This window comes from Danio aesculapii, chromosome 21 (genome assembly GCF_903798145.1).
Source record: "Danio aesculapii chromosome 21, fDanAes4.1, whole genome shotgun sequence".
NCBI classification, from domain to species: Eukaryota; Metazoa; Chordata; class Actinopteri; order Cypriniformes; family Danionidae; genus Danio; species Danio aesculapii.
In genome coordinates this window covers 33,595,474-33,656,421 of record NC_079455.1, presented here as the reverse complement: position 1 = coordinate 33,656,421, position 60,948 = coordinate 33,595,474, and the positions used below count along the sequence as shown (strand labels likewise).

General features: G+C 35.1%; 1 protein-coding gene and 1 long non-coding RNA gene across 2 annotated transcripts; one reads left to right on the top strand and one right to left on the bottom strand.

Annotated features, from left to right (window-relative positions):
* The first annotated feature begins 1,405 nt into the window (after positions 1 to 1,405).
* On the top strand, positions 1,406 to 33,222 carry pcsk1 (proprotein convertase subtilisin/kexin type 1). Its single transcript, XM_056447161.1, has 14 exons — positions 1,406 to 1,774; positions 3,220 to 3,324; positions 3,790 to 3,915; positions 12,495 to 12,641; positions 14,944 to 15,020; positions 16,814 to 16,902; positions 17,212 to 17,384; positions 19,775 to 19,987; positions 22,088 to 22,188; positions 23,542 to 23,775; positions 25,634 to 25,791; positions 28,809 to 28,942; positions 29,035 to 29,196; positions 31,995 to 33,222. Exons 1-14 carry the CDS (start codon positions 1,601 to 1,603, stop codon positions 32,364 to 32,366), a joined length of 2,265 nt encoding a protein of 754 aa, XP_056303136.1. The 5' UTR covers positions 1,406 to 1,600; the 3' UTR covers positions 32,367 to 33,222.
* A 13,078-nt stretch (positions 33,223 to 46,300) lies between these two features.
* Positions 46,301 to 47,881, bottom strand: LOC130215033 (uncharacterized). The gene is made up of 4 exons (XR_008835650.1): positions 47,609 to 47,881; positions 47,058 to 47,150; positions 46,869 to 46,963; positions 46,301 to 46,488 (listed from the first exon to the last, which is right to left on the bottom strand). It is a non-coding gene; the product is annotated as an uncharacterized LOC130215033 (long non-coding RNA).
* Positions 47,882 to 60,948: the final 13,067 nt, after the last annotated feature.

Below are 60,948 nucleotides of genomic sequence, written 5' to 3'. Positions count from 1 at the left end.
GCAGGTTATCAACAAGGTTTTGCAGTTTGTACTAATTGTTTTAAGAAATGCATTAACTGTTGTGCAGATGTAAACAGTGTTGTGAGAAATGCACCAAAGCCACTGAGAAAAACTGTAATGACTCAAGCATCTAATGGGAGATGAATGAATATGTTTTTCAGATAAGATACTTGCTTTTTGATGTAAATACATTTTAGTTTTCATTAATAATACTTACATTTCCGAGTCCACAAGCGAGCAATACTAATACTAAAATATTTAATGGATTTTTTACATATGGGACCTCACTCAAGAACAGTACCAAACACATGTTGTGTCATGTGGTTTCTGCTAAAATTGCTAAAAAGTATCTTAAGTAATGATATTATGAATGTGTGTATGTGTGAGTATACAATATACTTATATATTTTCTGTTACTTATATATTTTCTGTTAAAATATTGTATTTTATATACAATATATATTTTATGTTAGAGTATTTTAATGTCAGCAAATGATTCTTATTCTCAATATGCCTGACAATAGTTTTGTATATGAAACTGGTACAATAAATCACATTTTAATGGGTGTCTAAAATCTTAAAAATGTGATTATATTTATTTGGCTCCAAAAAATATGTGTACAAGTTCAAGTTAACTTATTTATAGAGCACATTTAAAATAGACCGTAGTGCTGTACATAAGGCTAAGTGAAATAAAAAGAAATAAGACGAGAAACGACTGAGGAAATGTAAAAATGTAGCAGTAGAAATGACTATTAAAATAATATTAAAAAGCCAAGCTAAAAGGTACGTTTTAAGGAGTACAAAACATACATCCAGTTTGTGTGTGTGTGTTGATGCATATCATGGCATTTAATACAGATGTAGCTCGACCATCTTTTGCATATGCAGCTCGTGCAGTGGAGCTGTCCACCGATGTGGTGCTGAAACGTCCTCGTGACGCAAACAGTTACGCCAACTATTTATTTCCAAACCTTCCGTTCCTTCTTATTTATCCTGTAGTCTAACTTCAAACACAGGCTACATCTGCTAGTCCTATTAGGATATTGAAATAGAATCAGACAAAAACCTAATTGTTTTTAATCACATCCTAACCCGTGTAGACAACACATCCAGAATATTAAATATTAGACATTTCTATGATGTATGAGAGCAGAATTGTGCGTGTAATCATTCTAAACAAAAGCTCTCCCTTTTTTTGCTCGCATATCTCAGTGCATTAATGGTCGTCGGCTATTTATAGAGAAACATTCCCCTCCTCTTCCATGCGCAATTCACCCCGCCCGACTCCCCCGGGACCCGAGCGTCGTCCTACCCCAGGTACAAATTGACGTCAGAGCAGTCGTAATTTGACGTGTAAACATCCCTTCCCCATTGCACGACTCTCTCATTGGTGGCTGTTCAATTACACGCTCACTCTGCATCAGAATTAACAGGAGAACCCAGCGAGGGCTTTCGGAGCTGAACTGATATTTTTTTCGCCCCCTGTGTTTACATACATTTTCTGTATTTATTTATTAACTTATTTCTTATTTAGCCGTTTTGTATTCGTCGCGATCATCCAGATCATTTTTTAAAAAGTGGTTGTAATTGATTTGAAATGGAAGAAAGATGTCGTCCAATGTTGCTGTGCAGTGTTCTTGCTCTGGTGTGCGCGCTCGTGTCTTCAGCCGTGGACAGGCAGTATCTCAACGAATGGGCGGTGGAGATTCCTGGAGGAGTCCAAAATGCACGATCCATCGCCGACGAGTTCGGATACCAATTAGTCCGACAGGTACTGGGTTTTTTGTTCCACAGTTTTCCACATCTGGCTTTGCTTTGCATCAGTGTTACATGCAATTGCATATTCGTGTGGTCGTGTTACGCGTTTATTTATAACAACACTGTTGCTTTCCTAAATATTCTCGATATGAATGTGCGCTGACGTTTGGTTGAGCCTTGTGTTTGGTCATTAAACACTCAAGCATCTGGTGGGAGATGAATGAATGTGTTTTTCAGAAAAGATACTTGTTATTTGATGTGAATACATTTTAGTTATTTTTTATTAATACCTAAATCTAAGCATTTCTAAGTCAACAAGTGAGCAATATTAATACTAAAATATATTTAATAGAATTTTCACATGGTACTTCTCTCAAAAAAACACCTGTTGTCTCATGAAAATAAAATTAAGTAAACGTAACGCTGAGTAAGTTTTTACAATTGTTAATTCAGTTTTTTGTGTGTGTGTGTGTTTACCTTGTATTCCTGACGTTGTGGGGACCAAATAAAAATTAATACATACATTTCGACCCTGTAGGGACATTTTTTTTGTATTTTTCGATGAAAACAACTAAAAAATCACAGAATAAATTATTCTAAAAATGTAAAAATGCACATTGTTTCCTTTAGGGGTTGGGTTTAGGAGTTGGTTTGGGCTATGGGGGTAAAATATAGAGTTTGTACAGTATAAAAATCATCACGTCTATGGGAAGTCTCTCTAAAGAGAGCTGTTCAAGTCTATATAGGCTGACTATAGACCAGACAGATGGGAGCTGCCTTTGAGGGTTATATTTAGGGGTAGGTTTGGGGTATGATATAAAATATACAGTTTTTACAGTATAAAAATCATCACGTCTATGGGAAGTCTCTATAAAGATAGCTGTACAAGTCTATGTGCAGGCCGACTAGACCAGACAGATGGGTGCTGCTTTTGAGGGTTGTGTTTAGGGGTTGGTTTGGGGTGTGAGATAATATATACAGTTTTTACAGTATAAAAATCGTCACGTCTATGGAAAATATAGCTGTACTAGATGGAAACTGCCTTTGAGGGTTGTGTTTAGGGGTAGGTTTGGGGCACAGGGATAAAGTATAGAGTTTGTACAATATAAAAATCATTACGTCTATGGGAAGTCCCCATAAATATGGCTGTACAAGTCTATGTCCAGGCTGACTAGACCAGACAGATGGGAACTGCCTTTGAGGGTTGTGTTAGGGGTAGGTTTGGGGTACGGGGATAAAATATACGCTTTGTAAAGCATAAAAGTCATTACGTCTATGGGAAGTTTCCATAAAGATGGCTGTACAAGTCTATGTATGTGTGTGAAGTAGCTCCAGGCCGACTAGACCAGACAGATGGGAACTGCGTCATTATGACCAGGCTTAATTTAGCTCTAAATATGAACCTTTCTCTTCACTCAATTCTCTCTCTCTCTCTCTCTTTCTCTCATTTGTCTGCAGATTGGGGCGCTGGAAAACCATTATTTATTCAAGCGGCACAGTCACCCTAGCAGGACCAAACGGAGTGCAGATCATATCACCAAACGTCTGTCGGAAGATGACAGGGTATGAGACTTTTCATAACCTATTTGCATTGCTTTCACTCTCTATATAAAATGTAATGTGGATTTGCTCGAAAAACCCCAATGAATATCAAAGTGGTTAGACTTTTATCTGGTGTTGTCCAGTTTTTAATTGCGTTTCCAAATAGTAAATCATTCTTAAACATCAGATGAAAAGGTAAAAGGTTGTTTTGGACTTTTTGTCATCATTGCACTGTAAAAATTATATAATAAATAAGTTCTGACAGCATATGTTTTTCTGACAGCATATGGTCATTCTAACTTATTAGACTAAATCATGTTCTAACTTAATTTTATAAGTTACGCAGGCTGTTTTAAGTCAGTTTAACATAATATAAGTTTAAATGACTCATAAGGTTAATTTGATTCATCTTTAAAATTTAAGGCAACCAGGATTTTTTACAGTGTGCTAAATGGTTGTGAATGGCACCTGTGGCTTCTTCTGTAGGTGTCTTGGGCCGAACAGCAGTATGAGAAACGGAGGGCCAAACGGGCCCCGCTGGGGGTCGAATGTAAGGATTGTTCAGTGGACAAACTCTTCGATGACCCAATGTGGAACCAGCAGTGGTATCTGGTGAGTCTTGTTGTCTTAACTTTCTATTGGCAAAAGTGGCATTGGGATTTCCTGCAGTATTTCATATGTTGAAATGGAAAGTATTTTCTCCCATTCATGGGGTCCATATAGGTGTAATTCTGGAATCAAAGGTGGATACAGTAACTAATTTATTACAATGGTAGTAAAGTTGACTAAAAACTACAGATTATTGCTAATAATAAAAACGGATAAAAATTTAACTATCAAAAAATGTAAGAGATGCAAGAAATGCATCTTCAGAGCATCTTGGCACAATTTAACTTCTAATTGTAACAACAACTTATCCAATTGTTCAATAAGTCCAGAAACAATGCCAAAATTGACAATAAATCAGTTATTGCAAGTATAAAATACCATGCATATCAGTGGTTTGGCTACATAAGGTCTGACAACTGTTCTACCCAATTAAATGATATTCAATCTACAAACTAAAAGTCCTTTATTGGCAACAATTATTCAATAAATAATCTTTTGAATCCACAAAACATTTTATTTCACAAAATCATCTTTGAAATCTCCTTTAAACTAAGAAATTATGATGACCTATTGGTTCTTTTGGGATCAAAAACGTCAATGAAAAAACAAATATAGGTTATAAATGTGTGTTTTTTTTGGTTCCCCAGAGAAATGTCAGTCGTCAGTTTTTAAAAGAACCATTATTCCTTAGTGCGAAGAGCATTTTATTATTAGTCAGGGGATCAGTGCGGTCTTAAAGTCTCAAATTCACTGAAATATTGTGTTGTAGGTCTTAAATCATTTTAGACAGGTCTTATGTAAGCTATACCCAATCGGGCCAACACCCATCCAATCACCAACAGTCTATTTCTATAAAAAATTTTAACAAACGTTTATTTATCAACTGTATTTACAATAAGGTTTAATTATCTTCCTTAAAATAACATTTGTTTTTAATGTTTTTAAATGTTTTTAACTGAGCCTTGTGTAAGTCTGAAATTTCATTCACAGTGGTCTTAAAAAGGTCTTAAAAGTCTTGACGAAACCTGTAAAAACCCTGATTAATATAAAGAACCTTTATTTATTCATTTATTTATTTATTAAGACATTTGTGCAAATAGAAGATTCTAAGAATGTTACCTGAACCATCAACACTAAAGAACCTGTGCATACAGTACATACACATAATTTCTTAAAAGCCTCACCAATCACAGCAGATGTGACTAAAAGCCATTGTAACAATCTTCTCCAGGCTGATGTAATACATTTCCGGTCTGCAGGCCTTCATTACTGGGTCAGTTGTCCCTCTGGACTATGCGCACACTATTTTCAGGCTTTCAGAGTTCATAGTATGGCTAAACAAAAAATGAGATTGTAAAGGAAACCTCTCTTTAATCCCAAACAACAGAAGAGCCAATCACGCATTAGTACCAATTTACCAAAACACAATGGATTGATGGGTTTATCTTATGGCTGGCCAAGCTCTTAATGCCAGAGAATGGCTTCTGCAGAGCCACAGATGGGAAGGGTTCAGCCGGCTCTAATATGGATCATGGTTTATATAGCAAGTCACTCTAATCAAATTGAAAACCTCCATTTGCATTTCCACAACAAGGATTAATTTTTTTGGGCAAACATTTTATTCTAAAAAGCAATTTAGTGGGGCATGAACCGACTGTGACCTTTTGTTCTTTTTGCTTCAACAAGTGCTTCTAAACCTCTTTTTGTTTTAACCTAATTGCTCATGAAGTTCCTGCCCAATTATATTTTAAACCTTGTTTCTAAATTTAGCTTATTAGCAGATGTCTGTGTCTCCGCTTATGCAGAATGAATCCGTCTGATATAAAATACTTATAAAAATGAAGTACGCTGCATTTTAGTGAAAAAAACGATGCAGAATTTTTGATGATAATCATTTTTGCTTAACTCAAGCTCATTTAGTGCAACTGAAAACTACACAAATTTTATATTTAACATTAATGTCGTCTTCAGAACAAACTTAGTTTGACCTTAAGGGTCACAAACCTTAAGGATTTTTTTAAATACTTTTAAAAGTAAATCATGATTAATTGTTAAATTGTGCAGTCTGTGTGTAAATGATGTGTTTTACAGTGTAAAACACGCTCACAATCAAAGGTACAAAATCAGTGGTGGTTCTCTTTTAAATGACACCGTGGGCAAAACCACTCCAAACACCCCTTCCCCCCAAGAAATAAAGACACTATGTGGTTGACTATTTATTTTAAATATTTAAATATATATTTTAAATGTATTCATTTAAAATAATAATTATAAATACATTTAAATATATAAATTTTTTCAATAAATACTACAATTTGTTTATTATAATTATAATTATAATTATAATTATAATTATAATTATTATTATTATTATTATTATTATTATTATTATTATTATTATTATTATTATTATTATTATTATTGCCTCACAGCAAGAAGGTCGCTGGGTCAGTTGGCATTTCTGTGTGGAGTTTGCAAGTTCTCTCCGTGTTGGGGTTTACTGGGGCAATTTCTTTTTTGCACCGTTTCCCTAGCAAGATGCTGCCCTGGGCGATTGCCCATATTGCACGTGCCTAAATGCGCCACTGTACAAAATCTGTCACTGGGCCGTACAGGTAGAGATTAGTACCTTTACAGTACACTTATGTACCTTTTAAGGTTGCGTTTTGTACTTTAAGGTTTACTATTGTTCCTTTTTCTTACCTTTTGTACCTTTTTAGGTATTAATATGTATCTTTTAGGACCTGTTAGAAACAAAAATGTACCTTTTTGAAAAAGTATCGTCCCAGATTTTATATCGTTATTTCTGAGAGTGTATATATTCTGAGAGTATATATTGTACCATTAAAAATGATAGTTTGCGCAAATTAAAAATGTAAAATTACATGTTAAAAAAGTTATTATATATATTTCATAATGCATAAAGATATATTTTTTGTAGTTTAAAAATATTGATTGTATTATGGCGTTACGGTGGCGCAGTGGGTAGCACAATCGCCTCACAGCAAGAAGGTAGCTGGTTCGAGCCTTGGCTGGGTCAGTTGGCATTTCTGTAGGGAGTTTGCGTGATCTCCCAGTGTTTACGTGGGTTTCCTCCGGGTTCTCCAGTTTCCCACACAAGTCTAAAGACATGTGCTATAGGTGAATTCGGAAGGCTAAATTGTCCGTGTATGTATTTGAATGAGAGTGTTTGGGTGTTTCCCAGTGATGAATTGTAGCTGGAAGGGCATCCACTGTGTAAAAACATGTGCTGGATAAGTTGGCGGTTCATTCCACTGTGGCGACCCCAGATTAATAAAGGGACTAAGCTGAAAAGAAAATGAATGAATGATTGTATTATGATTTGTTTATCATTTGATTGTGTCAGTTTCCAAAGCTTTAAGGGAACTTATAAATATATATATATATTTTTATAATTATTATTATTTATATGGTCGGCACGGTGGCTCAGTAGTTAGCACTGTCACCTCACACCAAGAAGGCTGCTGGTTTGAGCTCTGACTGGGCCAGTTGGCATTTCTGTGTGGGGTTTGCATGTTGCTCTGCTTTCCCCCACATTCCAAAGACATGCACTATAGGTGAATTGGATGAACTAAATTGGCTGTATAGTTTATGAGTGTGTGTTTGAATGTGAGAGTGTATGGGTGTTTCCAGTACTGGGTTGCAGCTGGAAGGGCATCTGCTGTGCAAAAAATATGCCGAAATAGTTGGTGGTTCATTCCGCTGTGGCGACCCCTGATCAATAAGGGATGAAGCCGAAGGAAAATAAATAAATGTATTATTTAGATAGTTTATCTATATTATATTAATTTATAACTATTTATTTAGCTTAAAATCAAAGTTTGTAATGCTCCAATTCCATTCAAAGCTGGTTGGTTTACCTCAGAAATCTTTATCACAGAATCTATTTTTCCATTCCCTTAAAATGGAAAAAAAATACTTCAGTCACAGGCTGCTGACAAGTGGGCGTCCGCTGCTGCTGCGCTCCATTGGTCAGTCTGAGTGATAAGGCAGTGAAGGCGGCCGCTTAACAGAGAACGAAAGAATGACGTTCGATCTTCAGGCCTGAAAGGGTGGATAGAAAAGGAGAATATTGATTTATAGAGGAGAAAGACAGCTCATGGAAAAAGATTGCATTTCACTAGAGAGGATGGCTGATAATTCAATTAAAACGATGACTCATATCATATCACGTTCTCTATTGAGAAATAGTGGGAGGTTATATTCCCATTTTAGCTGTTATGCTGCTTTCCGATGTTTTGGAAAACATAAATGAAGGTAGCATATATTGCGTTATACAACTAATATCATCTCAGATATAACCTTTATTAGTAGGTTCCCACTCAATTTGTGCTGTCAAAATGCTTTAAAAAAATTTTTCAGTAGTTCTGTGCTAGTCTACGGTGTAAAATATGCAGTGAAAAAGCGGCAGCTGTGGTTGTCAGAACTTTACTGTTAAAAATACAGTAGAAACCATAATAGAATTTCCTAAATATTATGGTAAAGTACTGTATTTCATTAGTATAACAAATAAATCCATAATATTTACACTCTCCCGAAACCCTTTCCAAGATCTTTCTGAATGAAATGCCTACTTTACTACATCCAATCAGCTAGCAGTAGAAAAAACAAGCCATGCCCACTATTTTCTCATTTAATATTCTTTTTCTCTAGGTCACGATATGTAAAAAAAACAAAAACAAAAAAAAAAAAAAACAGTTGCAGCTTCTGGTTCATGCAGACTTTAACCTGTCTTTTAGAGTATCTCTGTGACAGAAATATAGCACCACTGGTCCGCGTGTTTACTATGTGGATTTGGATTTGAATCAGTCTCGTTGGTTTTGTTTGCAATATCTATGCTTTGTATTAAAAATACAAGTGATTGAAAAGAGTAGATAGGGATGCTGACAAGGCTCTGTGTGGATCAGCCCTCAGAGGTGTGATGTAGGCTGCAGATCGGTGACGTGGATATGAGCTGTGGGGTTTTTCAGACCTCCTGAGGAGATTGTGATGTGGCAGAGCCGTCATGTGTGGCCGTCCTTCTTTTTTCCCTCTCCCTCCCCGTCGTGTCTTTCTAGAGTCAGACCTCAGCTATGAGTCATGCTTCATGGTGGAGTTACTGCAGCGTCTATGCAGAATTCGTGAACAGATCACTGAGCTTTTTCCTCCCTTCAGATTTTATGCCTCGCATAGCTTTGTTGCATCATATGCAGAGCACTTTATATATTGCTAATAAATGCATATATAGATAGTGCTCTGCATTAATAATAACACTCCATTTTGAAAATTAATATTTGTATCCATTTCCCAGTGAATATAGGTTATATATTTTGGTGCATTTGAACAAAACAGATTTATTAAACAGATATATTTATTAAAATAATATTTATTATATAATAATGTTCTCCCCGTGTTCGCGTAGGTTTTCTCCGGGTGCCCCGGTTTCCTCCGGGTGCTCCGGTTTTCCCCACAAGTCCAAAGACATGTGGTATAGCTGAATTGAATAAGCTAAATTGTCCATAGTGTATGTAAGTGAATGAGTGTGTATTGATGTTTCCCAGAGATGGGTTGCAGCTGGAAGGGCATCCGCTGCATAAAATATATGCTGGATAAGTTGGTGGTTCATTCCGCTGTGGCGACCCCAGATTAATCAAGGGACTAAGCCGAAAATGAATGAATGAATGAAAAATATTACTAGACCACAATTTTTTGAACGAATATGCATTGACTAATTTACGTTTATTAGTTATACTTATTAAATAATTATATTTAATTAATTAATTTTTTATTTCTAGCTATCCAATTAAAAATGTTGTGCTATAATCTGATGAAAAAGTCTTCTAATGCATTTCACCATTACTCACATTATCTGCTTTTTACATACTAGCTGCTCATCATTGTGTTTTTCCCCCTATCACTGCACAGCCGCTCTCGGATATTTAATTATCGGTCAATAAGGAGAAATCCCCTCATGCTCTAGTATGGACTGAAAATAGTCAGCCACCAACCAAAAGGTCAGCATGGCAGATAACATTGCCAGCTTTCATTTTCAAGCGAACTGCTTTTGTTGTAAGGGTCAGTGGTCGTGTCATATAAAGCCGCTTTTGTCTTGGTGAAGAGGTTGAGAGGACCTGTGAGTGCTGAGTGCTATTACTCATGTATGTTCACTCATGCTGCGTCACAATTCATGTACTGTTCCTAAATATAATTCAGAAAAGGGTTTGTGTGTCCTAAATTGTATTATGGATAAAGTCAGCATGAACCGGAAGTTGCTGCACTCTTTTATTTCAGTATTAGTGTTGTCAAAAATATCGATATATTAATTATATATTATATATTATGGCGATATGGTGGCTCAGTGGTTAGTACTGTCGCCTCACAGCAAGAAGGTCGCTGGTTTGAGTCCCGGCTGGGCCACTTGGCATTTCTGTGTGGAGTTTGCATGTTCTCCCCGTGTTCGCGTGGGTTTCCTCCAGGTGCTCCGGTTTCCCCCACAGTCCAAAGAGATGCACTATAGGTGAATTAGATTAACTAAATTGGCCGTAGTCTATGAGTGTTTGTCTTAATGCGAGAGTGTAAGGGCATCCGCTGCACAAAACATATGCTGGAATAGTTGACGGTTCATTTCGCTGTGGCAAGCCCTGATAAATAAGGGACTTGATTGAAGGAACATGAACGAATGAATTGATGAATATCGATATTGAAATACTTAAAATGATGGAATCTTGATTTTGGTAAGTATCAATACTGGCTTTGCTCTAATATTACGATTTTAACACTTTTGTTTTAATCAGAATAAGATGAGATTGCACTAATTTAGCTTTTTTGTTGTAATTTTTTGTCTTTTGGATTTCAGGACTGCTGATTTACCTGGTATAAATGGTTTAGTTATTGTATCCCTTTTTACTTATTTTTTAGGGCTGTACAATAAATTGTTTCAGCATCGATATCGCATTGTGATTATTCGCAATAGTCACATTGCAGGATATGCAATGTTGAGTTTGTATTATAATTCATCATTTGCATGTGTTTCTATGCCTGTGATTGTATAATTACCTTAAAAGCATTCAGGCATAAGAAATGTACCATTTGTGACTTCAACAACAATTAATTTGATTCTTTTTATTTTCATCATTCAGTTACTGTACTTAAATACTCTGGAACGGATAAAACACTTTATTTCAACTGGATCTTTTTCTTGATTGTATTTATAGATTGTTATGCATGAAAATACTCACAACACATCCAAACACAGAAAGGCACTGCAAATATCACAGACCACATCGAAAGTGTGTCAGGGGGACCCCAAAAAGATTGTTTATTAGATTTTATGGAGATGCACAATGCAGAATAATCCCAAATGGATCTAACATTTAAGTTCTTTCCAAATAGAGATTATCTGGTGAAATTGTATTCATATCACTATATATTGCTAAACGAAAATATATATCGCAATGCTAGATTTTTCCAGTATCATCCAGCCCTACTTCATTTGCATTCTTTTAAAGTTGCAGAATTTGTTCCCCATGGTACCAAAAATGGTATTGAATATCCATATTTTTCAAGGTATCATTTCCTAAGTTGGAAATTCCAGTATCGTAACAAGACTATTCAGTATGATGATTTACTTACAAATATTTATTTAATATTGAGTAGGGTGCAGGTTTTTATTTTTGCTTTATCTTTTTTTTATGTTTTATCTTCCACTCGCAGCAAACCAATAGTTGGAGGGGTGTGGCTAAGCATATTTTGCATTTAAAACCCTCAAACTGACATCATCAGAGAAGAACAGCCGTTCCAGAGTGGAAGCAAATGGTCGGATGTTGATTAAAGCTTACCAAAACAAACTTTTTTTTCAGTGGATTGACAGTGATTAATTTTTAAGACTTTTTTAAGACTAACTATGTGGGCTAGCAAAATTAATATTGAAAATTGTGATTTCATGCAGACTTTAAATGAGTATTGCAAAGCTACAGAACCTGGATGTTCATTTCTGCTTATATTGCCCATAATACATTGCATGTGAATTATTCCAACTACAAACACTTCACGTTAAAAATGTGTTTCCACAAGACTGTTGGAAATCGGTAGCCATTTTTTTCCTACTATGGCTGTCGATGGCTACCAGTTTCCAACATTCTTCAAAATATCTTCCTTCATGGTATGCTCTAAAAAGTGACAAAATTCACATTAAGATAATATAAACATACAAAGCTTGCACTTTGTCCTACCTGCTTAAATGGATCAGCGATTTTCTTAACATCATATTTCAGTTTCTTATAAAATCTTCTGACCAATCAAATGTTCTCTGGTATCTGACATGCCCCGCCCTCTGCCCACCATTATATATACTGTATGCATTTGAACTCAACCACTCTCACTGGCAGATCTGTGATCAAAATGATGACGCTGTTGGCTGTTTTGTAAAAAGTAGGAGGAGCTACTCTACACCCCGCCCTATTTTCATGTTTCAGTTCAAGTTACATCATATATCGAACAAAGATGCACATTTCAAAGCAAGTCACGGTACCTTTAAGTAAATTGGGACACAGCATGAATTTTCTCATTTTTTTGTCTTTCAGCAAGACACCCGAACATCATCATCCCTTCCTAAACTAGACCTACATGTGATCCCCGTCTGGAAGAAGGGCATCACAGGAAAAGGAGTGGTCATTACTGTACTGGATGACGGTCTGGAGTGGAACCACACCGACATTTATCCAAACTACGTAAGTGACACCTACTACAAGTAGACTACTAGTATAGGAGGCCACAAACAAACCAAAAAAAAGTAGCTATTTTGAATGTGAAAAATTGAATGTGTCCTATTTACATAACTCTGCAATGAGCCCAGCTTTTCTTTTTTTGCAGTAGAGAAGACTTATGAATCATAGCATAATAACAAACATCTGTCTCCTGTTAGGATTCGAGTAAAGCATGGCATCAGCTGTCGCTCGGCTTTTGGCTTGTTTACACACAGCAGTCTTATAAAAAAAAGCTTAAATTGAGACTTGTATATTTGATGGTATTAATGAAAAGACTGAAAATACAGAGTTTTTAGTGGAGGATAGCAGAAAATGTATTATTAATAAGGTATACATTAATATTTCCAGAAACTCATTAAATCTAAATGTTTTCAGGTCACTTTTTTAAAAAAAGAAAAAGACATAAATAAAATTAAAAGTGTATAAATAAACAAATTATAATTAAATAAAATCGATAAATGTTGACCAGTTACCTTAACCCTGAGGTGTCTAACCTTTGTCCTGGAGGGCCGGTTTCCTGCAAGGTTTGGTTCCAACCCAATTATACACACCCAGGCTGGCTAGTCAAGCTCTTACTAGGCTTTCTAGAAAACGTCCTTGCAGGTGTGTTGAGGCAAGTTGGAGCTAAAACCTGCAGGACACTGGCCTCCAGGATGGAGTTTGGACACCCCTACCATAACCTTAACCAAAATTAAATTGAAAACAGAAAACACAAAAAAATTTATCAAATTCAAAAATCATTTTAAAAACTACAATTATAGCATATTTTTGGAAAGTTTTTTGAGTCTATATTATATCTTAATTGTAAGTAAAATAAGTTAACTTTAATTACATTTCAAGCAAAAAAATATTGATTTTATAGTTTGTTTGAACTATTAAAAATGCTATTTTGATAGAAAAGAAAAGAAATTCCAAACCTAGTAAAATCTCCAAACACAATTATATCATATATAATAGTAATTACAACCCAATTTTTGTATTAAAAAGTTTGCAATTCACTCCAATTATAAAGAGCAGTACCTTGTATTTACTTCAGTCCACATCCATCTGTTGTACCAGCCTTGTCTCATGAGGAAACAAATATTTAACGTTTTGTCAGTTTATTGGCTAATTCGTACAAATTCAAATGAGTTCAGTCGTACAAAAATGTACCATTTTTAAAAGGAGGTGTGGCACCAAACCCCACCTCTAAACCCAACCATCACTTGGAGATGAACAAATCGTACTAAAATGAGATCAGAAAAATTCATTCGAATTAGACACTAAATCAAAAAGTTATGAATTGGTGTGAGATAGCGTTGGTTATACAGAGACACTACTATTATCATTTGTGTATGATAAATACTCACCGGCCACTTTATTAGATACACCTTACTAATACTGGGTTGGACCCCCCTTTTACCTAATCCTTCGTGGCATAGATTCAACAAGGTACTGAAAATATTCCTCAGAGATTTTGGTCCATATTGACATGATAGCATCACGCAGTTGCAGATTTGTCAGCTGTACATCCATGATGGGAATCTCCCATTCCACCACATCCCAAAGGTACTCTATTGGATTGAGATCTGGTGACTGTGGAGGCCATTTGAGTCCAGTGAACTCATTGTCATGTTCAAGAAATCAATCTGAGATGATTCGCGCTTTATGACATGGTGCGTTATCCCGCTGAAAGTAGCTATCAGAGGATAGGTACACTGTGGTTATAAAGGGATGGACATGAGCATTGTGGCGTTGACACGATGCTCAATTGGTACTAATTGGCTCAAAGTGTGCCAAAAAAATATCCTCCACACCATTACACCACCACGACCAGCCTGAACTGTTACAAGGCAGGATGGATCCATGCTTTTATGTTGTTGATGCCCGATTCTGAGCCTACCTGGTGTAAACAAGGCATTTGCGCTCACAGAATTGCCATTTACTAAATATTTTCTCTGTAAACCCTAGAGATGATTGTGCGTGAAAATCCCAGTAGATCAGCAGTTTCTGAAACAGTCAGACCAGCCTGTCTGCCACCAACAACCATGCCACGTTCAAAGTCCCTTAAATCCGCTTTCTTCCCCATTCTGTACTCGGTTTGAACTGCAGCAGATGGTCTTGACCATGTCTACATGCCAACAATACATGCATTGAGTTGCTGCCTTGTGATTGACTAATTAGAAATTTGAGTTAAGGAGCAGTTGGGCAGATGTACCTAATAAAGTGGCCGATGAGTGTATATATAATCATAACTTATTCATCATTTCTGCTTTCCTCACTGCAGGATCCTGCTGCAAGCTATGACTTTAACGACAATGATCCGGATCCCTTCCCCAGATATGACTCCACCAATGAAAACAAGTGAGTCAATCAATCTCTAGCCGCAGGAATGAACAGAAGACCTCAAGAGATCTTAAGATCACAATTGTTGATCCTGAACTGATAAAGACAAGGACAGATTTTCCCAAGCCTTTGACGGTGTAATGGTGTAACATGATTAGACGTTGATATTTGGTTGATTTTAGGTTAGACATTGACATCGGCCTGACGTTGGGTTCTGACGTCAACCCGATTTTCATTTCCAAACAAAATCCAACGTTCCCATGACTTTGGGGTACAACGTCAAAATGACGTCAGGTTGACGTCCTGTGCCTGCAGGGTTATTTTTCTGGGGATTTTAAACTATTTTAAACTTTAAATCATAATTTTGTTTGCTTTAAAAAACAGTAAAGGTGCAATGTTTCAGAAATGTTTATATAAATTTTAACATGCTACTATTGTATTAACTTCACAATATAAGAAAGTTGCATTTGTGGGAATAAATCTAATTTTCAATCAAATGTTTATAAATTTATGACTAATAGTAATATTTGATGGATATTAGTAGATATTTGGAAAAAAATTATCAGACCTTTAATGCATACCGAATACATAGTTGGCTTGTTGCTCTCAGAGTCTCCAATGCCATTATTGCCCTATGAAAATGTCATTCATCCACAGCGGAATGAACCACCAACTATTCTGGCATATGTTTTATGCAGCGGATGCCCTGTCAACCGCAACCCAGTACTGGGAAACATCCATACACATTCATTCACACACATACACTAGGGCCAATTTAGTTCATCCAGTTCACCTATAGCGCATTTCTTTGGACTGTGGGGAAAACCGGAAGACAAAGAATAAACCTAGGGGAACACGGGAAGAACATGCAAACTCCAAGGAAAATGTCAAATTTAATAATTTTACTTTTAAATACAGGATCAGGCAGGATAATTAGTTGCATTAATGTCTTGTTGTGTTAATAAATATTTAAATCAACTCATTAAATTGACAGTCCTTGTGAAATTGAAGCTCTACAACAATAACAACAACACAAAAAAAGGACATGAAAATAGAAACGCTCATTATTCTTTCTCCATGTGGTCGTGTGTCTGTGCCAGCGATTGACTCATACTGTACACACACAAACAAACACTCATAATTATTCGCACACACACTCTTCAATAGACACGCATGGTTGCTCATCCTCTCACCCGCCCATGTCAACATAGTCCTTTGTCAGTCGGGCTCAAGGTGCTTTGCCATAATTGTCTGTGTGGTGTATCATGCACCAGTAACTCACTGATGGCTTCAGATGATGGTTATTATGAAGGAGGGAAACAAATAATCATTAACAATCTTTAAGATCAAGCAAAACTGCAATCGTTTCTAGAAAATAACTCCTTGCAAAATCAACAGTTAATCCATTGTTAGTTTAATCTGTGACATCAGACATTGAGTATAATTTTCCGCTGTAATTTGTACTATTATTAGTTGTGATTGCTATGAGAAAGATTGCAAAAAAATTAATCAGATGAACAAACCACCAAGATAAATTGCATGTTACTATGTCTTTGCAAGGTGACATGGTGGCGCAGTGGTTATCACTATAGCCTCACAGCAAGAAGGTAGTTTTTTTTGTTTAAATGTTTTAAATAAAGTCTAAAAATCAACAAGTAATTCCCTAATTTCCACAAACCCAGTCCTTTGGCTGTTCTGCATTTGAATATCTGTGTCACTTTCCAAATTTAGGTATAATGAGTTTTAAACATGCCTGCTGTATTAAATTCGAATGGAACCAAATTGTAACCCTATTGTCTGTTTGTCCTCAGGCATGGTACCAGATGTGCTGGAGAGATTGCCATGCAAGCTGACAACAACAAATGTGGCGTCGGAGTGGCCTACAACTCGAAAGTGGGAGGTTTGTGTCATCAAGCTGTGTTTGTTCACTTTTTGGTATCTGTCATTCTCTGCTTTTGCTGGTCAGGTGTTTGTACCCAGCAGCGAGGAGATGACAGCATAATTATATAAGAGCAATGACCCGTACAACCAGTCATACACGTACATAATCCACCTGTCCGTGACCATTTGGACATAAAAGCTTTAGTGACTCATAACCTAATAAAGCAGCACAGATTATGCGATGCATTTAACAGCACCATTCAATCACTTGTACACTCTTTCTCTCGACATCTCAGTGAAGGTCAGCTTTTGTGCTTCTCATCTGTAGGGATACGAATGCTGGATGGAATCGTGACTGATGCCATTGAAGCCAGTTCCATTGGTTATAACCCTGACCATGTGGACATCTACAGTGCTAGCTGGGGTCCTAATGATGACGGAAAGACTGTAGAGGGACCCGGACGCCTTGCCCAGAAAGCTTTTGAGTACGGTATCCAGAAGGTGAGAAGTGTGGGAATTAGGGATTTGTTTTAATCCATGGGAAAACACTAGGAACTACATATACACCACATTACCATCCAGAACACACCCAAAACAAAAATAGAACAACATGGCAACCACTGAACAACTAGCCAGAACATGCCAACAACTATCAAATCAACTATCAACTACCCTAGCAACTACTAAATCAATGTACCACCCATCCAGAACACACCCAAAACAACGTAGAATAACAAAGCAACCACTTAACAACTAGCCAGAATATGCCAACAACTATCTAATCAATTATCAACTACCCTAGCAACTACTAAAACACTGTACCACCCATCCAGAACACACCCAAAACAACGTAGTATAACACAGCAACCACTTAACAACTAGCTAGAATATGCCAACAACTAACAAATCAACTATCAACTACCCTAGCAACTACTAACAACACCCTATGAACCATCCAGAACACACCCACAACAATTTAGAACAACATAGCAACCACTAAACAACTTGCCAAAACATGTCAACAACTATCGAATCAATTATCAACCACCCTAGCTAGCAACCACTAACAACACACTAGCAACCATTCAGAACACACCCACAACAATTTAGAACAACATAGCAACCACTAAACAACTAGCCAGAACATGCCAACAACTATCAAATCAACTATCAACTACCCTAGCAACCACTAACAACACACTAGCAACCATTCAGAACACACCCACAACAATTTAGAACAACATTGCAACCACTAAACAACTATCCAGAACATGCCAACAACTATCAAATCAACTGTCAACCACCTGAGCAACCACTAACAACACACTAGCAACCATTCAGAACACACTCACAACAATTTAGAACAACATAGCAACCACTAAACAACTAGCCAGAACATGCCAACAACTATCAAATCAACTATCAACTACCCTAGCAACTACTAACAATAACCAAGCAACCATCCAGAACACACCCAAAACAATTTAGAACAACATAGCAACCACTAAACAACTAGCCAGAACATGCCAACAACTATCAAATCAACTATCAACCACCTTAGCAACCACTAACAACACACTAGCAACCATTCAGAACACACTCACAACAATTTAGAACAACATAGCAACCACTAAACAACTAGCCAGAACATGCCAACAACTATCAAATCAACTGTCAACCACCTGAGCAACCACTAACAACACACTAGCAACCATTCAGAACACACTCACAACAATTTAGAACAACATAGCAACCACTAAACAACTAGCCAGAACATGCCAACAACTATCAAATCAACTGTCAACCACCTTAGCAACCACTAACAACACACTAGCAACCATTCAGAACACACTCACAACAATTTAGAACAACATAGCAACCACTAAACAACTAGCCAGAACATGCCAACAACTATCAAATCAACTGTCAACCACCTGAGCAACCACTAACAACACACTAGCAACCATTCAGAACACACTCACAACAATTTAGAACAACATAGCAACCACTAAACAACTAGCCAGAACATGCCAACAACTATCAAATCAACTGTCAACCACCTTAGCAACCACTAACAACACACTAGCAACCATTCAGAACACACTCACAACAATTTAGAACAACATAGCAACCACTAAACAACTAGCCAGAACATGCCAACAACTATCAAATCAACTGTCAACCACCTTAGCAACCACTAACAACACACTAGCAACCATTCAGAACACACTCACAACAATTTAGAACAACATAGCAACCACTAAACAACTAGCCAGAACATGCCAACAACTATCAAATCAACTGTCAACCACCTTAGCAACCACTAACAACACACTAGCAACCATTCAGAACACACTCACAACAATTTAGAACAACATAGCAACCACTAAACAACTAGCCAGAACATGCCAACAACTATCAAATCAACTGTCAACCACCTTAGCAACCACTAACAACACACTAGCAACCATTCAGAACACACTCACAACAATTTAGAACAACATAGCAACCACTAAACAACTAGCCAGAACATGCCAACAACTATCAAATCAACTGTCAACCACCTTAGCAACCACTAACAACACACTAGCAACCATTCAGAACACACTCACAACAATTTAGAACAACATAGCACACCCTAACAACCGAAAAAACAAGCAAAAACGTAGACCACCCTAGCAACCTTTAATCACACAGAACACTAAAGTATCCATCTGAAACTCCTTAGCAACTACTATAAACACACTAGCAAGTACTGAGAACACCCTAATGATCAGAACGCTCTTGTGACCATCCAGCAATGATTCAGCAAACACCGAGCAAATGCAGTGTTTTACTTGAACACAAATCCATTATTACCTAATAAGCTGTAAACAATTGTTTTGCTCCAGGGGCGTGGTGGAAAAGGCTCCATTTTCGTCTGGGCGTCTGGTAACGGGGGTCGACAGGGTGATAACTGTGACTGTGATGGCTACACAGACAGTCTGTACACCATCTCCATCAGCAGCGCTTCTCAGCAGGGTTTGTCCCCCTGGTACGCTGAGAAATGCTCCTCTACACTGGCCACGGCTTACAGCAGCGGAGACTACACCGACCAGAGAATAGTGAGTCTGCAGTTAGATTATTTTTTCTTCCTGTTATTATTGATTATTAATTTTGGGTTGGAATGGCCTAATTACTTTTTTGAGATCAATATAAAAGCTCGTCTGAAGGTCTGTGCCCACTGAAGTTCGGAATTTCTGTATGCTTTTTGTTTTTGTATTCATATCTGAAGAATTGTCACGCACAGAAATCTTGTACATTAATTAATCCATTGTGAAAAATACGCAAAACAGAGTCAATTCAAGCAGTGATGTTTTGTTCTGCGCTCTCTTCTTCAAAAAAAATAAAATAAAGAGGAAATATTGTGTTCAATCAATCCACTGAACAGAGAGGAAGGAGAAATTATCTCCTTATCAAAGTGCTGCATGGGATTATTCAAAAATCTGACATTCATTTCAGGAAATCAGTGGCATTTTGATACTTTGCTTGTGATAGTGCAGCCACATAATCACAAATTTCCGTAAACGAATCTCGAAAAGAGACTGGCAGCACGCCACACACTCACTTGTCAGATAGTGGAATGGAAAAGGGCACGCCAGACAATGAAACCAGCATACACTGTGAAAATAATCTGTAAATCTACAACTTTTTGAATTTTGTGATTCATGATTTTTTTTATTATTATTTATTAACATGGAGCTGATAATATGCCAAAACAGTCTGAATTTGAATTGTGTTTATTTAAATTGTAATTAAATAAATTTAATAATAATAAATTTAATAATTTTTTAAATGCCGTTGAAACTATTGTGAATTAGAATTTCTTAATTTGAATTTGAATTTCTTAATTTGAATTTCCTAATTTGAATTTGATCTTTATAACTTGAATATGGAACATCTGAAATTTAAGACAACAGAATTTTTCAAGGCAGAATTTTTTATACATGCATTTTCAATTTTCAGATTTTTTGCGTTCTGAATTCTTAGACTGCAGATATCCAGTTTGTAAAAATACAGTTTCAAATTTCCAAGATGAAGAAATTCAAAACATCAAATTCAATATCCTAAAATTCAAAACCAGAAATTCAGATTGTGACATTGAGATTAAGCAGAAAGTAGGTGAGAGGTGACCAACAGGGAAGAGTAGACGATCGCCGAAAAGTCAAACTAAGCATTTTGGCCAATCACTGAGCTCTGTGAGTTTACTGGTGTATGTGAGGCTCAGAAAGACACAATTCTTCTGCAAACTGGCTATTGGGGGTCAGCTATTTTCAGTAGTTTGGGTAATAAATATATATATGTTTCAGTGAACCAAATTCATATATTTAATTCAATAACATCTCATTGGTTAATCAATTTTATTTGTGTTTTTGGTGTTTTGAGGAATAAATAGCTGATTCTGACCTATACTGTAGTTTGAAGTCTAAAGTTTGAAATCGTCTTCAGCCTTGAAAAATTCAGTTTTCTTAAATTTCAGATATTCAATATTCAAGTTGTAAAATTCAAATTCAAATTAAGAAATTCAAATTAAGAAATTCAAATTCAAAATCATTTTAACAGCATTTAAAAATTCTGATTTATTAAATTACAATTCAAATGAACACAATTCAAATTCAGATTGTTTTGGCATATTATTAGCTCCATACATTTATGCTTTTTAATTGCACTTTTTAATTGGAACATTGATCTTTCCAACAACTTTTGATGTTGAAAAGTTTATTGACATTTAATTTTTTTTAATAGTTTGATGTGATATATTGTCTGTGTTTGTATTGTAAATTACGGTACAAAAACCTGGTAATGCACTGCCATTTTTTTTTCTGTTATTTTACATACTTCATTCTCTATATATTAATTATTAAACAATATATTGTTTCAAACCACTAAAACTTTAGTAATCGTCACTTTAAAAAAATTAATAGTTGAATTTTCATTATCAAAAGACAACAGAGGACAAATCAACGCCCCATAACACAATTCACAACCGTAAATACACAGAAAAACTGTACTGAACCTTTTAATTAAAGGACATTTTTTAATTGTGCAAAGTTCATTGTGCAATAACTTTAAAAGTTTTAGGTTCTTTTAGTTGCTGTATTTGTATGTCCTCCATTTGGGTTTTGTTGTGCTAACATGTTATCTTTTGTCTATTTGTCTTGCAGACTAGTGCCGATTTGCACAATGAATGCACAGAGACACACACCGGCACATCTGCATCTGCCCCATTGGCTGCTGGGATATTTGCACTGGCTTTGGAGCAAAAGTATGTCAAACATTTAGCATTTTGTATGTTATGTTAGGTATAGGATTTTTATCAGTTTTACATCAGCTTTTACATCAGGCTCCTATTTTACAGCATGTCTCCAGAAAGTGTCTAAAGTTTCAGCACAAAACACATGTCAGATCATTTATTGTACCCTGCTAAAAATATCAATTTTGGGGTCAGAGAGAATTTTAGTTATTATTAATACGACTAAACTGGTAAAAATCCCGGTACATCAGCAGTTTCAGAAATACTTAGGCTGTCTGACACCAACAATCATGCCACATTCAAATGAAATCAATTACTAAGTTAAATCAATAAACTTCAGCAGATCTTCTTGGCCACGCCTGCATGCCTAACTGAATGCTGCTATGTGATTGGCTGATTAGATATTTGCATTACCAAGTATATAATAAGGTACATTTTATTTTAATGAAGGTGATTCGTTGATGTTCATTGACTGATGTTAAGTCTAAGTTAAAAGTGTGTGATCCAATTGGATTTCAGTTTCATGTATAGTTCAATTACCTACATATTTTTAGAGTATACATTTCAGTACAAGTCTAGATGCACTCAAAAATTTTTTTTTGCTGTTTGTTAAATCTACTTATTTAAAACGAGCTGAATCAACACAGCTTAATAGTTTTACGTTTAGTCCACTTAAATTTTAAAAACAATTAAATTAACTCAATCGATTAGCGTTGGGACAACATGGAGTTGCAACATAGACTCATTCTGAAAACGTAGCCCTATATACATTTCTGGAGATCACAAATTATGTAGCCAGAGCTACGTATGGCTGCATTGTACATCAGCGAACTTGAAACGCAGAGAGCAGTTGACCACAATGACGGGGTTTGGTGAATAACGGTTCCAGAAAGCAGTAAATAATACATTTTAAATTAGTAAATAACATGGTTAGAATGTGGTAAAATCTGAAAACGTGGTAAAAATAAGACGAGGGCTTTTCTTTTTCTGGATTTCTTTTTAAAACTGTTGGTTGGGTTTAGGGAAGTGGGTGGGCGAGTCAATCAGTGCTTTTGAAAACACTATTGGGTGGGTTTAGGGAAGGAGTAAGGTCAGTCAGTCAGTCAACAGCGGCCTCTGGTGGATTTAGGCGAGAACAACAGGCGCGAATGGCACTTGTAAGAGAAATTTGAGATCTCAGAAAGCATACACAGCGGCCTCTGGTGCATTCGCGAAAACAAAAACTGCAAAAAAATGTAACTCCTGGGATGTATTTCACGATCTTCAGAAATGTATATAGGGGTACGTTTTCAGAATGAGCCTGTGTAGAGGAATTGTGTAGAACCCAGGAATTTTTACAGTTTGTTCTTTCGTTCTCCACCCTAGTCCCGATCTGACATGGCGGGACCTTCAGCACTTGGTGGTTTGGACGTCTGAGTTTGACCCACTAGCCAATAACCCTGGCTGGAAGAGGAACGGAGCTGGACTGATGGTCAACAGTCGGTTTGGGTTTGGTCTCCTGAATGCCAAAGCCCTGGTGGACCTGGCCGATCCCAAAGTCTGGAAACACATTCCCGAGAAGAAACAGTGCATCGTCAGAGATGAGACGTTTCAACCAAGGTAGAGTTTGCATGTAGATATTAGAAAAACACAAATTCGGTTTCCTTTTTGTTTGCAGTCGTGACAAAAGCAGCGGTTTGATAAAGCCACCCTGATCTCCTGCCATCTGCTGCCATGCTATTCATTAATAGCCCCATAATTTCAGCAGATCCAGTATGTGTGCGTGTGCATTTACGCCCATCTGTTTCTTCTTTACAACTGCTTTTGTAATTCAAACGGAAGGATTTAATAGGACGGTATATTTGGGGGAATTAACAACTGGAATCCGGTTTTGACTCATGCATTGTTTTTCCTCTTACATTTACGTCATGAAATTCTGGACATTGTGAGGCTTAGCTGGAATAAAAGTGCACCTGAACAGATGTTTCATTTTCCTGGAACTGCATTTCTTGATGCTAATGCAAATGTCAGGACACGCTATAATTCTGGTTATTGCATGCTACGCAATAACATAAAGTGCAAGCTGCCATTGGCAAACTCTCCGTGGAATCTCTTTATTTTTGGGCATGTGATGTAGCCAAGATAAAGCATTATGGAATGAGAAAGTGGGACACACTATAAGTTATGGGTTACTTTATGTCTATCCATCCATCTATCCATCCATCCATTCATCTATAAGGTCATGTTTTAGCTTGCTGTGTGCATTACCACCATGGCTCTTGTTTGATTTAAAGTCTATGGCTTTCTAGATAATCTGTTGGGATTACATTTCATATCACTCATGCGTATCTGTCCAAGGAACAGTGGAGAGAAAAAAAATCCCCTCAGTGTTCAAATTCATTCATAGATCATGATGGTGATGATAGCATATTTTAATGTCTTCATGTATTATTATGTATTTTTATCAAACTTTCTACGTTCAGAGATTTTTAGAACATTCATTCATTTTCTTTATTATCTTTATTAATCTGGGGTCTCCACAGCGGAATGAACCGCCGATTTTTCAGAACAATGAAGTAAAAATTTAAAAGAACAGATTTAGGGTTGGTGTTGTTTAAAAAAATGTTAAAGACATGTTTATGATAAACAAGGCTGCATTCATGTGAAATGATATTACAAATTTAATAGTTTATTAAATAACTTTACTCTGTTTTTGATATATGTTATCTGTTATTATAATGCAAGAATGAAATTTCTATGCATTTTTTGGCAACTCTTTAAAATAATGGTCCATTAGTTAATGTATTTACTAACATTCATTCATTCATTATCCTTCGGCTTATCAGGGGAACCACAGCTGAATGAACCGCCAACGATTTCAGCATATTTTTTTTACATAGCGGATGCCCTTCCAGCCGCAACCCAGTGCTGGGAAACACCCATACACCCTCACATTCATACACTACGGCCAATTAGTTTAGTTTATCCTATTCACCAGTATTGCATGTCTTTGGACTGTGGGGGAAACCGGAGCACCCGGAGGAAACCCACCCGAACACGGGAAGAACATGCATTCTAGCGTCATTTTAAAAATTAGTTAAAATAAAAACAAATTAATTTAAAGTGCACCGATTGCAAAAAAAGATTCATTGGAATTACTAATTGTTTTTAAGGTAAGTGATTGCAACAATTTATATGGGCAGAACAAAAAAACAAATTAAATTTAGTAATGTTCAACTTAATTTGTTTGTTTAAATTCAGCCCATACAAGCTGTTTGTAATCACTTACCATAAAAAATGAGTAAATCCAATGAATCATTTTTTTCAGTGTGTATGTGGATTAAAGCTGAGATTCTCTGTTTTGATGTCTGCAAATAAAAAAATACAGAAATAATTTTATATACCTATATGTTTTAAATGCAAGTGTCTACTTTAATGTAAAAAAGAAAGAAGAAACCTATGTTTTTTTTGTTTACAGACCATTGAAGGCTGCGGGCGAGATCTCCATCGAGATCCCAACTAAGGCCTGTGCAGGACAGGCAAATTCTGTCATGTCCTTGGAGCATGTGCAGGTGGAGGTGAGCATTGAGTACACAAGAAGAGGAGACCTCCACATCACACTTACATCTCCATCAGGTGAGACTAAAACACTCTTAAAGTCATATTCACCCCCAAAAATGAAAATTTGCTGTTAATTTATTCATCCAAGATGTAGGTCATTGTTTTCTTCAGTCAAAACTAAAAAAGATTTTTAGCTAAAATCGTGTTTTTGTGTGTGTGATTCGTAAAAGTCAAGTCAATGTCAATATTAGCATATTGATTAAACAATTATTCAGGTAATACAAAATCGGGGTGTCCACTGTTTCTTAAAAAGTCTTAAAATGTCTTAAATTTCTAAATTTTAGGCCTTAAAAAGTCTTAAATTCACTGAAATATTGTGTTGTAGGTCTTAAATCATATTAAACAGATCTTGATGTTGCTTTGTCCAAGTAAAGCTACTCAGTTTGGCGGAAATCCATCCAATGACCAACAATTCATCTCAATAAAACCTCATTTTTTATATTTAAGTTTTTTTTATTGCAAAGAAATATAATTCACAACAACGTTAGACGTTCATTAATTCATTTTCTTTTCAGCTTAGTCCCTTTATTAATCTGCTTTCGCCACATAGGAATGAACTGCCAACTTATCCAGCACATGTTTTATGCAGCGGATGCCTTCCAGCCGCAACCCTTCTCTTGGAAAAACGTTAGACATTTATACAGTAAATTTTTCCAAATTAAATTTCCTAATCAGGGAAACTAAAAACCCCAAATTTCATTCTTAATGGTTTTAAAAGGGTCTTAAAACATCTAGTTTGACTTGATGAAACCTGCAGAAACCCTGATTGAATACGCATGGCTTCTGATGATACATGAATATGATCTGTATAATAAACTACACATTTTTATAAACAGGAAGCTTGTGTTTCCAACTGTCATGATCATGCTTAGGAATATTTGCTGAGACTGTGAATTAAAGGTTGTAAATGTTCAGTTTTTTTACAGATTGATCCTTTTGCTTCGTAAGACCTTACTGTATTATCAGGAGTCAGAGGGCTTAATTTTGTTTTGCCTGTATATGTTTTTTTTCTACTTTCAAAGTGGCAGTTTATGAATCACTAAACATTCTTTAATGGTCTGTTTCCACTGAGTGGTACAGTATGCTACGGTTTGGTTCGGTACGCTTTTATGGCCATTTCCACTGTCAAAAGGTACCTAAAAGCGAACCGTACCATACCACTTTTTGGGTGCTCTTTCCAAAGGAAACCTAGCACAACAATTCAATTCATCTTTATTTATATAGCGCTTTTACAATGTAGATTGTGTCAAAGCAGCTTCACATAGAAGATTATAGTGAATTGAAACAGTGTAGTTCAGTTTTCAGAGTTTAAGTTCAGTTCAGTTTAGATTAGTTCATTTCAGTTCAATGTGTTTTAATATTCACTGCTGAGAGTCCAAAAACGGAAGAGTAATCCATTGATGCGCAGCTCTACAAGTCCCGAACTATGCAAGTCAGTGGCAACAGCGGCGAGGAAAAAAAACTTCACTTATGGGCGAAAGTGAACAAAAGGGTACCAAAAGGCGGAGCAAGACGAGTAGCTGAACGCTATTGGTTTACAGAGATACGTCACTAGCTCGTGCAAAAGCCAGGAGAATGAAAACAAAGGAAGCAGTATTTTTAAATACACCGTAATAATATATGCATAAAATAACAAGACATGGTCGACCTGAGCTTAAACAAACCTTGTTGTCTTAATGAATGGCCACAAAGCCAAGAAGAAGAGCAGAATCTACTCTGTGCCCCGTAGTTGTTTACAAAGGTATCTAAAGCATGAGTGGTTTCACTTTCTCGCGTACGCAAGCCGCGAGTCTATATTTGAAATAACGAACTTCTTGAGCTGACGATAATAACATGCGTGTGATTATTGAAGTGCTTCTGACATCCGATCCTTTCAGAAACGGAGAAACGTGAGAGTGAAGCACGAAAAAAATAAAGAAGCAAACAATTCTTTTAGCAACCTAAAACATGAACAAACTGCCATGTTTAACTATTATCATCACCTTTTAGACTATTATGAACTCTGAATGACGGAATTACTTTCTAACAGAGGTTACATTTGCAGCTGAAGATTAAAGATGCAGATGAGAGGTTTGCACTGACTGTGGGCTGTATGTTGCGTCTTGTTTTTTAACCCAAATAAGGACTAAATGTAAGCTGTGTGTAGTTTATTTGTAATTGGTAACATTTTGGAGACTGTAAGGGTCTGTATGCGTTCATATATGTTGCATTTATTTATTCATTTTATATAATTGCAGACGTTACAGTAGGCTATTTCGCCCTGTAATTGATCTGCAGTTATAATAAAATCATATTCATAAAAAGTTTAACTTAGTAATGAACATTTATACACAAGTATTTATGTGTATAAAGCATCTGTTTTGGAGAAGTGCTTCTCGTCTGATATGTGAAAGACCCGTACAGCTTTACTTTGACATTTCCTCGAGCGAAAATGACGTCGACTGCAACTTTCTGTTGTACATCAGGCCTACCAAAAGAGTACCATTGGTGACCCGTACTGTACCATACTGTACCACTCAGTAGAAATGGGCCATAATATTTGTGACCCTAGATCACAAAACCAGTTATAAATGTCCATTTTCGGAAATTGACATTTAGACATTATCTGAAAGCTGAATAAATCTATTTTTCATTGATGCATTTGTTAGGATAGTACAATCTTTGGCGGAGATACATTTATTTGAATATCTAGAATTAATCTGTGGGTTAAATAAATGTAAATATTGAGAAACTTATCTTTTAAAGTTGTCTAAATTAAGTTCTTAGCAGTGTACATCACTAATCATATTGGGTTTTGATATATTTACAGGAGGACATTTACTAAATATATTTCTGGAGCATGATCTTTACTTAATATTCTAATATTTGTTTAGCATAAAAGAACAATCTATCATTTTGACCTATACAATGTTTTTAATTAGTGGTGAAAAATGCAACTGTACAACATATCAATCAACAATCACATTTTACTGAAGGAAAAAGAAAAGTTAGATCCATTCAAAGTTAGAGATTGGTGTTATTTTTTTTATTAGGGACCACCACTGTCCTGCTGGCGGAGAGAGAGAGGGACACCTCATCCAATGGTTTCCGAAACTGGGCCTTCATGTCTGTGCACACATGGGGAGAAAATCCCACTGGCACTTGGACCCTGAAGATCACTGATACGGTAGAGACCAGCATCTCTCCCTAACTAAAATCAAATAAACATGGAGGTTTCACTAATCGCAATGCGTTTCTATCTCTCTCTGTTGCTCACAGTCAGGACGGATGGAGAATGAGGGTCAGATCATCAGCTGGAAGTTGATTTTGCACGGGACGTCTGAGAAGCCCGAACACATGAAGAAGGCGAGAGTGTACACACCGTACAACGCTGTACAAAATGATCGCAGAGGAGTGGAGCCGATGGAAGACATGATAAAGGTCAGAACAGGAGTCAGACTTTAGAAAATGTCAACCAACTCTCATTCCAGCGTAATATCATTGCGCCTGCTGCAGCCAGGGTAAAGCAGAAAAGTTATTTGTTTATTACACCAGAATGAGAGTATAGTGTCTAGACATATTGGTCCAGAAAATAGCAACTTTTTTTATTTTCTGTCTGTCTTATATTATGTGTAACTACAGAAGAGTCAAGCTTTAAATTGAAAAATAATTTTTCCAGCTAGATGCTAATGGTCTAATCCGATTCAATGATTTATGCTAAGCTAAGCTACTGTAATAGCGACCTCAGCGACCTGGAGATTGGCTGAATGGATTAAAAAATGGTGAAGCTCAACTGTTTAACTCTAGGGGAGTTGTAAAAAGAGCCTATTTAAAAAAAAAGTGGAGTGTTCCTTTAAAACATGAAATATGTTTTAAATATAGTACTGTGCAAAAGTGTTAGGCCAACCTTAAATCTGTTGTTTTACTGATAGCATAATGGATATATGTGACCCTTTACCACAAAACCAGTCAAAAGTGTAAATTATTTTGTCAGTTTTTTTAAATTGAGATTTATACAGGGTAATCTTTCAGTTGATGTATGATATGTTAGGATCAGAGTTGGGTGTAATGCATTCCACAGTAACGTGTACTTACACGTATTCTAATTACATTTTTGAGGAACGCAGTAATGTAACGAATTACATTTTAAATTTGTGCTATCTGATCACAGTTACTAAAGTCAGTGTAAATGTATTACTTACGGTACAATTATAGTTTTTGGAAGAAAAAAATGCTTCTTTTAAATCACATTTTCTGCTGCAACGTCAGTTGAAAAGCATGTGCTTTCAAATTGCTGGAGAACACAAGCTGAAATAGCCTTCAAGTGGAAATACAGACATTACTTTGATTTCACGGAGCGTAAAAACAAAAATATTGCTGTGAAATTCAGTCTATGTCCAGTCTCTAAAGAACTTCTGACTGCTTTTAACTCAACCAGCAACTTGTTCAAGCACTTGAATAGAAAGCATTCTAGGACAATACTCGTCACCAAGGAGGACACTGGCGCCCAGAAAAACAGCCGCCCAACTCAGCCTAAACAGGCAAAAAAAAAATTTTGTGCTGGATCGGGAGTGAAGGTATCTTCTGAATGTGAGGGAAAGCGTAGCTGCATATAGAATGGTTCACATCACATCTTTTGTGTGTGCGCAGATATATTGGGAGCGCATTTTTCGTGTGCTCGCATTTCCCAGACGTACTCAGTTGAAAATCCTGAGTCACTTGACAAGAACTGACTGATCAGCTTCATACTTTGGAATATGTACGTTTATGTAGACTAATTACCTCAGACACACAACACCCATACACTGCAGTGGTTTTTCATACTGTGGATGTCAGTGGTTACAGGTATCCAGTTTTTTTCTTTTCTGTTAAAAATAAAGACAAACAGGTTTGGAACAAGTGAATGATGAGAGTATTTTAGGTTTTGGGCGAACTATTAAATTGCTGGGCGACACAGTGGCACAGTAGGTAGTGCTGTCACCTCACAGCCAGAGGGTCGCTGGCTCGAGCCTCGGCTGGGTCAGTTGCCGTTTCTGTGTGGAGTTTGCATGTTCTCCCTGTGTTCGTGTGGGTTTCTCAGGTGCTCAAGTTTCCCCCACAGTCCAAAGACATGCGGTACAGGTGAATTGGGTAGGCTAAATTGTCCATAGTGTATGAGTGTGAATGAGTGTGTGGATGTTTTCCAGAGATGGGTTGCGGCTGGAAGGGCATCCGCTGCATAAAAATGTGCTGGATAAGTTGGCGGTTCAATCTGCTGTGACGACCCCGGATCGAAAAAGGGACTAAACCGACAAGAAAATGAATGAATGAATTAAATTGCTGAAAGAGCTGAAGTATATTTTGTATTTTAAAGGTAAATTTTTTATGTTTTAAAAGTAACTTCAAAGTAAAGTAATTAGTAATCTGATTACTTTTTACATGAAGTAATTAGTAATCAGATTACAATTTTCTAGTAGTAGTCAGTAATTTGTAATCTATTTCTTTTTTATAGTAACTTACCACAACACTGGTTAGGATAGGAGTTAGGTTAGGTTAGGTTAGAGTTTGAATTATTTTGGTTTAATTGTTTAAGACATGTGAAAGACAGTGTGGGAGAGAGGCTGTTTGTCCTGGTTTGAGCTGCATTTCTATCAGTGTTGTTAGCAATCTTGTCTGAATTGATGGAGTTGTGAATGCTAAAAAGTACAGATAGGTTTTAATCCATTATGCCATTCCTTTTGGAAAGGACTTCAGTGGTAATCGTTTACTTTTCAGCATGATAATGATACATTAATTGCAGTGAAATCCTATTTGTAAAAAAGAAAACAGCTTATGAAACACAGACAGTCATGAAACGGCCTCCCCAGGGTCCAGACCTGAAAATTATTGAGGCTGTATGAGATCACCTGGACACTAAACACTAAACCTAAAGAAGAACTCTGGAAAGTGCTAAAGAAAGCCTGATATTACACAGCACATCATTTCATAAAATGTCAGGACAATCAGAACAAAACCGTTTAGTGCTTGGCGTCAAGGGAATCCACATTAAACATAGACTTTTCCTTGAAGAGGAATTGTTGTGCTGTTGTTGTTTTTGTACATATTTATTATAATTCCTATGTTTGTTTTTAATAAAGAGACTGATTGGTTGTATATTGTGCAAAGGCCAACAAAGATGATATAGTGCTTAGGACTTCTGCATAGTACTGTATATCTTCCTCTAATCTTATTTCTTTGTTCCCTTCTCCCTCTTCCCGCAGGAAACTCCGACTCCAGCTCTCAAACCTGAGATTCCAAATCAAGCGATCCCAGACTCTCCGCCTTCCACTGCCTCCATGAGCATCCCAGAAGTAAACCCCGGCCCGTCCACTGCCAACCTGGCCCTGCTGCGTCTCCTCCAGTCGGCCTTCAACAGGCAGATGCCAGCGGCTCCCCCGAAGAGCTTCCAGCAGGAGCGCATCCCGCCACAGAAGCTGTATCAAGCCCTGGACCTGCTGAACCGCTACAGGGCCTCTCAAAACGGCCTGTTCAATGACTACAGCGACAACTTCTACAGAGCCCAGCCGTATAGACACAGAGACGACCGGCTGCTGCAGGCGCTGTTCGATATGCTCCGGGACGACCAGCAGTGAGATTCATGCAAGTGGAGGAAAGACAGGAAGAGTAGGTAAAAGAAGCTCTGCGTCCTGCTGAAATCACCAGTGCTGGTTTACTATTGCTGAAAGATTTGCACAATACGAATGATAATACATGTATGTTATATAAATCATTTTATATAAATAGCTAAATATATAGCGTAATTTTAACAATAATGATGCTTTGGAGCAATGTCACTGAAATTATTTTCAGAATGAGTTTGGATGGCTGATGGACATTACACTGACAGCCAATCAGAATCCATCCTGCTTTAAAGAGCGTAAAACATTTCAGAACCACAGTTTGTGGTTATATTATACAGAACATTGAACTTTTCTTTTGTGCAAACAGTCCTTTATTTAGTAATTTGGATTTTTACAGTATACATATCTAAGCATCCTTAAATCAAGATACTTGAGAAGCAAAATAATGTAGTTTATGTTTGATTTTACAATGAAATTATAATTCTATGGGTGGCACGGTGGCTCAGTGGTTAGCACTGTCGCCTCACAGCAAGAAGGCCGCTGGTTGAGAAGGCCAGTTGGCATTTCTGTGTGGAGTTTGCATGTTCTCCCTGTGTTTACGTGGGTTTCCTCCAGGTGCTCCGGGTTCCCCCACAGTCCAAAGACATGCGCTGTAGGTGAATTGAATAAGCTAAATTGTCTGTAGTGTATGTGTGTGAATGTGGTGGTGGTGGTGTATGGGCATTTCCCAGTGATGGGTTGCAGCTGGAAGGGCATCCGCTGTGTAAAAGATATGCTGGATAAGCTGGAGGTTCATTCCGCTATGGCGACCCCTGATTAATAAAGGGACTAAGCTGAAAAGAAAATGAATTAATTAATGTATTAGAATTCTATGTAAAAGGTAAAAAAAAAATTACATGTCTTTATTTTACCACTGGCAGAAGCAAAATTGTATTTTTGTTTTATTTTTAGGTTTGTTTTTAATTTATATTCAGATTGGCAGATTTTTAGTTTTGTTTCAAGCATAAATTGAGTAAATTCAGATTTTTATAATGGTACACTGTAAACAAATTGCTGTTCAAATTACAGTATTACTGGCGATTTAGGTTGCCAGTAATACTGTAAATGTATAAATACACTGTAAATTAACAGTTACAGTTATGCTGTAAATCTACAGCACAGTTGTAACTGATAATTTGCCGTGCGCTTGTAAATTTTGCCAGTAATACTGTAAAAATTGACAGTAATAGCCAAATTTACAAGTTGACTGTAAATTATTAATTACAACCATGCTGTTAATTTACAGTGTGCTTATAGATTTAGCAATTGTGCTGTTAATTTACAGTGTGCTTATAGATTTAGCAATGTGCTGTTAATTTACACTGTGCTTATAGATTTACAGTATTACTGGCAACCAAAATTTACAAGCACACTGTAAATTAATAATTACAATTGTGCTGTAAATCTACAGCAGAATTGTAATTGTTTATTTAGTGCACTTGTAAAATTTACAGTATTACTGGCAACCTTTTGACAGCAATTTTTTTACAGTTTTGTGTGATAAAGTAACATAGGCAGGCTCTTCAAAAAAACAGTTGCTAATGAGGAAAAAAAAGTTTATACTTAAAACAAACTTGAAATGTAACATCAACTTCATTCATTCATTCATTCATTTTCTTTCGGCTTAGTCCTTTTATTCATCAGGGGTCACCAAAGTAGAATGAACCGCTTAAAATTGAATTAAAAATGTATGTCTAGCAATATGCTGTGATAAATAGCTTTTTTAATTATCAAATTTATACTTCAAACACATTTAAAAAATCTGCCAATAGGCTAAGAAAAATAGACTTAACTTTGACACATTTTTTTTCAGACAATAAGACTCATTAGTTTGCTTCACAAGTAAATGCATCTTTATTTACGAATGTTTAGAAATTCTTGCTGATTTAATTTTTTTAGTTGATACAAATTAACTTTTCGAGTCGTCTCAACTTACATCAATCAAACTGACTAAAAATATTAAGTTAAACTTTGTATAACTTAAAAAATGTAGTCAAAACCTGAATAAGTTAAAGCAACATCAAAAAATGTGTTGTCTTGACTTTTTATCACTACATTTTTTACAGTGTACTATTACTGAAATGCAAGAAAAATCACTAAGAAAATCATTTTTCTAGCAACAAAGGCTGTGTAGTTAGTGTAAAGGAATGTTATACTGGTTAATCCAAGCCAGTTTTACATCACACCATCTGAACCTCAGCTAGTAAACGAGCCAGTCTGGTCTTTTCGGCAGGATGAAGGGCCAAGAAAATAAAGTAAGCTGCTAAACAAAGCAACTTGAGAGGTATGAAATAAGACAGAAAGGAACGCTGCGTTTTGTTCTCTTCCAGACGAGCTTGTTTTAATCTGCACATGTAGTTATCGACTATAAGCATTTTACGGCCTGTGTCTGTCAGTGTGAGTGTTCTTATATATCTGTGGTGAACAGCCAGCTCTATTTATCCCTCAGTTTTGAACCAGGTTGCTAATAGAAAAACCAATGTCAGGACCAATCATGGCGTCTCTTGCCCTTTGCCCTCTTGCTGATTTAACTCATGTTGCCTTCACTGCCACCAACTTCTGCATGCTATAAAAACGTTTACATTTAGGGTGTTAACGCCAATATTCTACTATAAAGATGATGATGATTGTAAATTGTGACAATGTGAGGAGATTGCAATCAAAAGAAGTCATTGTGAAATCCAATCGGTGCACGTACCTGGTGTCGTTGTGCACGATTTGTGAGTGCGCGCTATTCCGATTCATTCGGTGTTTGTCTTAATATTTTAGCTAAATGTAACGACTTGCTCTCCGCATCTAAAACGACTTGCCTTTTTGACTGATGTCAGAGATTTCTCTTGCTTTTCGGTTCTTTTCTGACAAAAACAACCAATTGTCGTAATTTAGACTAATAGTTAAAATAGTTTGTGTTGTTATTCTAAAGCAGGGTTTTCAACTATGGTTGTGAACTAGTAATTGTGCTAAAATTGAAAAGTTTTCATCCAAATTTGCTGATTCATCTTCACTTCTAAAAGTCTTGTCGTCGATTTCAGTTGTAAAAGCAACAAATAATAACTTGACTTCTAGTTGATCATTTGGAATAGTGGCTAAAGGTAGATTTTTCCGATGAATTATCTGTTGAACTGCATCTTAATAATCAAAAATACTGCAGAAGACTTCCTTCTCATACTTCAGCCTCAATATCAAATTTCTAAAAGCAAAGAAGGTCAAAGTGCTCCAGGACTGGCCAGCCCAGTCACCAGACATGAACATTATTTCATGTCTGGGGTTAGATGGGGGAGGCATTGAAGATGAATCCAAAGACTCTTGATGAATTCTGGGAGTCCTGCAAGAACGCTTTCTTTGCCATTCCAGATGACTTTATTCTTTGGTCATTGCCGAGACGTATGGATGCAGTCCTCCAAGCTCATGGGAGTCATGCACAATATTAATTCTTTTTCCACTGCACCATGACTTTATTATTATTATTATTTCTGTTAAGTGACAAGACTTTTGTCTAAGCAAAGTCAGACCTTATTGTCCTAATTTAATAATTAAAAATCAAGGCACAATCGTATTTTAATTTGGTAAAAAAAGCATAGAATAATAAAATAAGCATTATCTAGAGGCCTTTGCTTTTCATATAAGACACTTCTTATACTAAATGATCAAATTGTAGACAAGTTATTATTCGTTGTTCCTAAAACTTGGATAGGTGACAATACTTTTGTCAGGTAGTGTATAATTTGCTTTAGAGGTAATACTGGTAATTAAATCTAAACCCATAAAATACAATTTTGTAAGCTCATCGCCAAAAAAATTGCATTTCTGTTTTGTTTAATTTGACCTAAAACTACTAATATTAAAACAGAAAATTTCTAAAACTTTATAGAGATTAAAAAATGCAACAAAATTGCCCATAGTTAAATGCTAGTTGTTACATAGAATATATTTATATAAATACTTGTACAGTATATTGGTTTAATGGCTCAAATACTACAACTTTGTGAGTGAATCTGTGAGTGAATTTATTCAGGTACTTCTAGTAAACAATTGTATAAAAAAACAAAAACAAAAAAAAAACAGTTCGGTTAAATTTATGGTAAAATAATTTTACAGTTAAACATAAGGTATAAAGGCATTTCAAATTTTATGGTAAACTACTGTATTTTCTGTATTTATACAGTGTTAATACACCACTATTTTAAAGTACTAACATCTACACATTGTACATTTGTTACATAGACAAAAACAGCTAATCTAAACACCATCACAGTAAAACACAACACTAAAGTAGGGCTGGGCCGATAAACGATATTATATAAGGAATCACAATAAAATTTATGTTGATAACAATGATAAGCTCTGGACTTTTTAACTGTATTGATCTAAGAGCCAATCACACAGCAGAAATGTGCAACAATGAGAATCGAGAAGTGTGTTGATATTGAGATTATTAGAGATGTTAGAAAAACTATCGGCCACCGAAAAATAAGTTATGCTGTTTAATGGACCCTCTAATATGTGGCTTCAGTCATTGTTGGTATACTCTTTTAAATCTAAAAGAAATTAACAACTGATATCGAAATAAATATCGTTATTATTCAATATGGAAAAGAAATAATCCAGCCCTACACTAAAGTATTGGAGTAAACGTTATTGAACTATTATTAGTTAAGGAAAAAAACTAAAAAGAACTACACAGTAAAATGCAGTGTTCCACACAATTCTTTCATGTTGTCCCAACACAAATTAATTAAGTTAACTTAATTGTTTTTTAAAATGTAAGTGAATTGAACGTAAAACAATTAAGTTATCCCCAAAAAAAAGTCCAAGAATTGTGTTGATTCAACTCATTTTAAATAGGCAGTTTGATCAAACAGCAAAACAGTTTTTTATGTGTATAGTAATGTCAGCAACAACAAAAAAGTGTCATGTAGGGAATTCTGGGAATGACCATTTATGAACATTCATCATATATATGAATATATATATATATATATATATATATATATATATATATATATATATATATATATATATATATATATATATATATATATACATATATTAAGGTAACATACTGTTAGATATCATAGTCTTACTGTAGCATTTTTACTGTACTAACAGCTGGCTAAAAATGTTGGTAAACCCTGCTTTAGACTTTTTAAAATAACATCAGTAACACCTGGTTCTACAACTGAGTGTTTTCAGATCACCGTAACGCTCAGGATGACAGAATTTCGTAATATAAACCTATCATTCAGTAAACTGTATCATACTGTGGATATATACCTGGGAGACACCTTAAAGCCTAAATTCCTCTGCCCTTTTTTTGCACAACTTTTACCACGTACCTCTTTATCCTGCTCTACACAAAACATGCGCTTTCCGATAAACCTTATATATTTCAATCATGAAAAACGAGAGCTTTTCATCCCAAGCGACTATATATCGACTGATTTTGTATTTAAAACAATTCATAAAGCAAAGATAAAGTTTTATTTTTCTAAGAGTTCATAGTAGTTTATGAGATTAAACAGAGTAATATCAATATAGCACCCTAATATATTAAATCACCATTTACCTCATAAGCCTAAATCGCAATTCCTAACTCGTCTCCTGTACGTGTTGTTGTAACTTTTAACCTGAATGTCTGGTATCCAATGAATAAACTCCAGCTGTTGTGATGTTGCTCTGAAAGGGACCGTCTGTGGTGTGCGTTTGTAAAACAGGCTGCTCTATTTTCGCACAACCTACTGCTATCTAGTTTATTATGTTAATGCGAGTGCAAAACATAAATCAGAAACCCTTTTGTTTTGTAAGGATATAATATACCGGCTTGTCAAAAAACAAGTGATTTATTAAATGTCTGTCATGGTTCAGCACATCCTCGGGTTTTATTTTTTAGATTTAGAGAGAAGTCTTTTATGAATTGTACATTAAATATATTATATAACTGGCCTGTGATGACGAAAATAGGTGACGTTTACACACAGACACACCCTGTAATTTTTCAATGTGGTCAGTGTTTATACCAATTTATGCTTCTGTCCAAAGTTGTTTACAAAACATATAATGTATCAACATTAAATGACTTTTATCGTAATAAACTGAACATTAATATTGCAAGCGAACATGCCTTTGTATAATGTGTATGTACGCGTGTGCGGTGCTATGTGTAAGTCTCAGCCCACCAGGAAAACAACGTCATAAGGCATTAATATTAGGTTAGATTTAGGTCGTGATGTCAGGTGAACAAAATTCAATGTCTAGCCAGCATCTAAGGACAACGTTATTTTGACGTCCAATAATGACGTCAAATGACCTTGATATTTGGTTGATTTTAGGTTGTGTTGGAAAGAGACCAAAATCCAACTTCGAGCCAACATCTTAAACCAACATCATATTGGTGTCAAATACTAGCATTTATTTGTCAGGTATGGCAACCAAAATCCAACGTCTGATAGCTGTAACGTCATTAGACGTTGATATTCCATTGGACATTGATGTCGACCTGTCGTTGGGTTCTAACGTCAACCCCATTTTCATTTCCAAACAAAATGCAACATCCACACAACATTGGGGTAAAACATCAATCTGACGTCACGTTGATGGCCTGTGCCTGCTGGTAGTAAACACCATTTTTCAGTTCAAATAATGTAATTAATGCATGTTGGAGCGCAGAATCACTAATGTGTGGAGATAGAGACTGAATGCTTAATTTCCTGCTGCATGTCTTTAATAATTCAGACATTTCGGGCTTGATAGAGCTTTGTGTAACAGCACTCATGCATGTTCACAGGTTATGGAAAGCTGTTTTGACTTTTATGTTCATTTACAGGATTCGAAATCTAGTTGAAATGCTAGCTCTTCACATCAGAAATTAGATTTCTACTAATGACAATGGCAATTGTTGATATCAGGATATACATTTCCATTAGTATAACCTTTTAATTTTTAATATCAATAATGACATCATAACTCATTAAATTACAACTGTTGTAAAAAGATATACAGTTGAAGTCAGAATTATTAACCCCCCTTTGATTTTTTTATTCTTTTTAAAATATTTCCCAAATGATGTTTAACAGAGCAAGGAAATTTTCACAGTATGTTAGATAATATTTTTTCTTCTGGAGAAAGTCTTATTTGTTTTATTTTGGCTAGAATAAAAGCAGTTTTACATTATTTTCAAACCATTTTAAGGTCAAAATTATTAGCCTTATTATTAATTATATATTTTTTCTATGGTCTACAGAACAAACCATCGTTATACAATAATTTGCCTAATTACCCTAACCTGCCTAGTTAACCTAATTAGCAAAGATAAAATAAATCAGTTATTAGGGATGAGTTATTGAAACTATTATGTTTAGAAATGTGTTGAAAAAAATCTTCTCTCCGTTAAACAGAAATTGGGAAAAAAAATAAACAGGGTCTAATCGTTCAGGGGGGCTAATAATTCTGACTTCAACTGCAGTTGAAATGCTAGTTCTTCATATCAGAAATTAGATTTCTACTAATAACAATGGCAATTGTTGATATCTAGAATGACATTTCCATTAGTATAAATGTTTATTCTTAATATCAATAATGATTTCATCACTTGCAAAATTAAAATTCTTGATATAGGATACACATTTTTGATATCAAGAATTGTATTGGTAAATACAAACATATAGGCAACATTCAATTTGAAATTACTCTTCTAATTATTGATATCAGAAATACATTTTCGGATATGTCAAATGCAATATGCTGAAATACATTTACAGATATGAAGAATTGACATTTCAACTATAGTGACAACTGAATTCTTGATATCAGGAATTCGCAATTGTATATTTACAAAGGTTTTTAGGAAGAAGAATTGTATTTCTGATGTGAAATTTGAACTTCTTTATGGTGACATTTACAGGAATAGTACACTTAAAAATTACAATTTACACACTGTCAAGTGTTTCCAAACCATTATTTTTGAAGAATTCTGTTAAGCAGTTGGAAAATCAAATACTATGAAAGTCAATGATTACCCGTTTCTAACATTTTTAAAAATAACTTCTTTTGTGTTCAACAAACTCCAACAGGTTTGGGACAAGTGAAGGATGAGTAGGCCTAAATGATGACAGAATGATTATTTTCCGGTGAACTATGCCTTTAACTGTAGTAAAAGTAGCCTTTACAAAAATCAACCATGTTTTTAATAGTAAAATTGTAGTTATTATTTATTTTTACCTTATTTTGACTTTTATGAGTTATCACCATAGACTGTAGAAAGGTTACTACAAATACCAAACGCAACCACAAATTAACAATGATCTCGTAATTAAATCTAATCGTTGTTTAACATTTGTATGCAATAGTATTAGCCATTTAACTAGTAAAAACTTAATTATCCACTCAAACATTACCCCAGTAAACCGTGATCTGATTGGTATATTCTTGGTGAAGAATATGAAAAAACCCAGATGGCCTGTTTATAGTCTGTCAGCATGTTTATAGTTCATAAAGAAACTTAGCGCCATCTTGTGCTGCAAAAACGCATGATGTCGATCAGGTAATGGATTTGCCACTGCTGGTGGCAATAATATGTTACTGCACAAGCGTAAATGCATTTCTAAGACCCTGTTGTTGCTGATCCGTCCACTAGAGGGTGGTTGGGTTTAGAGAGAGGGGTGCGATAGTGCTATATAATGAAGGTCCGAGAAACTGCAGCTCTCCAGTTGTGCAGGAACACTCATCTCCATCTCGTTGGTTAATGACATCATAACGTCATCATCTGAATTAAGTAGTATGCTTTCGTTTTGTTTTTCCCTACCCCTTGTTACTTTAATGTTTTATTCTACAAGCAAAATAGTTCTTGCAAATGTTTAATTAGCTATATTATTATATATAGTCTATTTTAAAAGATACAGAACAGTAATTATTTATATTCTATATTGAATATTTTAATATTTTATATTTATATTTATAGGCAATATTTGTATACACACACACAAATATATATACATACATACATACTAATCACAACAAAATGTTATAATAAAATTAAAAACTTTCTTATTTATTTTCTTATTTATTTATATTTCTAGCCTGCAATATATATATACAGTGCATCCGGAAAGTATTCAGAGCGTTTCACTTTTACACATTTTTTTATGTAACAGCCTTTTTCTAAAATAGATTAAATTAATTTGTTTCCTCAACATTCTCCACACAATACCCCATAATGACAATGTGAAAAAATATTTTTTGAAATTGTTGCAAATTTATAAAAAATAAAAAACCTGTAAAATCACACGTACATAAGTATTCACAGCCTTTGCCGTGAAGCTCTAAATTGAGCTCAGGTATGTTCTGTTTCCACTGATCATTCTTGAGATATTTCAGCAGCTTAATTGGAGTTCACCTGTGGTAAATTCAGTTGATTGGACATCATTTGAAATGGCATACACCTGTCTATAAAAGGTCCCAGGGTTGACAGTGCATGTCAAAGCACAAACCAAGCATGAAGACAAAGGAATTGTCTGTAGACCTCCAAGACAGGATTGTCTCGAGGCACAAGGCTGGGGAAGGTAACAGAAAAATTTCCGCTACTCTGATAGTTCCAATGAGCACAGTGGCCTCCATCATCCGTAAGTGGAAGATGTTTGGAACCCCCAGGACTCTTCCTAGAGCTGGCCGGCCATCCAAGCTGAGTGATCGGGGGAGAAGGTCCTTAGTTAGAGAGGTGATCAATAACCCGAGGGTCACAGGGCAGCAGGAACTGGAAAACTAGTCAGGATAGAGGGAAAGATGAATGCAGCAATGTACAGAGACATCCTGAATGAAAACCTGCTTCAGAGTGCTCTTGACCTCAAACTGGGGCGACGGTCCATCTTCCAGCAAGACAATGACCCAAAGCACACCGCCAAAATATCAATGGAGTGGCTTCACAACAACTCGGTGAATGTCCTTAAGTGGCCCAGCCAGAGCCCATATCTAAATCCTATTGAACATCTCTGGAGAGATCTGAAAATGGCTGTACACCGTCGCTTCCCATCCTACCTGAGAGAGCTTGAGAGGTACTACAAAGAGGAATGGGCAAAAATTCCCAAAGACAGGTGTTGCAAGCTTGTGGCATCATGTTCAAAAAGACTTGAGGCTGTAATTGCTGCCAAAGGTGCATCAACAAAGTATTGAGCAAAGGCTGTGAATACTTATATGTGATTTTACAGGTTTTTTATTTTTAATAAATTTGCAGCAATTTAAAAAAATCTTTTTTCACGTTGTCATTATGGGGTATTGTGTGTAGAATTCTTAGGAAGTAAATGAATTTAATCCATTTTGGAATAAGGCTGTAACATAATAAAATGTGAAAAAAGTGAAACGCTATGAAAACTTTCCGGATGCACTGTATAAAATAAAATGTCGATGTGTTGCACCAAAATTTGCTGTAAGTCTCTGTTTAGAAACAATCGTTTTATAGCTCTCTCTTCAGTGCTCTCATTTTCTCCTGCTTCTTCTCTCACTGGAATCAAGAGTTCATTCTGCCTGCATTTCCTCAAATCTGCCAGTTCTGGACACGAGCCAGAGAAACAGAGTCCACAGCTCAGATGATGAGAATGAAGACAGAAAAAAAAGACCAGCACAAGCAGAGTTAAGAGCAGCAAAATGAAAAGAAAACATTACAACAACACTGACAGAGCAGGTGCGAATAGAAGAGATTGGTGGGGATGAAAGATAAGAGTGCAGAAATAAAGATCAAATCTCTCTCAAATCTCATGTCCTGCTTTGCATTCAGAAGAAGCATTTAGCATTTTTCAGGAATCAACAGAATATGGTGGTTCCTCGTCCAGCCTGAGGTGATGCTAAAGTTGTTTGGAAGTTATGAAAATGTGCTGAGACTTGTTTTGCTAGATTATATAAAAGTAGATGCTGGGGAGTTTATTGCCTTAAAATTAATATTTCTCACAGGCAGACAAATATACAATGGAGATCTCAATAACCTGTGGACATTTTCTGAAAAACAAAAATTTCTAGTGACAAAATGCTTGAGGGAGCTCTCATTTAATTTGCTTTCTGAAATGATCACTGTTTGAGTTATACATACAAATAATAGCCTAAATCATATCTTTTTAAGATCTTAAAAATAATATTATACTGAAGCCTTTTGAGGCAATATTTATTGTTATAAGGATTCACAAAGCATGAGTGTATGGGTGTTTCCCGGTAAAGGAATGAATGAAGGACTCACAAAAATGTATTTATTTATTTATGAAGGTATTTATATACAGAATGTATGGATGTTTGTTTAATTAAGTTGGATTGTGCGGATCATCCACAATATTGTAATTATTCCCTTACATATGTGACATAAACTTTAACACAAATACGGCTATACACTGTAAAAAAAAAACAATTCCACACAATTCCTTCACGTTATCCCAACACAAATCAATTGGGTTAACTTAATTTAAGTGAATTGAACATAAAATAATTAAGTTGTCCTAAACACACCTTAAGAATTGTGCTGTTTCAACTCATTTTAAATGAAGAGTTTAAACAAGCAGCAAAAGTAATTTTTTTTTTTAGCGTACGCTGTAAAAAATTAATCTTGAGGCTTGTAATTTTCATTAAAAAATTGATGTGGTCATTAAAAATATTGTGCATATTTTCTTTAAAAAATTGATATTCTGGATTTATTATAAAATATTGAGAAGATTTGGCTAATATAACTAAGATTTAAATTTCACTTGTTTTTTTAAGCTAACTAGTGCAATTACTAAGCTTAATTTGAGGAACCAATTAAGCTAATAATATTGAGGAAAGATGGCTTCACGTTTATTTTAAGAAAATTGACTCAATTATGTGGATTTGATTGAGATGTTTGCATTTGAATCTTAACAACGGCATTGATCAGACGACATTTTGAAGGAGCAGATCGACAGCGAGCATGTTAAGAGGTAAGCATTAACAGTTTATCATTTTATTGTCTTAAATAGCCTAAGCGGCTTCAGGAAAGACACATGCTGTTCAAGCTTGTTCAGGAGCTTAGTTTTTGCCATATGATGTATATAGGGATACGCAGGTATTTTTAACCACCCATTACTATTTGAAATTGATTTGCTTCAATGTTCATTCTGAATTATATAATGAAATTGAACAAATTATTTACATTGTAATATTTAACAGCAATGATCATAAGGTTCCCTTTACAGCATTGATGATGTAATGTAATGAACTGTGTTTATATATAATCCTGTACATAAATACTAATATTTGTTTGCTTCATTTTTCAGATCAATGAAGAAAACGGTCACAGGATTTTCCCACTAAAGAGGAGCAGTTTATTGAGGCAGATTTTGATCAAGAGAATGGGTGCCATACATCAGGTATTTTTAATAATGTTATTTGTGTATTATTATTATTATTATTATTATTATTATTATTATTATTAGGCAATATTACTAATTTCTACACTTTTTTGCATCAAACCTCACATTAAATCAGGGATAAAACGAGAGATGTCATCCTCTGTTGCTGGTCTATCTGTATGAATAAGAGGAAGAGCTCATCCAGGAATGCAATGTAAGTGTCTCAAACCGTTTCAGATATTTATGATTTTCAGAAAACTGCATTTTATATTTTTGCATGCTTACAAAAACAATATATATAGCTCAAGCAGCACATTGTTGAATGCACTTTTCCTTGTATAAACATGGTTTGTTTTTATAAATTTTCTGTCAAATTTTGCACAAATTTTAGTCAAATTCTGTCAAATTTTGTCTAAAATGTGACTATTAAGCAAGTTGACAGAATATTTTTTCCATGACATGGATAAAGGAATTTTTATCAGAGATTAACATTGCTGTAAATTTTATATAGATTTGTTTAACATATTGTACCATTTTGTTATCAGTGTAACATGTAATGAAATGATATTTGGCCAAAATGTATTGTGTATGTATTTCATTACATATTATATATTTTACATTTTATGAATGAGTAATTTTCATTAATAAGTTTGAGTAAATGGTGATTTATTTGCTTATATTATAAAAGCACATTCCACTAATAATATTAAAATCATCATCTGTCACTCAAAAAAAACCTAATGATTTTCACATGATTCATTCAAGTGGTTTTTGCTAAAAAAAATCAAGTCTTGAAATTTACTTAAAAATAATACGTGCAATAGTGTTACCACTATTTTTTTTAGTAAATTGCACATAAAAACAAATCCTTCTATAGGGGTAAAACTGCCCCAGAAATCACTTCTGGGTTCAAATGTTTTCCCTTAATTGCAAATGTTACCCTTAAATACACTGTAAAAAATCTTATGTGCTATTTACAAAAAAAAATTGTGGTAACACTATTGCACGTATTATTTTTAAGTAAATTTCAAGACTTGATTTTTTTAGCAAAAACCACTTGAATGAATCATGTGAAAATTACTAAATGTTTTGAGTGATAAATGAAGATTTTAATATTATTAGCGGAATGTGCTTTTATAATTTAAGCAAATCCACCACCATTTACTCATATTCATTTTTTTTAACGAAAACCACTTGAAAGAATCATGTGAAAATTACTAGTTATTTTAAGTGATAGATGATGATTTTAATATTATTAGTGGAATGTGCTTTTATAATATATGCAAATAAATCACCATTTACTCAAATTTATTACTGAAAATTACTCATTCATAAAATGTAAAATATATAATGTATAATGAAATACATACACAATACATTTAGGCCAAATATCATTTTATTACATGTTACACCGATAACAAAATGGTGCAATATGTTAAACAAATCTATATAAAATTTACAGCAATGCTAATCTCTGATAAAAATTCCTTTATCCATGTCATGGAAAAAACTGACCTGTCAACTTTCCTTTGTAGGAATAGTCACATTTAGACAATATTTGACAGAATTTGTGTATTGCAAACTTAATATTCATTTCTTTGTAAGTGATTTTAATTTGTGGAATATTTGTATAAATCCAGTTCAGCGATTCTAGATTTTCCAGGCTAGCCATAACTCACTTATCCTCCAAGACAATGCAGAAGTCCTCATGGTTGGTCATCCCTCTGACAGACAGCAATTCTCTGTGCATTCCCACACTGTAAAATAAACATTACGTTTATTATATTGAAATTATGCAGTTGTACATTTCAAATGTTTAAGGTTTACTAAAACACATTAAGGAAATATATTAATGAAATAAACCATTTCTTTTTATATCTGTGAACAGTAATTCTTCATAATGTTTGAGTAGATGTTGCTGACTGACACAAATACACAAGTATTTTGACTTATAATGGACAGGGTGTTTAAATGTATACTAGTGTACAGACATTTATAAAAACATACCATGTTTATACAAGGAATAGTGCATTCAACAGTGTAATGCTTGAGCTATATATTTTTTTGTAAGCATGCAAAAATATAAAATGCAGTTTTCGGAAGATCATAAATATCTGAAACAGTTTGAGACACTTACATTGCACTCCTGGATGAGCTCTTCCTCTTATTCATACAGATAGACCAGCAACAGAGGACGACATCTCTCGTTTCATCCCTGATTTAATGTGAGGTCTGATGCAAAAAAGTGTAGAAATTAGTAATAATAATAATAATAATAATAATAATAATAATAATAATAACACACAAATAACATTATTAAAAATACCTGATGTATGGCACCCATTCTCTTTATCAAAATCTGCCTCAATAAACTGCTCCTCTTTAGTGGGAAAACACTGCGAAAGTTTTCTTCATTAAACTGAAAAATGAAGCAAACAAATATTAGTATTTATGTACAGTATTATATATAAACAGTTCATTACATTACATCAGCAATGCTGTAAAAGGAACCTTATGAAATGGAAAAGCACTAGCTGTACATAAACCCCATTGAATAGCTAGCTAACTTAGCTTAGCTTAGCTTAGCTTAGATTTACCACTTAACAAGCTCACTGTTGTTCATCTGCTTAACTGTTGCCTGATCATTGCTGTTAAATATTACAATGCAAATAATTTGTTCAACTTCATTATATAATTCAGAATGAACATTGAAGCGAATCAATTTCAAATAGGAATGGGTGGTTAAAACTACCCGTGTATCCCTATATACATCATATGGCAAAAACTAAGCTCCTGAACAAGCTTGAACAGCATGTGTCTTTCCTGAAGCCGCTTAGGTTATTTAAGACAATAAAATGATAAACTGTTAATGCTTACCTCTTAACATGCTCGCTGTTGATCTGCTCCTTCAAAATGTCGTCTGATCACTGCCGTTGTTGAGATTCAAATGCAAACATCTCAATCAAATCCACATAATTGAGTGAATTTTCTTAAAATAAACGTGAAGCCATCTTTCCTCAATTTTATTAGCTTAACTGGTTTCTCAAATTAAGCTTAGTAATTGCACTAGTTTGCTTAAAAAAATAAGTAAAATTTAAATCTTAGTTATATTAGCGAAATCTTCTTAATATTTTATAATAAATCCAGAATATCAATTTTTTAAAGAAAATATGCTCATTATTTTTAATGACCTCATTAATTTTTTTAATGAAAATTACAAGCCTCAAGATTCATTTTTTACAGTGTATGTGACAATCAATCAGCGGGAGAGTGATTCAATCCATAGTAGAAGCATTCACTCATTCATTTTCCTTCGGCTTAGTCAGGGGTCGCCGCAGCGGTTTTACATAGCGGATGCCTTTCCAGCTGCAACCCTACTGGGAAACACCCATACACTCTCACATACACACACACACACATACATCACGGCCAATTTAGTTTATTCAATTCAGATAAATGTAAACATTGCCGAATTGCAGCTCTGACAGGGACATAAGAGTTTTAAATGTTTTTTTTTTCTACATAGTATGTGATTTTGGAATTTTTTAATGAATCAGCTGCTATTAACAAATGGTTTGAATTAACAATTTAATACTGAACACACTCAATATCCAACTTAGGTTCATTGAAAAATACATGCCTCAGCCTACCTTTTTGACTTGAAATACGTTGCTCCGTGTACATTTCTTTGCACGTTTCCGATGACAAATCCACTAGAGGGCACTGTTTCCATATTTCTGCAAAAATGTAGACCACTTTAATGCTATAATACCGTCACCAATGGCTAAATCACTGCAAAATATATATATATAAGATAGAGGTAAACAATGCTGAATTGCAGCTCTGACTGGGATACAACTTTTAAATGACTAAAAAACAGCTGCATTTGCAGAATATGGATCCCAAAATGTACAGCTTGTGATTATATCTCAGTTTTGTTTCATTGATATGTGATACAAATATTTGTAGCATGAAGTAGATCGAAATATAACTGGTTTGTGCAGCGTTTCTAAGATTCCAGGATAGCTGCCATTACGGCCCATTGTTTTTTTTGTCCGCCGGGTCTCCACACAGGTCATGTGACTGAAAACTTTCAATAGAGAAACTGACGTCAGGTGTAGCAGTTGCTGAAACCGCATGTCTGACAGTGCATGTGTATACACAGGCCACAGCCAGACCTTTCTCCCTTATTGTACAGATCCACAAGAAGGTGGGGCTTATAGTACAGAGGCGGGGCTTATAATACAGATCAGCAGACCACCTTTCTTTAATCCCAACCTATAGTGTTTTCAAAAACAAATGTAGAGAAAAAATGCACTACAATCCTAAACTGTAGTCCAACTTTAATTTAACATTGCTTTTAGCATTTTTTTTGTGGATACTTTTTTACCTCACTTTGACTCCGGAACCCAAACACTCTGCATCACAAGTTGTCAATATGGAAATTGATAGATGAGGGATTCATTGATCATGCCACATATAGTGTTCATTTTCCCTAGAAACTGCAGTCAAACACACAGTTTGACTAAAATGTAGGCTGAGTCAACCAACCATTTATTCACAACATTGAGAGAGCCTTGCTAAAACATTCAGAAAACATTCCCTGTTAGCTGGCCTATTTTCTATCTAGCATGGTGTATGAACCAACCCCTGTTTATGACAGTTGAAGGCCTGCTAGTGCTGTCAGTGATGCCTAAATCCATCTATCAACCGTACAAATCTGTTCTTTGCACTAATTCATTGCTCTGTTAGCACAATGTCCAGCAAAAGCCACGCGAGGACACTCTGAGTTCTCCATGTCAGAACAGGCTGTCTCTCAGAAGGCACATGACGGGTTGTTTTAATTCTTCAGGTGACGCTGGTGCCCTGCTGTCAGCTCCTCTCTGTCATTTCCGGCATTTTAAAGGCCCTGAAAACAGCAAACTCTGTTAATGTTTGACCATCATTTGGAAATACAAGTGGCACCAGCTGTATTGGTTCTTATCATATCAAAACACTAATGCTCCTGTCGTATCTTTCAACAGACACAGACGGCGTGGCTGGTGTCATGTTTCAAAACAGAGGCGGTTGTGTTTTCTTTGATGCAGACTTAGATATTTATGAATGACTTTTACTAATGATTAATCATTTTAGCAAATTTTATAGGGATTAATTGCGACGTTAAGAACTTATAGAGAAGACTTATATTAAAATGTATAATAGAAAAACAAGATAAAATACAGTAAAATAAAACAAACACATTAAATATAAGATAAACATAATATAAAAGAGTTATATAAAGTAAAATAAAATAAAACAAAAATAATACTTCTCCCATATAATATTTTGGACCCTCAATCTATAAAAATATATTTTAAAAAATCACAAATAATTAAAATAAACAAATTAAAAATAAGATAAATTTAAAATAAAAATAAATAAATAAATAAAATTAGGTGACGTGATGGCGCAGTGGGTAGCGATGTCGCCTCACAGCAAGAAGGCCGCTGGTTCAAGCCTCGGCTCGGTCAGCTTGCATTTCTGTGTGGAGTTTGCATGTTCTTCCATGTTGGCGTGAGTTTCCTCTGGGTGCTCCGGTTTCCCCCACAAGTCCAAAGGCATGCGCTATAGGTGAATTGAATAAACTAAATTAGCTGTAGTGTATGAGTGTGAATGAGTGTGTATGGGTGTTTCCCAGTGATAGGTTAAAGGGCATCCGCTGTGTAAAACATATGCTGGATAAGTTGGTGGTTCATTCCGCTGTGGCGACCCCTGATTAATAAAGGGACTAAGTCGAAGGAAAATGAATGATAAATAAAATAAAATAAAATAAAATAAAATAAAATAAAATAAAATAAAATAAAATAAAATAAAATAAAATAAAACAAAATAAAATAAAATAATAATACTTCTCCCAAATAATACTGTGGACCCTCAAAAATATATGAAAGAAATCACAAAAAGAAAATAAACATATCTAAATAAGATTAAAAAAATAACTTAAAAGAGATATAAAAAAATCAAAAAATAAATAAAGAAAGAAAATCAACGAAAAATAACACTTTTCCCAAATAATATTGTCGACCCTCAATCTATAAAAATATATTTAAAAAAGCACAAATAAATAAAATAAACAAATCCAAATAAGATAAAAAATAACATACAAGAGATTTATAAAATGAAAAAATGTAATGAAATAAAATAAATAAATAAATAAAATAAAAATAATACTTCTCCCAAATAATATTGTCAACCCTCAATCTATAAAAATATATTTAAAAAAGCACAAATAATTAAAATAAATAAATCTAAAATAACATAAAAGTGATATATAAGATAAAAGGTAAGCTGTTCTGAATGTACTGTTGAAAGGGATAAATGTATAATAATTTTGTTTAATTGTGTCGTAGCACAGCACGGTGGCGCAGTGGTTAGCACAATTGCATCACAGCAAGAAGGTTACTGGTTCGAGTCTCGGCTGGGCCAGTTGGCATTTCTGTGTGTAGTTTGTTCTCCCTGTGTTGGTGTGTGTTTACTCCGGGAGCTCCAGTTTCCCCCACAGTCCAAAGACATGTGATATAAGTGAATTGGGTAAGCTTAAATTGTCCGTAGTGTATGTGTCTGAATCGAATGAGTGTGTATGGATGTTTCCCAGTGATGGGTTACCGCTTGAAGGTGAAACTACGCTACGTGAAACATTTGCTGGATAAGTTGGCGGTTCATTCTGCTGTGGCGACCAATGATTAATAAAGGGACTAAGCTGAAAATAAAATAAACGAATGACAAATTAAATTAAATTAAATTAAATTAAATTAAATTAAATTAAATTAAATTAAATTAAATTAAATTAAATTAAATTAAATTAAATTAAATTAAATACTTCTACCAAATAATATTGTCGACCTTCAATCTATAAAAATACATAAAAAAATCACAAATAGATAAAATAAATTAGTTATCATAGTTGATGATTCATTCCACTGTGGTGACCTCGCATTAATAAAGGGACTAAGCTGAAAAGAAAATGAACGAATGAATAATAAACAATATATATAATAGTATAAATGTAGAATCATTTAGTTTAATTTAGTTATGAATTTATTATTAATATTATATCCTCCTGAGACCCGAAGACATTTTTTTTCTGTGATTTCCTACATCCTTTGGGTTAAAAAAATACGTTTACGTTTTGTTTTTATTTTTAATTTTACAGCATGTCCACTGTAGTGGACCACAGGACCATTTTAGTTCAAAACGATCGCCACTCAGACAACAAAACTACAGGATATGGCTGTAAAGGGATAATAATCCAATAATAATGTAACAAAAACAAAACAAAAGCCATTTTTTCATTTGTATTGAAATTCCTGAAACAGTTTTGCATGCCTGAAAGAGAGCCGAACTCAAAAAAACAAAACAAAAAAAGGTGATGTTAATCCAAAACAAATTTAACATAAAAGTGATTTAAAACTGATTGTCATTCTCTAATTGTCTCTAATTCTCTAATTGTCTGACTGTCAGACTCTAAATCAGAGTCTCCCTCAACTACCTTATAAAGAATCCTCTCTGCTTCAGTTCAGCCTCTTACAACATGCAGTCATTAATTACATTAAGATGGTCCTGGTGTCCACTATAGTGGACATTCAAAAAAGGATGATTTTTGAAACACAAACAAATTAACAGCTTTGAAAGCTAAATTTATAGTTCTTGACATTTTAATAAACAAATATATATGTAATAATAATAGTATAAAACATTTAAAAAGCTAAATTTTACATGCCTCTCTCCTTCCTGAGAGATGTGCTTTTTGTGCTTTTTTGTATGTCAGCCATTTTGGATGCAGTATAAGAAGTGGTTCTTATCATGCCAGCCAATCAAATGACATATCACTAGAAAGCCCAGGATGTCCTCTGAACATTACAACAGGACTTGACAGAGTAGCTCAAACAATTCAAAGAAAATTCATGATAACGCACTGTCCACTACAGAGGACACAAGTCAATGGGCGGGGTCTCAGGAGGATAGTACAGTCATTTAGATATTATTTGATTTGTGCAGTAACATTATCATGAATTTTAGGTGCATTTTTGATCATTTCCAAGACCCTGCAAAATCCTAATTAAAATATAAATACAAAATATGACTCTTGCATTGTCCATGGACGTTTTTCTTTGTAAAAATTTCTGTTGGACATTCTTTTAACATTGTTATATATGTTATGTAACAATATACATGCTTTAGAATACTTAAAAAGCTGTCAAAGGTAACATTCCTGTCATTTTTGGAAAATGGAACATTCCCTTAAAGGGATAGTTCATGCTAAATGAAAAATCAGTCATCATTTACTCACACTTCACTTGTTCAAAACCTGTTTGAGGTTTTTTTTTCTTCTGTTAAACACAAAAGAAGAAATTTTGAAAATAAACAGACTTCGATTTATTTTTCCTGTTATGGAAGTCAATGATTACAGACTTTCAACATTCTTCAAAATGTCTTCTTTTGGGTTCAACTGATAAAAAGAAACTTATAAAGGTCTGAAATTACCTCAAAGTGAGCAAATTGTGAGTAAACCCATGAGTAAAGGTCATATGTCATAGCACATTTTTCAACATTTAGCACAGATGCCCGCAGTGTAGAAACTATGGACAAATATAGACCCATAATTACATGCACTGGATTAATTATTTTATTTAGAGAAAAAAATATTGATTCAGTCCATCTAAATGGTCCATGTAAGGTGCAATGTTAAAAGTGATTAGTTGTCTTTACTTAAAAAGGTGAGTAAACTCATTGTTTTAAAAAGATTAGTTGAATTTAGATGAAAATCTGAGTAAACCCGTTGCCATAATATTTAACTGTGCTTAAAATTAACTATGTGCTTAATTATAAAAGTTAAGTCATCTTAACAATAGGTTTTTAAGTAATGTCAAATTGTCACTTTTAAGGCAATGGATTTACTCACTTTTTTAAGCAAAGTGATTAATCGCTTTTAACAGTGTGCACATATTTTTCCAGGAGAGTGAGCTACTTTAGCTGATGAGATTTCTGTGGGTGGAGTTTGCTAATGTAAACAGTACTTAAGAGACACAATGAACTCATTCAATTATTTTGGTCACACTTTATTTTGATGGTCTGTTTGTTGAATTTAAGTTACATTGCATCTACATGCCAACTAATTCTCAAGTTGACATGTACTTGCAAAGTTTCTTATAGTCAGTTAAATGTCTGTTGAAGGAGCATATCAACAGATATTAAGCAGACAGTCTACTAATACTCAAATGGACCATCAAAATAAAGAGTTACCATTATTTTTCTAGTGTCCTTAATCATTTTGTCACATTTGTGAAACATGCTTTTCTAGCTTTTATTCAACATGAAACATTCAATCATTTCAATAAACAGCAAAAGTAAATCCAAGGCACTCAAAAAATGTGGAAAAAAATGTTATTGACATGGCTATTCCTTAAAATCTGCGCTTACACGTTTTAGCAAGTGTTTGCCAAAATGCGTAGGCGCAGTTTTAAGCAACAGCCATGTCAATAACATTTTTTTCCACATTTTTTGAGTGCCTTGGACTTACTTTTGCTGTTTATTTTGATGAATCCCTTACCCAAAGAGCACCGACACATTAATTAAGCTACCCCTGAGCACTTTTTGTTTGCTTTTAGATTCAGTCGTTTCATTTTAGCATTTTTTATTTATTAAATTATTGACATTGATCCATTATTAATGTAAAATATGACAAAATGTTCAGTGTGATGGGTAACTAATTGTTTGTTAACTTATTGTTAAACTTTTTAAAACACTAACGGAGCTGACAGTAACAGAGTTGACATTTTCCAGCCGGTTCGAATGTTATTACTCAATTGAATGGGCATTATCAGTGGTTAACAGCTGATAGATATGGGCTAGTAGGGGCCTTCTGCGCCTACTGGTAGGCTCAGAAGGCTGTTATTATCCATCCACATGATTAATCAGCTGTAGATTACATACGGCTGCGGTCATAAGATAACGAGAATTATTGATATTATTTATTAAATGTCCCATTATCTGTACTTTATTAACATCTACCCCTACCCCAACCCTAAACCCAACCGTCACAGTAATGTAAAAACAGATCTGGATGTGGAGTCTTCTCTATTAGTATAGCTGATTAATCATGTGAATGGATGATAACAGCATTCTGAGCCTACCAATAGGTGCAGAAGGCCCCTACTGGCCCATATCTATCAGCCGATAACCACTAATAACGTCCGTTCAATCGATTGATAACATTTAAAGCGGGTGCATTTTCCACCATTTTGTGCTTTAGCTTAAGATGCCAACCTCAAACCAGGTACCACATGGCATGTCTAATGCACAATATGTATTTTCATCATATTACTGTTTTTTAAAGAGAAAATGAGGAAATTCTCTGAAATATCACAATAACAGAGTTGCGATGATTAATACTATTGACGTATCATTAAACAATTTATACAAATTAATGAGAGAAGAATACATGACATATGCCTTGCACAGTTTACCGCCAGAGGAAGTGACATTACTAGGAGGAAGTCACATGCTTTCTCTATCAGTGATTTACTGTTATGCCTTTTCATTATGTAACAGAGACGACCAGAACATAGGGACAGACACAAAATGTATTTGTTAATAACACACACACACACACACACACACACATACACACACACAGACAAAATTAAAATTAGACTTTGTTGATAACTGAGTCAAAAATAAACATGTATCTTTTATATTCTCAACAGCTTGTCATTGGCATTATCTAGTGTTATCAATGTTTACTATTTTCAACTCTATTTTTTAGTCCAGCTGGGACTTTTCTCCCACATTTTGCGCTCTCTGCTTGCAGACACAGACATGTGTCTCGGTCCCACATGGAGTACTAAGGTCAAAAGATCCACAATCTGGCTCTGTAATCTAATACCAGCAGACTAAAGTAAGCAGAAAGTGTTGAAGTGACTACAGACAGACTCACACCCATGTGAGCAATCTTAAATATCTGTTGGTAAACACAACCAAAAAGAAGGCTTCCTTGAAGATGTACTCACGAGTTTGCATTTCTGAAGCTCAATGACTTGTTCTGAAATTTCCTCACCATTTATTCACTTTTGCAATTTTTCTGAATTTCTGTCTTTTGTTGAACACAAAAGAATATATTCTGAAGAACAGCAGTCATTGAGGCCCATTGTAGAAACAAAAACACTATAGAAGTCAATGCCTCTGTTTTCTTTTTCCAACATTCTTCAGTGATTCTTGTTTTGTGTTCAGGAAAGAAGAAGTAAAAAAAGCTGTTAAAAAAGATTTACTGGGTCAACTATCCCTTTAAGTTTATTTGGAAAAATATGAGTATATTTTTATATATACTGTATATATTAATTTGCACATCTAATATAAATAATCTCTCTCTCTCTCTCTCTCTCTATACATACATACATATACATATACATATATATATATATATACATAAACACATATATATATATATATAGAACTTTTTTAAATATTTCCCAAATTATGTTAAACAGAGCAAGGAAATTTTGATAAGATTTTGATAAATCTGATAAGATTTTTTTCTTCAGGAGAAAGTCTTATTTATTTTATTTTGCCTAGAATAAAAGCAGTTTTTAATTTTTTAAAACCATTTTAAGCTCAAAATAATTAGCCCCTTTAAGCTATATATTTTTCGATAGTCTACAGAAAAAACCATCATTATATAATAACTTGCCTAATTACCCTAACCCCCCTAGTTAACCTAATTAACCTAGATAAGCCTTTAAATGTCACTTTAAGCTGTATAGAAGTGTCTTGAATACGCATATCTAATATAAATAGGCAAAGGTCTATATATAAAAATGGTTTAAAAGTCTTTTATGTACATTCTTGACAATCTAAAAAATATATATATATATAGATCAGGTTGCAAATTGATCAGGTTGCAACTTTAGTTTTTTAAGTTATGATAGTTGTAACTTGAGGTTTTTATGTTATACTTGCTATATACTCTCTGCATAAGTCTGAGTGGTTGAAAGACCCTATATATTAACTAAATAAAAATTATTAACTCAATAAAAGCAAATATTATTTGGCTGTTTTTTGTTTTTATCCTCAATATATCTATATCTCTACAATGCCAACAGTTAAAGAAGTCTTTCTCTTTACGTAAATATATTATGCTTCATACCAAGGGCGTAGACTTTGCATGGACAGAGGGGACATGTCCCCACCAATATCCATCAGTTGCTGAAATGTCCCCACCAATAATTTAATCGCATTCAAAATAAAATAATGCTCGGTCAACTCTTAGTAACCTAGATGTGCTCAAATAGATAAATCCATAGACATTTATAATAGATGATAGGGATAAAAGGGTTATATTTCATCACATACCTCTCTAAATTTCTGTACATTGATACCTCCTCAAACCCAGATTACAGTAAAGTCATGTCAATTGACTTTTGCAGCATAGGACATGGCTTCATTAATTGTTATTTGTATTATCAAGTGTTTAAATATTTTTAAAAGCACAAACAGAATTTGTGCTGTTTAGTACATGCGCTTGGGATGTACGTCCCCACCAATATCAAGAGCAAATCTATGCCCTTGCTTCATACAAAAAATGGCTTTAGGATTTACAAAAATGACAGATTTGTAAGATTTATTGAAAGATATTTATTGTATAAAAAGTATAGGCTTCAAATAAAGTGTGTTAGGTGTATGTTTTATACACGACAAATGTGCTACAATGCTAATGATTAAGAAAACAATCTCTGACAATTAATAACATCACAGTGCGTTGCCATTTCAATGTCTTGATCATTTTAAAGAGTTTACAGTCTCTTTAAAGTAAATATGTTGTGTTACATACAAAACAAAGCCTTCAGGATTAACAACAATGGAAGTTTAATGAGCTAGCTAACGTAGCTAATGTTACTATAGCTAGCGGTCCTCCAAACAGTGTTTAAGTTTATAAATGTGGCAGTATTTTTGTTATTTATGTATATCCATGACTACTAGTCCAAATATATATAGTTTAGAATCTCAAAAAGACCAAACATCAACAAAAAAAAAAATCAGTTTAATGTCTAAATGTGGTTACTACATTAGCTAGCTGGTCATTTTTAATCGATGCAAGTTGACTTGTAAAATTGATTATATGCATGTATTATTTTTGTCTTACTGATAAACCAGACAATATATCAGGGGTGTTCAAACTCTGTCCTGGAGGACCGGTGTCCTGGAGAGTTTAGTTCCAACCCTAATCAAACACATCTGTACCAGCTAATCAAGCTCTTACTAGATTCAATTCAATTCAATTCACCTTTATTTGTATAGCGCTTCTACAATGTAGATTGTGTCAAAGCAGCTTCACATAAAAGGTCATAGTAAATAGGAACAGTGTAGTTCAATTTGTAGTGTTTAAGTTCTAGTAAAGTAGATATACTAGAAATTTCCTGCCAGGTGTGTTGAAGCAAGTTGGCGCTAAACTCAGCAGGATACCGACCGTCCCGGACTGAGTTTGGACACCTCTGGAATATAGATTGTATAAAGCGATTAGTTGAAAAAGTTAGTAAACTCATTGCCTTCAAATTATATAAGTAAATAAACTGTACTTAATAAAAAACTTTTAAAAATTCAAAAAATTAAGTTAGGTGAACCAAACAGTTTTAAGTTACAACAAAAATACTTACAATTTTTTACAAAAATCCACTTGTCATTTTTAAGGCAATGTGTTTACTCCATTTTTAAAGTAATGGCTTTTTGCAGTGTATACAATATTTTCAGATTTAATTTATTTTACATACAATTTCAAATATATAGTTTAAAAATCATTTTTTATTTACTTAAGTACTTACTTATTTAAGAATTATTCATAAAACTGCTCTTAAACAATATAGGCGTGACTTAGAGCTGAATCTCTATGAAGTCTCTCATATTAATCAGAGGTGACTGAATTAATTGCTTCAGTCCTGCCTGTTCTTTGTTGTGTTCCAGAGCGGCTTTACTCATAAAAGCAGCCCAGTTGCTCAGGACTGAACCATGACAACACCCTACGCTGACTGTGTCAACAATGCCATGGAAATCAGAGGAAATGTAATCAGATGCGGTGACTTTAATGTGCCTGAATGTTTCCACTCCTCAGCCATTGTGCTGCTGACAGATGCATCAGCGTGATGAGAAACTAATTAACGCCCACTTAATTAATACGCATGCTGTTCAGCTAAAACTCACTTTAAGAGTGTTGCTTTACAAACACTTCTCCTATAAGCTCGTTACTCTGTCTGTGTCGCATTTCGGACCAGAATGAGACTCAAACAAACAGGAAACACTCTGGAAAAGTTCTCTCAAAGTTATCAACAAATATATTTCCAGATGAAAAAAAATATTTAGCATGTTTTCAGTTTATTTCACTTAATTTTTATGGGCTTCCAGAATACAATCAGAAGTACTGTTTTCATAATAATGTTTTACTGCCGGCAGTGCATGTTGACCTCCAGCAGGGCTGCCCTTTGTCGCCAATTCTGTTCCAAATTTTTATGGACAGAGTTTTAAAGCGTGGTCTTGGGCTACAGGGGATTTGGTTCAGCAACCACTGGATTTCATCTCTGTTATTCGCAGACGATGTTGCTCTGTTGGCATCACTGAACATGGACCTTCAGCATAAGCTAAGGCGGTTTGCTCCCAAGTGTGATGCGGCCATGGTGCTCCACCAAAAAAAGGTGGTTTACCATCTGCAGGTTGAAGGAAAGTCCTTATCCCAGGTGGAGGAGTCCAAGTATCTTGGGGTTTTGTTCACGAGTGAGGGAAGGATGGAACATGAGATCGACAGGCGGATCGGTGCAGCGGCAGCAGTAATGCGGTCGATGTATCAGTCTGTTGTGGTAAAGAAGGAGCTGAGTCGAAAGACAAACCTCTCAATTTACCGGTCAATCTACGTTCCTACTCTTACCTATGGTCATGAGCTTTGGGTCATGAACAAAAGGACAAGATTCAGGATACAAACAGCCGAAATGAATTTCCTCCGCAGGGTGGCACCCTTATATATAGCTGCTGCTCCTCCACATCAAGAGAAGTCAGCTGAGGTGGCTCGGACATCTGTTTTGGATGCTTCCTGGATGCCTGCCTAGGGAGCTGTTCCAGGCATGTCCCACTGGTAGGAGGCCTCAGGGAAGACCCAGGACAAGCTGGAGGGACTATGTTTCTCAGCTGGGCTTGGAACCCCTTATTATCCCCCCGTAGAAGCTGGAGGAAGTGTCTGTGGACAGGGAAGTCTGGGGTTCTCTCCTAGGACTGCTGCCCCTGTGACCCGGCCCCGGGAAAAGCAGACGAAAAAGAGATGAGATTTGGAAACAAAATAACATTCTTGAAACATATTTATGATTTTATGATTTTAATTGTTAAATATAAACTAGTTCCCTTTAATTTGCTGTTTTAATCTTTAGGATTCACTGTGGCTTCCCTACAAATTACATTTAAAATATATTTTTAAAGAGCCCATATTATGGGTTTTTGAAAATGCCCTTCCATGTAGTGTGTAACAGCTCTAAGTGAAGTGAAATATCCAGCTACGGCTTAAATCTGTAAGTGTACAGTGTTTAAAACTATTGATTCATCTATAAAAGAGTTGACTCATAGTGCTTCAAACGACTCGTCTTGATAACAAGTCATTAGGTGTTTCGTGATGACGCGACTACGAAACACAAGTAGTTGTGCGCGCAAACCCGGGAGATTTGAAACCTGCGGCCCCGCCCACTAAAAGAAAAAAAGACCCACACACACACATACACACACCAGTCGAATGAAGTCATGCTGTGCAGATGGATATTATTGACAGTCTATCCAATGATGAAACCTCAGCAGTATAGCCGAGCCTCAGCAATATAGCCCAGTCTCTAGTATATATATATATTTACATTCACCCACTGGCAGCCAAAATCCACGCCTTACACTACGAAGCGTGTATGCGCTGTGACTACTTTTATATTGTTGATTAGCAGCTGGCCATTTCACTCTGTCTCGCGCTGAAGGCTGTCAGTATCGACCAATCGCAACAGGCTGTCATCGGTCCAATCAGCACAGATTAGCTTCGCGCTGAGGAGGGGTTTGGGAACAAATGAATCGCTGAACGATTCATATGGGAGTCGCTGGGATAATTAGGTAAAAATAAATGCAGATTATAAGACCATGAAAGTGTTTTTTGACCTTGCATGCATATTAGA

Coding starts and splice junctions, on each gene's coding strand:
- pcsk1 (XM_056447161.1), top strand. CDS start 1,601: ATGGAAGAAAGATGTCGTCCAATGTTGCTGTGCAGTGTTCTTGCTCTG. Junction 17,385..19,774: donor TTGAGTACGGTATCCAGAAG/GTGAGAAGTGTG, acceptor GTTTTGCTCCAG/GGGCGTGGTGGAAAAGGCTC. Junction 23,776..25,633: donor GATGAGACGTTTCAACCAAG/GTAGAGTTTGCA, acceptor TTTTGTTTACAG/ACCATTGAAGGCTGCGGGCG.